General features: G+C 33.5%; 6 protein-coding genes across 6 annotated transcripts; 4 read left to right on the top strand and 2 right to left on the bottom strand.

Moving 5' to 3' along the window:
• Window positions 1–3,121: 3,121 nt before the first annotated feature.
• LOC133321636 (phosphoglycerate kinase) lies at window positions 3,122–4,458 on the top strand. The gene is made up of 2 exons (XM_061530719.1): window positions 3,122–3,183; window positions 3,252–4,458. Exons 1-2 carry the CDS (start codon window positions 3,122–3,124, stop codon window positions 4,435–4,437), a joined length of 1,248 nt encoding a protein of 415 aa, XP_061386703.1. The 3' UTR covers window positions 4,438–4,458.
• A 249-nt stretch (window positions 4,459–4,707) lies between these two features.
• On the bottom strand, window positions 4,708–6,619 carry LOC133321635 (pre-mRNA-splicing factor CWC25 homolog). Its single transcript, XM_061530718.1, has 3 exons — window positions 6,602–6,619; window positions 6,321–6,537; window positions 4,708–6,263 (listed from the first exon to the last, which is right to left on the bottom strand). The coding sequence occupies exons 1-3, from the start codon at window positions 6,617–6,619 to the stop codon at window positions 4,708–4,710; spliced, it is 1,791 nt and encodes a 596-aa protein (XP_061386702.1).
• A 34,605-nt stretch (window positions 6,620–41,224) lies between these two features.
• LOC133321624 (aspartate aminotransferase, mitochondrial-like) lies at window positions 41,225–56,122 on the top strand. The gene is made up of 4 exons (XM_061530707.1): window positions 41,225–41,327; window positions 54,784–54,940; window positions 55,000–55,350; window positions 55,415–56,122. Exons 1-4 carry the CDS (start codon window positions 41,242–41,244, stop codon window positions 56,108–56,110), a joined length of 1,290 nt encoding a protein of 429 aa, XP_061386691.1. The 5' UTR covers window positions 41,225–41,241; the 3' UTR covers window positions 56,111–56,122.
• A 2,479-nt stretch (window positions 56,123–58,601) lies between these two features.
• Window positions 58,602–61,238, bottom strand: LOC133321628 (uncharacterized protein KIAA2013 homolog). The gene is made up of 5 exons (XM_061530710.1): window positions 61,003–61,238; window positions 60,649–60,940; window positions 59,054–60,160; window positions 58,862–58,986; window positions 58,602–58,789 (listed from the first exon to the last, which is right to left on the bottom strand). The coding sequence occupies exons 1-5, from the start codon at window positions 61,163–61,165 to the stop codon at window positions 58,602–58,604; spliced, it is 1,875 nt and encodes a 624-aa protein (XP_061386694.1). The 5' UTR covers window positions 61,166–61,238.
• A 3,016-nt stretch (window positions 61,239–64,254) lies between these two features.
• LOC133321630 (peptidyl-prolyl cis-trans isomerase E-like) lies at window positions 64,255–65,417 on the top strand. Its single transcript, XM_061530713.1, has 4 exons — window positions 64,255–64,455; window positions 64,516–64,923; window positions 64,989–65,161; window positions 65,273–65,417. Exons 1-4 carry the CDS (start codon window positions 64,255–64,257, stop codon window positions 65,415–65,417), a joined length of 927 nt encoding a protein of 308 aa, XP_061386697.1.
• Window positions 65,418–68,204: 2,787 nt separating this feature from the next.
• LOC133321634 (BRCA2-interacting transcriptional repressor EMSY-like) lies at window positions 68,205–72,083 on the top strand (the record flags this gene model as incomplete). The annotated part of the gene is made up of 4 exons (XM_061530717.1): window positions 68,205–68,314; window positions 68,482–68,656; window positions 68,729–68,984; window positions 71,979–72,083. Coding segments are annotated over exons 1-4 (597 nt in total), but the record flags the coding sequence as incomplete, so codon positions are not given.
• Window positions 72,084–72,089: the final 6 nt, after the last annotated feature.

Here is a 72,089-nt window from a genome sequence, read left to right as displayed (position 1 = left end):
TAAAAGTTATAGTCTAAACGCGCCTTTAGGTATTAGCGCGAGCAAGATCAAGTGAGTTAAATCGAATCGTTTGAGTATTTCATGTGTTTGTATTTTTTGTGTTTTTGTATAAGACATCGCCAACATCATCAACCTCCAAGCATTTGCAAAAATTGTGGTTTCATCATTAGCAATTGTCTGCAAATGGTACCAGAATCGCCTTAAGGACATAAAAGCCCGAACAGTTTCAATACGGCAGCACCAAAAATTGTGGAAATCCCAAGCCCAGATGTCTACGATATTTAAGATCTGGAAAGATACCAATAAGGAACAAAATAAGTATTTTGAAACCAAGTAACAATTTTTGTAATCACCAAATAAAGAAATTATAATTAGTAAACAAAATATACCTTAGTCCTGATTTATATTAGGCGAGTTTACTTGCGGCAATTTTTATCGTTCTCTTTTGAACTTGCTTCATGCGTCTATACAGGGCAATTCGGTTTCCAAAATATTTTTTTATTTGTTGTTTTTTCATATTTAAATATATATAAAATGTCAACAAATACGAAATACACAAAACGAATTGCCAAACAATTGTCGGTACGAGAAATTTTTTTTCCATTTCTTTTCCCCTTGCCCCTCTCTCCTACAAACAAAGACTTGCCGCAAGTAAACTCGCCTAATCTAAATTGAGACTTATGGCCATCACACACTATACTGCCGCACTATTTCGTACTGAAGTTCTTAGTACGGGGATGATAGATACCAAGCAACGGCTCTGATTGGCTATAACATGGCGAAGCCCAGGCTTATGTTGGTCACTGACCTCCCCGCGGTGTCACCTGGAGTAGCTATTTTCATCACCCGTTGAAATAGTGAGCTGATATGTGCCGCGAACTATAGAAAATGGAAGAAGCCAACTTAACAGGGCAGGTCGGAGTCCTCGTATGTGTCCCCCCTTAAAACTCCTTGTACATTAGAACTTTTTACCGGGTTAACCTACTTTATGAAGATTTATTTGACAGGGCAAACGACATCCGGATAAAAGTAAACGTACTATAAAGCTTATAGTGGCAGGGTTGGGAATTTACGCCAAAGGCGGTGCCCCTACTGAAATGGTTGGAACTCCACCATATTTTGGGAAAGTTTGCTCTGTAGGAAAACTACAAAATATAATAACTAATGCCTATTGTTATTAAAATATATTTTGAAACTTAACCTAACCCTAAACTCGAACTTCTTACCGGGTTAACCTACTTTAAGGATTTATTTGGCATATATTCTAAGAAATTTACAATTTAAACCCTCTGAGTTAACAAAATCCAGTACAATGTAAACAAACTATTGTGAACACAAACAAAATGGTTTGGAAGATTATCAGATAAAACCTTGGTACAATAATACAAGGTAGGGCAGCTTGAGTTGGATAGCCAAAAAACAACTATGCAAGTGTGGCTTCTTCTGCCAAAACTAAAATAAATATACGCAACAATTGTTTGTGTTTATTTCACATTTATTCAACACAAAACTAAAAACGAGAAAAATGAATGAAAGGTTATGATTTATTCCCAAAATCCAGTAGAGAAACCATCAAATGTTTGTTTCATCCATAACAAAGTAAATACTTCCAGACGAACCTCTTAAAACATAGTTTTCATTTCAATTAAATTTGAATATATTTCAATTTATTTTGAATTTATTTGACATAGTATTCAAAACAATACACACACATACACAAAATATGTATTTTGATTTGATGGAACAAGCCACCTTCAGAAAAAATTGTAATCAGTTGGTAGCTGTGCCCTACCTTGTAATAATTATACCATGGATAAAACTATGTTTTTTTTTAATTTTTGGTTGTGCGCACATGTTTGACGTCTGTGGACTAGTGTGTGGATATTTTCTTATATGTATAATGTGGCGCGCGGACAATGTCAATCATACGTAAAACATGTTCTGGAATATTATCTTTGATGATTTTAACACATAACCTACAGTTTGGGAAACTAAAATATTTTTCGCGGAATAAAATAAAATTAATATATTTAAATTAAATAACAATTTTCGTTTTTTTTTTCGCTGTCCATCTTCACGCTTCAAAAACAAGAAATTAGTTTTGTCGTATGTGTTTCCCCCTTTGTGGGCAAGACATACGAAGATTCAGGCCTGGCATGTTAAGTTGGCTTTGTATGAAATGTCAATTTATAAAGGAATATAAGAGTCAAACTTGAATTTGGGCGCCGTTCTCCAAGCCAACTTAACATGCCAATCCTGAAGTCTTCTTTTGTGTTTCCCCCTTAACAGCTTCACACCGATCGAACGGACATGCTTGACGTGTGTGGTCCGCTTTAAGAATAATAGACAAAGCGGGGTACAGTAGACCACGGATATAAGAACATCCAAAAAAATCGAGAAATTTGCTCTTATAAGCGGGTTTTTCTTATATGAATGTATTTTATATAACAAACTGTTTTCATTTATGGGTGAAACATTTTCTTATATCCGTGTTTTTCTTATATAAGATGTTCTTATATCCGTGGTCTACTGTATATCATTTTACATACATTTTTTACTTTAGTGTCCACACATGTATATGCATTTTCCCTTCCACAAATTTGACTTTATTTCTTCGAGTTATTTTTTATCAGAAATTTATTTTCATTTGCCAAACAAATAAAACAGCTGATTTATTTGGTTTACATATGAAAATGCATACATAAATAGAGCGGCCCCTAAACTAAAATAAATTCATATGATTTGTCATATCGTTTTAACGGATGCATTTTTTCCTGTGGTCCACACGACATTCTTGCAGGTTTTGGAATAGACATGTTTTAATGTAATGAGAAATTTTTTGTAAATGTAGACATCAAACACGACTTTTTATCATCTCTATTCCGTGCTAACATTTCATCCGATAAATCATAGCATGTGAATTTACTAAAATATCGTTGTTTTGCAAATAGTAGCTGTTTTGATGTAAGTAGACATCACTGGTCGTGATTGAACTGACCTTCACTTGACATTCAGCCGTTGAATTTCGTACTTTTAAGGGTAGTCAGGTCCTGTTTTCTTCCCAACGAAGGCGTAATCAATTGATTCCAAACTCATCTCCTGCATACATAGATTATTCAAGATGGCTCTGAACAAGTTAAGCATTGAAAACTTGGATTTGGCTGGAAAAAGAGTTTTGATGAGGTAATATTTATAAGATTAGATTTGAAATCGGTCAATATTTTTATGTAAATGCATTATTACAATTACAGAGTCGACTTCAACGTCCCCATTAAGGACGGCAAAATTACCAGCAACCAACGTATCGTCGCTGCCTTGGATAGTGTGAAATATGCATTCTCGAAGAATGCTAAAGCCGTCATAATGATGTCTCATTTGGGACGTCCTGATGGCAACAAGAACCCCAAATACACTATGGCTCCCGTTGCCGAGGAGTTGAAGAAGTTGTTGGGCAAGGATGTTACATTCCTTAATGACTGCGTTGGACCCGAAGTCGAGGAAAAGTGCAAAAATCCTCCAGAGGGCAGCGTTATCTTATTGGAAAACGTACGCTTCTATGTTGAGGAGGAGGGCAAAGGTGTAGATGCTACCGGTGCCAAGGTTAAGGCTGATCCAGCTAAGGTTAAAGCTTTCCGTGAAAGCTTGGCCAAGTTGGGTGATGTTTATGTTAACGATGCTTTCGGTACTGCCCATCGCGCCCACAGTTCCATGATGGGCGAAGGATTTGAAAAGCGTGCTGCCGGTTTGTTGCTGAATAAGGAGTTGAAATACTTCTCACAAGCCTTGGATAACCCACCACGTCCTTTCTTAGCTATTCTCGGCGGTGCCAAGGTAGCCGACAAAATCCAATTGATTGAGAATCTCTTGGATAAGGTCAACGAAATGATTATCGGCGGTGGTATGGCATTTACTTTCTTGAAAGTATTAAACAACATGAAAATCGGCTCATCATTGTTCGATGAGGAAGGTTCTAAAATTGTACAAAACCTAGTTGATAAGGCCAAGAAGAACAATGTCCAACTTCATTTGCCCGTCGATTTTGTTTGCGGCGATAAATTTGCTGAAGATGCTGCCGTTAGCGAAGCCACAGTTGAAAGTGGCATTCCCGATGGACACATGGGTTTGGATGTTGGACCTAAAACCAGAGCCGCTTTCGCTGAACCAATTGCACGCGCCAAGATCATTGTATGGAACGGTCCTCCAGGTGTCTTCGAATTTGCCAATTTCGCCAACGGCACAAAAGCTGTTATGGACGCTGTTGTAGCAGCCACCAAGAATGGCTGCGTTTCGATTATTGGTGGTGGTGATACTGCCTCTTGCTGTGCCAAGTGGAACACCGAATCTCAAGTTTCGCACGTTTCGACCGGCGGTGGTGCATCGTTGGAATTGTTGGAGGGCAAGACATTGCCAGGTGTTGCTGCTTTGAGTAATGCATAGATCCATGTAGGTGGTACATCAAAAAGTAGAACGAAGCACATAGTTTAGCACATGTTGAAGTGGAAAGAACAATACATATATATTGTGGGTATCGAAATTGCAACTTGATTGTCGTTCCGACGTTGAATTCGTCGCCCATATATACACATATAAGCTAATTTATGAAAAATAAATTATTAGTTGTTGATTAAATGTTCCAATAAAGCATAAACTACATACACATACAACAACCAACAAGTTTTTTGTATTCATTTGTTTTTTTATTTAAAACTATTTTCTAATGAAATTATCATTCATAGACGACGACGTTCGTTGAATATTATTAAGGTTGGCTCTCAAGCGGGAACCGACCGATGTCTGATTAGCTATTGCCTTTTTAACTTCTTTGTTTAGGAAATCCTTGTCGAATTCTCTATTCTTGTTTTGTTCTTCCTCGCGGGCATAGTCTTCACGGTGCTTTCGAACGGCATGTGATCTCTCTTCTTCGCGCCACTCTGCATTCGCCATCATTTCTTTCAATCGTTGTTGTTTTTCTTCATCGGTTAGGCGGCCCGATGGCCGCTGCGTACTGGCGGCAGTGGATGAGGACTTGGGTGACAGTTTCCTATTGCTTTTAGGAGAACGGCGTGGAGATCTAGATCTCTGTGGAAACTTCTGTGAATCCACCCTGCGCCTGGGTGAACTAGACCGTGACCGGGCTTTATATGATGATCTATGCCGACTCGATTTTTCGTTAGAACGTGATCTCGATCTATTTGTGCGTCTATTGGAGGATGGAGATCTAGATACACGTCTGTTGCGTGGCGATCTCGATCTATCTTCCCTTTTAGTTCTATTATAACGATTGCTTCTCTCTAAAGAAGACGATCTATTTCTTCGCCTATCAAACCGTTTAGTATCAGGCGATGGAGATTTATCTGTCCGATTATTGTTTCGTTTCACATTTCGATTTCTAGATGTTGACCTAGATCTTCTACGCGTTCGATCAATTGATTTTGAACGCGATCTATCTCTATCGTTATAACGGTTTTTATGTGATGACTTTATAGGTGAACGCTTGCGTCTTTCACTTGAATCCCGCTTGCCATTCTGACGATTGTAATGTTCAGATTCATGTTTGTTGTGTCCTTTCCTACCATCTTGATATTTTTCCTTTCTAAAGTTATCCTCGTCATCACTTTCACTACTGTCTTTGCGTTTCTTCTTTTTTGACTTATGTTTTGATTTTGCCGCTTTGTCCAACTCTTGAGAAATTTTTTCATATTTGGAATCCAAAATTTTATCTATATTCAACCCCTTCTCCAAAAAATCCTTTTCGTCAAGTAATCCAACTTTGAGTTTTTTGGCCAACTTACTGTCTATGTCGGAGTCATTATCGCTATTGGAATCACTTTCCGATGAATTGGAACTACTGGATTTACTTCTCTTCTTATGTTTCTTTTTCGGTTTTTTGCTTTTCTTCGATTTCTTGGGTTTCTTAGCTTCCTTCTTTAATTTTTCATCCGTTTTCAGGATTTTGTGCAGCTCTTTCAACTTGACCGGATTTTCAAGTATTTTTCTTCGGGTTTCCATTTCGCGTTGTTTAATCAACATTAACGGATCTTCCATGAATTTTCGCTGTAGATCAACCTGTTCGGTACTTTGGATGTTTTTGTAAGCTCTAATCGAAAACGGCACACATTCATGCTCCACGTGATTCAATGGTTGTTTTACACCCACAAGATTGTTTTTCTCCTTTTGCTGTTCCTCAGCCTGAAGTGCTTCAAATGACTTGTCAATTTTGCGGCCCAGCAGGTATTCTTCTCTATTTATTAGTTCATGGGTACCTAAAAGCACAAGAATCGATTATTATTGGATTCTCAGAAATAAATGTTCAAGTTTACTTTTGTACATCCAGTCCAACTTTTTGTCGCCTTCATGACCACCAGACAAAACGCCACTCTCACGCCCAGCCCTCTTCAGGTCTTCCATGTCACGTTCCTGCTGTATTTCTTTTCTCAGATCTTCAAGTTTTTTCTCTTCCAACGCCTTTGCCTGTTCGGCCTTCCAAACCTGTTCCTGGTTCTTCAATGTATGGGGATGCCATGACTTCTTGGAATTCTATGAAAGAATATCGTTTACAATTAATTTAATTAAATAATAATTAATAAAAATGATTACTTACTAGATCACCTCCTCCCATTATAAACAGAAAACAACCTCGCCGCTAAAATGACAACACAAGCCGACAAGTTTTTTAAAAATAAAAACAATAAAACAAAAAATTGCCAATATCAGACTAAAACAAAATATTTAGAAAAACGAAAAACAACGGAATGGAGAAAGATTTTCCGCGCAAACAGTCTTTTTGGGCCTTCAGTACTTCCAGAACGGTGTCGAGGTGTTGAAGAGTCTACACTCTGAGAATAGATAAATTTTTGAAAAACGTTCCACCTGTTACGAATGGGATGTGATAAGACAAAATGCCCGGTAAAGAAGAAGTCAAAAAAGAAGACGTAAAGTTACGAATGAGGTGGGATGGAGACTAAAAAGGAGTTGGATTGTTTACGAATGAGGTGTAGGAAGACTAGTTCATTGAATTACACTTCGTTTCGTTATTCACTATAACATGATAACACATTGTTCTATGGACTATAAAATAAGAGAATTTACATTCTCGTTTACATCGTACTGGATTTAACTAAAAGGATTTAATTAAATAGTATAATAAGTAATAAACTAAGTGTGAAATTGGAAAATGTTGCCACTTGTCCAGTAGGGGAACATAATTACATTACATAAAATCACACATATAGATACTTTTAATATATTAAAATTAAATTGTTTGCACTTATCAGGTTCGTGCACCTTTTTTTAATTTACGCTGTTTTAAAACCGATGATTTGTATATATTCTGAATGATTTCCATATAATAGATATAATAGCCCCAATTTTACTTATGGCAAGTAGACATCTGCATGAATGTACCCATGGTACAATTATTCAAGGCAGGCCATAGAAACCTATAAATTACAATTTTTTTCATTTTCATACTGTGGCTTGTTATGCCAAAGTCATATACAAAATATGTGACTGTGTGTGTAATGTTTTGAAAAATATAACAAAATACACAGCTAGCATTTTCTATCCAAAATATATCCAAAAAGTTACTACAAGACGATGAAAACACTCGTAGGCGATATCGTATTTTTAACAAATAAGTTATAGTGCTCGTTACCTTTAAGAAGTATCTTCTTAGTCACAATTAGAAGTTAATAAAGCGACACTCTAAAATGACACTGTTTTGTTACCTTAAATATTATCGCCTTAGCTACTTTCAACTTTCACTAAGAAGATACGTTTAAGATGTGACGAATGCGTGCTTCATTTCTTCAATATCAATTCTGATACCCAAAGGAAATAAAATACTTGTATGAATGAGTAATTGCAATAATAATGAGTAACGTATATTATGCATAAAAAATTGAACATTTAACGCTAAAGAAGGTTAATACTAAGCAAAGCTAAAAACATTTAGTTAATTTATAATAATCGCCCATGTGACATGTTCCGAGAGTTTTTGAATTCCCATTCTTTTTTAAATTCCCATGTTGTGCAAAATGGTGTGCTCAATTTCGAGCGAAAGTGCGGCTCGAAAGCAAAGCTGTGTTCAATATGTTACGAAATGTGTTCATTAAAAAAACATATGTATCATTGGAATTTGCAATTTGTTTAACAACAAAATTAAGAAAAAATATGCCTGCTGGCTTATTAATTGCCTTGGTTTCTACCAGAAAAAGTCTAATGATACTAGAACGTGTTAAAATAAGCATTTATGGATATTTTATGGATTTTAATTTATTTTATTTATACTTGCTCAGAAAAACACGTACGATCTCATTTCGTTTTCAATCTACAAGGCTATACGTGCTCGAATTATATTCCCAATATTTTTTTGGGAATTCGGAATGGAGCACACCAAATTTGGGAAAATGTTTCACATTCGAGCAAACTCGAAATGCAGCACATGGGCGAATAGTTAATTTTTCAAAAATTTTATTGATTTACAGTCTTCGGTTGTTTTTTGTGTATTCTATTCCGAGCGTGTAAAATATGTTGTTGATAAACTTTAAGCTGACTTGCCTCTTATTATAGTATATGTGGTAAATCGCTAAAAACTGGGTTTTTTTATATAGTTCCACGCCATGTTATTTCAATTGATTTTTGATCACTTATAACAGCATTAATTGCTAATTTAACAAATGATGACATTTCTCTTCCCCCAACACGATTTATTAATAATTTCTGTAAAAAATTGTATTTAGAACGGTGGCAGACATTATGATAGAAGTTATATATTATTACCAATTGATCCCGAACTTCATCTTCTTTTAAAAGTTTTGCATAAAAATTTTTAAAATCGTCGAAAACATAAAATGGCAGCTATGGCAACAATTGCAATTCTTTTTCTAAGGAAGTGGGCATTATGGAATGTCTTATCTCATTCTTTAGAGTAATTACTTGCTCCGTAAGTGATTTAATTAACATCTGTGCTGCCATTTGATTTTTGTTAGTTTCCTTTAAATAGATTTCCATGGTTTTTTTAGACTTTTTATTTCAATTTGATGCTCATAAACACTCCGACTTTTAATATCTTTAAGATTTATGAAAATTATATGTAAGTATTGCATAAAAATTGCTTTAGTTTTTAATTTAATTTTTATACCCTTCACCACACTGTGGTACAGGCACAGAGTTATGAGTAAGATCGAAAATGATGTCTGCCAAGTTTCGTGAAAATCGGTTCAGATTTAGATATAGCTCCCATATGTATTTTCATCCGATTTAAGGTAATGTTATATAAATTAGTCTCTGGAAAGTTTCCCTGAAATCGGTTCAGATATAGATTTATAACAAAACGCGTCGTCTGTTAGGATACATAAGTTCAATATACCCAAAGTGGTGAAGGGTGAAGACCGACTTTAGTTCTTTCCTTACTGGTTAAACATAAAAAATGATTATTAATCAATTTGACCGTTTTATGTACTGATAATCGCCGGCAGCGCCTTTTAAAAAATATATAGTTAAATCAATTGATCAATTAATATTAATAATATCACTCAAATTACCTTGTTTAATGGTTGACATTTCATGATGTCATTTGCTGACCATTGGTATGATCTATGTATATTACATTTTCTGCATAAAATATATATATTTCAGAATTCATGTTTGCAGTTTGTATTATAAAATATACCTTTATTATTTGCGCCCATTATTGAATTTAAGCGAAAGCCGTCAGTAATACTTTTCCGCATCTTTCTATATTATTTGATACAGCAATCAAAAATGTTTCAGGCCGAAGACGCTACAAGACTTTGCAGCTGAGGTGGAACGTTTGGTGCTAATGGCGTATCCAGGAGAGAATCACCCATTGCTGGACCGTATGAAAATCGAAACCTTTGTGAATGGCATACGTGACCCTGAGATTAAATGTGCAACATATGCGTCACCAAAAGCGTCGTTTGCCGAAACTGTGTCGTTTGCCCTTGCCCAAGAGACGGCAAGAATGATTGTTAAGCCCCAGACCCACAAGATTAGCCAACTGGAGACCGAATGTTGCGAACACAAATCTCTCGTTAACTTGATCAAGGACGCCATGAGGCGGGTAATAGAAGAAACAAAGTTTGTAGGGATGACTAAGCACAGGGTTAGATGCTACAACTGCGATAAAGCAGGTCATATTGCGCGCGAATGCAGAGCTAAGCGCAAACGATCCAGGTCATCGTCACCAACCCCAACGAAAGATGGTAGAAGAATGGCTCAACAGTCCACCAATGAGTCACCGTTAAACAGAATCGAGCACAGAGAAGGCGGAAAATACGGTAATGCTGATGCCCTGTCTCGTCGGCCATGCAAGGTAGAATACAGCTACTGCTCAAAGGCTGAGTGCAAAGAGAATATCGTGGATGTCCGACGATTGCAGTTTGAGTCGGGAGAAGATTGGTCGACGGAACAACGAAGAGATCCCATTTTGGGCAAAATAATTTCGGCCATAGAAACGGGCAAGCGACCTAGTCGCAAAGAAATTACCTCCGAAAGGCCTCTCTTAAAATCCTATTGGGCCCAGTGGGACAGTCTACTTATAAAAGATGGCTGCCTATATCGCAAATGGGAAAGTGAGGGCGGTAAATCTCACCGGAACTTGATCGTCGTCCCAGACTCCAAAATAAGAGATGTCTTGTCGGAGTTTCACGATGGGCCAAGTGGAGGACATCTTGGCATAGCAAAGACCGCTGAAAAGGTAAAGCAGAGATTCTACTGGGTCGGCTGTCAAAAATCCATTGCCGACTGGATTGCCAATTGTGAAAGGTGCATAAAAGCTAAAGGTCCAACACGGAAGAGTCGAGGCTACATGCAGCAGTATAATTCAGGAGCCCCTTTTGAAAGAATCGCAATGGATGTAGCTGGACCGTTCCCCACAAGCGACTCTGGGAACCGGTATGTCTTAGTGGTCATGGATTACTTCAGTAAATGGCCGGAGGTTTATGCTATCCCAAATCAAGAAGCCAGGACAATTGTGGATGTGTTCAGCAAAAATTGGATTTGTCGCTATGGTGTTCCATCTGAGGTTCATTCCGATCAAGGTAGGAATTTTGAATCAGCGATCTTCAAGGAAATGTGTGACTCCTACGGAATTAAGAAAACCAGAACGACGCCCCTACATCCACAATCAGATGGTATGGTGGAAAGATTCAATCGCACCCTTGAAGAACATCTACGGAAAGTGGTGGACAGTGGCCAACGAGACTGGGATGAGCATATTCCAAAGTTTTTATTGGCTTATAGATCGGCCATTCATGATTCCACATCCCGGACCCCAGCCAAAGTTCTGTTCGGAAATGAATTAAAGCTACCTGGCGATTTGATATTCGGTGCTACCCCAAACGACGATGTGAACCAAGATGAAGACAGCCAAAACTCTTTTAGCAAAGTCCACGATGCAGTTCGCCATCGAATAAAAATGGTTAGCAACCGCATGAAGGCAAGGTACGATCGAGCGGCAAATACCGATGGGTTTCAAGAAGGGCAATTGGTACTATTGTTCAACCCACAACGAAAGAAAGGACTATGCCCCAAATTGCAAACGCACTGGGAAGGACCCTACAAGATTGTCACGAAAATAAATGACGTCGTTTATCGCATCCAGAGGAGCGACAGTCCCAGGTCGAAGATGAAAGTTGTACATTTGGAGCGGCTGACCCCCTACGGAACGGGAACTGTGCCTATTCGGGACGAACAGGCTTAAGCGGGGGGCAATGTTACGAATATAACTTTAGATTTAAGTTAATTTAGATGAATTCCGTTAATTTAAGAATTTGAATTGTAACGTAAATTTCTACTACGCAGTTTATTTGAATAACTTCACAACAACAACCACTGTATAGATTTTTCTACATCCTTCCATTTCCTCTTTCATTTTCTATTTTGTTATTGTCGTACAATTCTTGTTAAACGTTATTCCTCTTTCTTTGTTATTCCCTCGCCTGTATATGTGTTGTTGTTATTGTAAGTTTGTTTACTCAAGTTTGTTGTTGTTATTGTTCACTCAGTAAGTTTGTTGTTGTTATTGTTACTCAATGTGTTTGTTGCATTGGTAGATTGTTCGTGATTTAGGTGTTACCAGATCGTCTAGAAACTTCTGTAGCGACAGGCAGGGCTCATATAAATAGAGGGAATGGAAAGGCAGTGAGTCAGTTGTGAATCAGATCGCGAATTGAAACCGTCGTGTAAAGTAAAGTGCAAAGTAAAGTTGTGTGAATAAAATCATTGTAATAATCGTAATCAGAAAGAACCCGCGTTTTATTTGGTACGAATTGTATCGGGAAATAAAACAACGTCTACACGGGATTTAGTAAAATCCAAGAACGTAACAATATTTTTAAAATTTAATTTTTATAACTGACATTTCTTAGTGTTATTGCAGTGTTGCCACCTCGCACAAATAATTTATTGAAAACAAACATTTTTGTACGTGTTTTGAAATTTCCGATCACTAGAACTTTTGCAGCTGTTATATGCATGCATATATTACAAGGTAGGGCACAGCTACCAACTGATTACAATTTTTTCTCAAGGTGGCTTGTTCCATAAAATCAAAATACATATTTTGTGTATGTGTGTGTATTGTTTTGAATGCAATGTCAAATAAATTCAAAATAAATTGAAATATATTCAAGTTTAATTGAAATGAAAATACAGTTTTTAACAAGTTCGTCTGGAAGTAATTACTTTGTTATGGATGAAACAAACATTTTATGGTATTCCCTACTGGATTTTTGGGAAGAAATCTAACCTTTCATTCATTTTTCGTGTATATAGTTATTGTACCATTGTTATATGTTCTTATGCCAAGTTCTGACGGGCATTCGAACAACGTAGTTCGCTCTCAGAATTACGTACATGAATTAACCCGTTCATACAACACTATTCTTAATTCATGTCTTCAGAGTTTTTTATTTCACAGCCTTACCTAAAATTCAACTAGCTCGTTCGACGTTTTTCACCACAAAAGTACAACACATGTATTTATATGAATATTACCGAAATACGTCGAGCGTACAAAATTTCAAGTTGAAAATTTTCAACTTTGACAGAACGTATTTTTTGTTTTTTTCTTTTGTTGAAAATAAAAACAAAACACTCAGAAAATATGAAATTTCAAAAGTGAACATAAAATATTTGGATTAATTTAATAAATGTTCAACTTTGCGGTTCGTATTTGGGTAATACGGCCGTACACAACATTTTGCAAAAGTAGGGAAGTTGAATTTGTCTGTACGCCCCGTCGGATTTTAGGTAACGTTGCCAAACTTAATGTTTCTTGTTTTACACCAAAATTCTAACATATTTGCATGAATCACATATGAATCTAAATAGAAAAATTAATTCTCTTTCTTGTGACTATAGTATGAACACATATATATTTACTTTTAATTCATGTTTCCATTATTTTCTGAAAATATTGTTGTTTTCATATATTTTTATATTTTCTAAATTCAAATGTCACATATAAAAATTAGGAGAATTTTTTGTTTGAGTTTCCCCAAAATTTGTTTCTTGTTTTGTACGCTAATTAGAACCAAGGGAAAGAAATTCATATTGCATTATGTAGATAACAAAATTTACATCCTGCTGCATATATAAAAACTAGAAAATTTTTTACTTTTCATTTAAAAATTTTATACAAATTTTTAAAACTTTAAATTTTATAAATATTTTCAAGCTGAGTAGTGTTGGCGGGTTATTTGGGATACCATTTGTATTTTGTTTTTGCAAAATAGTCAGGCTTAATCCCAGTTTGTTGTTTTTATAAAAAAACAACTATTTATTAGTGGGGAATGTATGGCATTGTCCGCCGAGGGGTAAGGCAGGGAAGACTATAGTTTCGGATCTCGCCACTGATCCTCATCAGTTCCCTTAGTTTTTTGTTGGGATTTTATTTTTATTGTAGTTGTCTGTAAATGCCTTGTTGACCACGAAGTCAGGCGCCAACGAAACGAACTTCTCATTGGGGTCGTATCGCTGGTAACGTAAGAACTTCGAATTGTCACAAGAGACATTTGGGTTTGAAAGGTTTTTTGTAAAGAAGCTATTAATAGCTTCTGGGGATAAAATCCCAACAAAAAACTAAGGGAACTGATGAGGATCAGTGGCGAGATCCGAAACTATAGTCTTCCCTGCCTTACCCCTCGGCGGACAATGCCATACATTCCCCACTAATAAATAGTTGTTTTTTATAAAAACAACAAACTGGGATTAAGCCTGACTATTTTGCAAAAACAAAATACAAATGGTATCCCAAATAACCCGCCAACACTACTGAAGTTGTAGACGAGGCACGGTCATACTATTTGGTTTATTGCTTTAACTAGCAATACCAACAACAACGTTATGTGCATTCGTCACAAAGTGACGACACATAGCAGTGGGAAATGTATTGTAGTTGTCTGTAAATGCCTTGTTGACCACGAAGTCAGGCGCCAACGAAACGAACTTCTCATTGGGGTCGTATCGCTGGTAACGTAAGAACTTCGAATTGTCACAAGAGACATTTGGGTTTGAAAGGTTTTTTGTAAAGAAGCTATTAATAGCTTCTGGGGATAAAATCCCAACAAAAAACTAAGGGAACTGATGAGGATCAGTGGCGAGATCCGAAACTATAGTCTTCCCTGCCTTACCCCTCGGTGGACAATGCCATACATTCCCCACTAATAAATAGTTGTTTTTTATAAAAACAACAAACTGGGATTAAGCCTGACTATTTTGCAAAAACAAAATACAAATGGTATCCCAAATAACCCGCCAACACTACTGAAGTTGTAGACGAGGCACGGTCATACTGTTTGGTTTATTGCTTTAACTAGCAATACCAACAACAACGTTATGTGCATTCGTCACAAAGTGACGACACATAGCAGTGGGAAATGTATTGTAGTTGTCTGTAAATGCCTTGTTGACCACGAAGTCAGGCGCCAACGAAACGAACTTCTCATTGGGGTCGTATCGCTGGTAACGTAAGAACTTCGAATTGTCACAAGAGACATTTGGGTTTGAAAGGTTTTTTGTAAAGAAGCTATTAATAGCTTCTGGGGATAAAATCCCAACAAAAAACTAAGGGAACTGATGAGGATCAGTGGCGAGATCCGAAACTATAGTCTTCCCTGCCTTACCCCTCGGCGGGCAATGCCATACATTCCCCACTAATAAATAGTTGTTTTTTATAAAAACAACAAACTGGGATTAAGCCTGACTATTTTGCAAAAACAAAATTTTCAAGCTGTCAAAATTAATTTATTTTCGATAAATGCTCTCAATTGTTAGGGATGGGACAAATTTCTTTGTTATTCAGAGAGTGATTCGAAATGAACAACGTACAAAAGTCGGTGTTCGCTCAGACAATTTTGTATGGGGAACTAAGTAATTACTTCATAATTAGGGGTCGAACAACGAATGAGAGAGCGAACGACGCTCGTCTGTACATGGCATAAGTCAGCTTGAGGCGAATAACAAAAAAGCAACTATGCACGTATGGCTTGTTCTGCCAAAAATAAAATAAATATACGCAACAAGTGTTTGTGTTTATTTGACATTTTTTCAACACAAAACTAAAAACGCGAAAATAAATAAAAGGTTATGATTTCTTCCCTTTCTTTCATCCATAACAAAGTAATTACTTCTAGACGAACATGTTAAAACATAATTTTCATTTCAATTAAATTTGAATATATTTCAATTTATTTTGAATTTATTTGACATAGTATTCAAAACAATACACACACATACACAAAATATGTATTTTGATTTGATGGAACAAGCCACCTTGAGAAAAAATTGTAATCAGTTGGTAGCTGTGCCCTACCTTGTCCCAACGGAACTTTGGAGGCCTATATCTCCGGAAATACCAATTTCCGCAAGTAAAAAGTATACTGCTGTAATCAGGGACTACATGTGGTAAAAATTTGAAAGCGATTCAAAGCCAAAAGTTGAAGCATAGCGAAATTGTTTTTATATTGCAACTTCATTAGAACTAAAAGAATACTAATGTATATTTTTTGTGTTCGTAATAAACATGATAACCTCCTCTGTGAGGATTTATTTGACATATATGTAAATGAGTTGACAATTAAGATCTAGTGGATTTAATAAATCCGCACACATTATAATTAAATTAGTAACATTTTTACATAAATTCGTATACGTAGTATTCAATTTTCAAAACGGTTGGCGTAAAAATGCAAATATTTTGTTCATTCGCTATATTGAAAATTCGATAAACATATTATTTGTTATACGGAAAGTTGAATGTTTTTTAAATGATGCCTGCCAGCAGAAATGTTTTGATAATTAAAGAGAAAATGTTATTTTCAAAAAGACTAATACAAATAAATTTATTGAATTTGAATCTTACGCAGCGTATACACATCATATTTCGGACCTAAAGTCCCTAATACTGTTATCTGTTTTTCAGCATATCACTTAACCTATTTTGCAGGTTTCATCAGATGGTTTAAGTAAACCCAATGCCCTTCCAGCCTTTTGAAAGATGATTGCTGGCGGCATTGCAATGTGGGATTGAGGAGCTTGGGTGGGAGAAGATGCATCCATTGGTAGCATTACACCCAAGATCCCAACGATTTATATTTGTTTTTAATTGGTTCGCTAGAGCGTTGCCTTTTCCATTGTGGTGACCACACAATGGAAAAAGGCAACGCTCTAGCGAATCTCCACGCAAAATTTTTTTTTCTGCATGTGCACATGATGGTTTCCGGTCGCCTGCATTAATCATTGGACACTCCACCAGCTAAAATGTAAGCAACTGGTCACCTGTTTTGTGTCGAAGTCTTCGCAAAACGAACGACAGGTTAAACTAGTGCCAAGGAATTAATGGGCCCTGACTTTGGCCATAATAATTTCTAATTCCCTAACATTAATAACAAAAATGTGAGGTCACCGATTATCGTCAATAGTAATGGGAAATGTGTTTCGAGAATTAGTTTGAGAAAAAATAGAAAATATTTAAAAAAATAAAATATATTTTTGATTATAATTTTGTATGATTTTCATTATTAGGGCAATAATCGTATGAGGGTCTGAAGTAACGAAGTCGGCCAGAGGGACATGTTGTGGAATACACCTGAACAAAAGCTTGTCTACTTGTAAGTGAGTTTAATTTTACAATTTCTATGTAAATAACTAAAATGTTACAAAAACAACATTGTGTTTATAGAATTTGTATTGTCATACTAAAACCTTTTTTATAACAATAAAGCATAATAATAACAAACCTTGGCTTAAATTCTGCAAAAAAAAACAGTAAGGAAAGTAGTAAAGTCGGACGGGGCTATATGATATGACTATATGATACCCTTCACTGCTTTGGGTATATTTGTTACGTGCAGCTTGAAGGCGTTGACGAAATGTATCTCCGGCCAGTTCATTCGGTTTCTCCTCAGGGTATGAGTCCATCCCAGGTTAACCCACGGCAGTTACAATTACAAAAAAAAAAAAAAAAAAAAAAAAAAACAAAAAAAATTGAAAACACACAACAACGGAAACACACAGGAGTGGGTGGAGATGGACAACCAGTCGCCCATACCAGCCATGGTCACATACATCCTTCAGCGATGTTGAAGTGACTCCCATTAATTTGCCCACACCTAAACACTTACCCTTTTATTTTGCCTTCGCCCCTTAATTTATTTACCAACACATAACGAAAGTAATTTCATCCTATTACTAATAACATATTTATTGTTTCATAAAACTTAAACCTAAAATTAACTCTACTTTATTATTATATTATTTTTTTCTTTGCATCCTCTTGGCCGAAACGAACCCGGGTTTTCGGATGGGATTTTTAAGGATGCTGGTGTACAAAACCAAAATTTTATCTTTATAATAAACTATTACTAATTTAGAAATTATAGTCAATTTAAATTTATGCCCGATAAAAATGTGTATAAAAAATTGTAAAAAAACAAGAACAAAAATTTAATAATAAACGAAAAAATAAATTTAAAATAACACGGAAATCATACTGAAAAATCATATTGAAAAAAAAAACAAAAGTTTGCACCATTAGGTTACTGCTAGTCTGCCCTTTGTTTTGTAGACTCGCTGTCAGTGGAAACTATGCTCAACTAAAGACCTAAAGGATCTCCCTGAAGTCTTTAAACTCTGCCTGTCTCAAACACTTAACAGCCTAACCACTTTAAAAAAAGTTACTCAACAGCAACTGTGCTATTAATCACATAAAAGAAGGATGATTTCTGTTTACACAACACAATTAGATATCTAAATTATTGTAAAACTAATAACAGAAAACACATATCAGACAATATTCCAACTTCTTCTAGGAGGATACTTCTTTTTTTCAATTTGTGGTGTCGCACTCTGGCAAACAAAATACATTATTTCCTGTGGGCCTGAATACAACTTAATGGACTATTGATTTTGATGTAGTCCGTCTGGCTCCACTCGAGGAGTAAAATTCACAGGGGATTTTCTTTAAAAAATCCTCGTCGCTGGACAATAAATAAAATAGTTGGAGGTTACCTTGGGTTCGGAATAATCTTTCCTCTGCAGTGGAATAATGTCTTTCTCCGTGCCTAGGCAGAGGTTGCACACAATGGCCAGATTTTTTCTTCTCAATATAGTTTATGTTTGGGACCAGGTAAACCTGTATGGGACGTACAATTTCTTTAGTTTACAGGTTCACCTTTGTTTTACTAAACATACTGACCTCCGTTATAACACATAGACACTTAATTTTCATTTATAGTTAAAATCTTTTATCTCGCACAAAAAAATTCTTCTATATTCTTACTATAGTGGTGTCACTTGTCCAATGGCACATTTAGAAATGGCCTCTTGCAGACGCCTAAGCCTGGAATAGAATTTTAAATGGCCATTTGTATAAGGGATCACTCGTTGTCCTTTTCATCTTTGTTGCAATAAACTAGATATTTGTCCCTATCTGCTACGGTGTTGCTAATATTCGTATCGGTTTTCAGGACAACAACCTCGGAAATAACCGTTGAAAATTCAAACAATCAATATCCTTTGACCGTTTACGCGGCGTATACCCCTTACGTCATACGCCCAATCAATACTTAGGCAATACCCTCCAGCTATATTTTATATTTATTATAAAGCAATGTAAAGGATATATATATCTAAATCTGAACCGATTTCAACTAAACTTGACACAAGTTATGTTATAGTAACATCAGTACGTAGTGCAAAATTTTGTGCCGATTTGACCCACCTTGACGAAGCATTTATATCCAACTTCTAGGTTATACTAACTTCAGTACGTTGTGGAAAATTTGTGTCAATTATGTGTAAAATCGGACGAAAATATACTTGTAGAAGCTATATCAAAATCTGAGCCGATTTCAATGAGACTTGTCAGAGACAACTTATATTAACTACAGTTCATTGTACAAAATTGTGTGGCAATCAGACAAACTTCGTTTCGTTTTTGTCTGTTGAGACATTAAAAATAGAACGTTCCCCCACAATTGCAGGTAGCATAAATAATATATATTTAATAGTACTATATTTAATATTGAAATATATATTTAAATGCTAAATCTATTTTTATAAAATTTATTTACTACACATTTTTTTATAATTTTTTAGTTTATATGTAAAATTTGGTAAGTTGCAAGTATTGATAAAATACATGGATATAAAAGGATTAGATTTTGTATGTATAATTGATCAAATAATTTGGATATCACCAAATGAAATTCTGGAAAAGAAAAAAGGATATGAAAAGCATTAATGAATATAGATAATACAATCATTCCATGTATTGGAATACCGTTTAGAATTGGCTTTATAACACTAGAATCATCATGTCGCGAAAATATTGTTTCAAAAGGAGTGGACCGACAAGAAGGGGCAGACATGTATATCTAATATTTAATCATAATGTTATTCATTATATTAATATATATTTTATTTCTTTGATTTCTTTGATCTTGTTTTTCTTATAAATAAACAATATTTTCGTGGAATTTTTAATATTAAAAATATATACTATTGTGAGATCAAATACAAATAAATAAATGATATGTGTTTAATTTTGAATATATGAAGGCTAAATTATTTCTGCATAGTTTTTCAAATAATTTTTGAATTTTTGAAATTGGAAAATGTAAGTCTTGCCACAAGATTTTAATATACAATTTTGAAAAAAGTCAAAAGTCTTGTAAACACTTCAAGAAAAGTGTTTTTCCTGTTTCCCAAAATAATAAAGAAATTTATGTATAAATAGAATATAAAAAGGCGACTATATAATGGATACAATTGGAACGTGGTCGCGACTATTAGGAAAAATGCGCCATTTTTGGGTTATATGTCCTATCCTTGGGAACCCCTATCGTTTAGAAATGGAACCGACTCACTGACGTTGCTGGCTAGATGACCATTTTGACCCGGCGTTAGCTCAGCCAGCGGATCAGAAATATAACATAGCGATGAGCCATGGTTTAACACAGTGGAGATTTACTCAAAACTTGATTGGTTCTGTGAGAGAAAAACCCACCCCTCCATGGTATTCCTATCATCCCTCTAGCTAAACACTCACGGAATACCCCTATCTTACCCCACCTCCTTTACATCTAAATTTTCTTACCTTTTATCTCTTTACATCGCCATATCTAATAATTCCTGTGCTTTCATTTCAGGTTTCATAATATTGTTTACTCCAGGTTTCTTGCCCCTTCAGGTTATCTTCCGATGTATGTCCATGTCGTATGTTAGAGTGTACCGTGTTCGTTCGTGTATGTTTTAGTGTGTTATTTCAAAAAAATATCAAATTTCCTTATTGTGATTTTCCCCTATTTTCAGGGCTATCTATCTAAAACTCCCTGCACTAGGCCTGCTCCCAACCCCTGCTTTACCTTCAAATTCATGTAATAATTATTTTATTAAAACCAATTAATCACCAAAAAAATGTAACGTTTTAATAATAATGCCACTTTTATATTTTTTTTCTTTGTAGCGTATATTTGGGTATGTCCGTCCGTCTGGTATACGGAGAATACCTGATCACCACAGGATCTTGTGCTGCACCGCCGGAACTCCTTCGATGTGGCCGAATTGTTGGTGTATGTTTTTATCTTTATTGTAATATTATGATTTATTTTACTTTAAAACAATTGCCGAACTTGTGGCTTTTCAATAAAAATATATAAATTCCAATTTTACAAAAATGTTTGGGAATCGGTGGATGGGTATTGATTTGCTCTGTTCGGTGGCCAAAAGAAAAAAACGAAATTTTGATTTTTCTTTATTAGGGCAACGTAGGGAGACCAGTTTGAAGGACACCGAAAATGACGTTGCCACCTTTCTTATCGGCGAATTGCCAACCATGTTAACGCAAATAAGCATGACCAGGGCACACCACATATAAATGAAACAGGTAAAACAAATTTCGAAGAACAATAGCGAACAATGGAAGAATCTAATTCATTTGACCTTCAAATGTAATATAAGAATTTAAGTGCATATTTTAAATAATTATAATGAAAGGATATAATTAATTAAAAATTGCACAAACTGTTACCGCTTGTTGATCCACAAATGTAAATTCAGTGACTCATAAATTCTAATTGGAAAAAAATGTTTCTATCCAAATATATATTTGCAAACAAAGGGCATTTGATGAGTACAATATATACCGCTCTATTCTTACATTCTAATTACATACATTTTATTGCAGACATAACTCATTAATAGTTTTCTACCAAAATAATTCATTTCAATTAAAACAATATTAAATTTTGTTCGTCCATCATAAATATTTGAGACATTTTTTTTTGAAAGAGGTTATATTTTCTTTAAATTTCTTCCACCTTTTATGTAAATTTTTAAATTTGACATGTAAATTTGAATGTATAAAAATTTGTAAAATACACGTATATAACGGTAATTTTTTCTTTAAGTTTTTTTGCGTTCTTTTAAAAAGACGGTGGTACATTTAGAAATGTTTATTAAAAACTAAAACTATATTCTTGTTTAATATGTATTGACAATTTTAATTACTTATATATTGGATTTTTTACATTTCATATTAACCAGTCTTTCGACCTAAAGGCTGTAAACTAAATTTTACAATTGAATATAAATTTGGACTATTAAAACAATATTTTACAAATTTAACAACAATGGAGAATTATATAGAAATACATTACAAAAAACTATAAGTACATTAAAAAATGTTTCCTACACCAGTAGGAATGCGAATCCACACCAAAATTATTATAAATTGGTCTTATTAAATTGTAACACAGTTTCAAAAAAAAAAAAAAAAATAAATATAATAAAGATTTATATATATATATATACGTATAAAACGGCATATACATTAGAGCTTTTTACCGGGTTAACCTACTTTATGAGGATTTATTTGACATATATGCAAAGGAATAAATTGAATTTGAACTATACAATACAAGGTAGGGCTGCATGAGATGAATAACAAAAAAGCAACTATGCACGTGTGGCCTCTTCTGCCAAAAATAAAATATATATACGCAACGAGTGTTTGTGTTTATTTGACATTTTTTCAACACAAAACTAAAAACACGAAAAATGAATGAAAGGTCATGATTTCTTCCCAAAATCCAGTAGTGAATACCATAAAATGTTTGTTTCATCCATAACAAAGTAATTACTTCCAGACGAACGTGTTAAAAACTTTATTTTCATTTCAATTAAAATAGAATATATTTCAATTTTTTTGAATTTATTGACATTGTATTTAAAACAATACACACACATACACAATATATGTATTTTGATTTGATGGAACAAGCCACCTTGAGAAAAAATTGTAATCAGTTGCTAGCTGTGCCCTACCTTGTAATTTTTATACCATGACTACTCCAAACTTCTGAAACTTTTCAAATTTATAAACGGAAATTCGAAATCGATTTGATTAATACATTATTGTATGTTCTATAACAGAGCCAGTATAGTAAAATATATAACACCAACTGTTGTTGTACAACAATATCAAACTACAATCACATGAAAAGTTGTTGGTAGAAAGAGAAATATAAATGTTACTTGAAATGTAATATTAAATTATAAATAAACCAAAACAAGTCATATAATATTGAATGTGTCAAATATATCGGATGATATTCAAACGGTTATTTTTGAAGAGAAATTAAAATTCAAAAGCCAACAACATCCGATTACTTGGTGAATGTATTCTTATTTGATTTTTATATAAAATCTTTGTAGTATATTTTTAGGAGCCAAACTAGTTATGTATGTAAGACTATATTGCCTTCTTCTTAGCGGATATATGTTTGACAAATGCACTTAAAATAATGAAAAGCACTTTATACGCCAATAGCATCGTCTTTAATAATGGTTGTATATATATTAACATGAGACATCGCTTCACTGTAAAATTAGTCTTTCGCCTAAACATATGCTACAAAATATCACACAAGATTTGAAATAAGCTTTTTTAATTTTGATTGGTATTCAAATTCGAATGAGTACAAATTCAAATCGTCATTCGCAATTTTTGAAATAAAAGTCACAGTATTCCAGATTTTTTGAATTTATAACCCAAGCATTAATTTGAAAATCAATCGTAGTAGTTTATGACTTTTAAGGCTATATAAGGAAGTTTCAATGAAATTGATTCTCATTCGAAGTGAAAAAATTTGTGCGAGGTGCTTTAAATTGTGAATTAGTGAATTTGTTAAATTGTGTTTTTTTGGAAATAAAAATGTCTAGAAGTTGTGTGTTTAAATGTCCGCAATTTGAACATTTGTTCGTTTTTCCACTTAATGATGGGGAATATCGGAAAAAACAATTGGAGAAATGGTGTGAAGTTTTAAAATTAAACATGGAAAAAATTCAAAGTAGTATAAGACTATGCAGCAACCATTTTCTGCCTGAATATATAGGAAAGATGAAGTTACGAATAGGTGCCATTCCAGGAAATAAAAATGTCTAGAAGTTGTGTGTTTAAATGTCCGCAATTTGAACATTTGTTCGTTTTTCCACTTAATGATGGGGAATATCGGAAAAAACAATTGGAGAAATGGTGTGAAGTTTTAAAATTAAACATGGAAAAAATTCAAAGTAGTATAAGACTATGCAGCAACCATTTTCTGCCTGAATATATAGGAAAGATGAAGTTACGAATGGGTGCCATTCCAGGTAAGCTGTGATGAAAATGTGCTTCTGTTCTACTTGCTTCCATGGCACAATAATACAAGGTAGGGCAGCTCGAGTTGGATAGCCAAAAAGCAACTATGCACGTGTGGTTTCTTCTGCCAAAAATAAAATAAAAATACGCAACAAGTGTTTGTGTTTATTTGACATTTTTTCGACACAAAACTAAATAACAAAGTAAATACTTCCAGACGAACCTCTAAAAAACATAATTTTTATTTCAATTAAATTTGACTATATTTCAATTTATTTTGAATTTATTTGACATAGTATTCAAAACAATACACACACATACACAAAATATTTATTTTGATTTGATGGAACAAGCCACCTTGAGAAAAAATTGTAATCAGTTGGTAGCTGTGTCCTACCTTGTAATAATTATACCATGCTTGCTTCTGTCTTCAATCTATATACAGTATGTCATGAATGACTTTACACATGCATAATTATTAAACATATTCAGATGTAGAAGCTTGAAATAACACTTATTATATTATTTTTAATATTTATTGGTTATTTATAATAATTGTATGCTGCACTTCATACAGTTTGAGTCAACAAAATTAAGATTGATTAAAAAATAAAAGAACAGTACAACAAAAATAAATATGGATCTGTTTTACAAGTGTCAAATAACTCTTTACACATCTCGTGCTTTTTTCTTATGGTGAACACTGTATGAATTTTAACGGTACTCTACCGTTAGCTTTTGCGTGTTCTACTCTTTTGTTTTATATTGGGAATCATTTCATGACAAAATTTTTAAGTGTGCGCAAGAAACCTTGAAATAAAGTATTAAAAAATGCCAGGCAAAAGGTTATCCTTTGATGTAATTCAGTTGATATATTACAACCGTCAATTGGGAAAAAGTGTGATCGAATTGTCGGAAATGTTTTCAGTTACACGAAAGACAATTTACTATGTCAATTTACAATTGCAATTAAATCGAGCAGAAAACGAGGGATTGGGGTTAAAGCGAGGTGGTAGTCCGAAGCCCAAAATAAGCGTACTGAGCGCATAATTATTAGAAAAAATATGCAAAACCCTCAAATTTCCACTAGGACGCTTGCGAGGCAGCTCGAAGAAGAGTGTGGTGTTAAAGTTTGTCGTGAAACAGTTCGACAGACAATATTAAAAAACAAATACTCATCAAGAGTAGCACGCAAAAAACCCTATCTGCAGAAAATATAGAAAGAAGATTTTCCTTCGCCAATACGAACGTTTCACACCCGACTGAATATTGGCAAAACGTTATATTTTGCGATGAAACTAAAATTATGTTATATAATAACGATGGGCCAACCAGAGTATGGCGTAAGCCATGGTATAATAATAGAAGGTAACAGCAAGTGTTGTTGTACAAAAAACGATACAACAACCACATGGAAATTTGTTGTTGTAAGTTCTACTAGTGTCAACTCATTTGACAGAAAAATGTAAACAAACAAACAAATTATCATCAAATTATTTTTATTTTGAAAATGAAATATTTTCGAATCCTCAAAATAAAAATTGAAAAACATTAATGAAAATCTATCAAATTTATATTTCTTTTCTATAATTGAGCCATTGCCATATATATGCGTAACACATATGAAAATGCTGGGAGTAGCGGGCTATTCCTTGAAGAAAGATTTGCTTCCTCAAACTTTCCCAGCAGCCAGATTGAGTAAATTGAATACGGGAGCACATTTAATAAAGAACAATTTCAAATTGTATGCGTTCCCAATTTTCCTGTTGGGTGATTTTTAAAAACATAATTTGTCAAATTCATGTGGACACTAGTATTACGTTGGAATCAAATCAGCTGGGATTTGCTGTTACCTTTTATAATTGTACCATGGGCGTAAGCCTTTAACAGCACTAGAAAGGCAGAACATCATTCCAACAGTCAAATTTGGAAGAATGTCAATAATGATTTGAGGGTGCATATCAAGCAAAGCCGTGCGAGACTTAGCTTTTATTGAAACAACTATGGACGCACAACAATATTTAGATATTTTAAAGAAGCACTTGGTAACCAGTGCTGTGAACTTTGGGTTCTTTAGGATAACAAGCCACATTTTAAATTTTATCAGGATAATGATCCTAAGCATAAGTCACATATAGTGCGCATGTGGCTTCTTCATAACTGTGGCAAAGTTTTGGATACGCCAGCCCAAAGCCCAGACCTTAACCTTAAAGAAAATTTGTGGGTCTATTTAAAAAAAGGTGGCTAAACGGCAACCAAAAAATATAAAAGCATTAAAAACTGCAATATTGGGTGAGTGGCAGAACATTCCGAACAATTATGACTTGCAAAAGTTGGTGCACTCGATGAGAAAACATCTGCAATGTGTGGTAGATGCAAAGGGAGGCCATACAAAATATTAAAACTATGGAAATGTGTGTTCAATAATATTATTTTTATACCATATACCTTAACATTTACTTCTTATGAAAAGAGTTAATTGACAATGCAAAAAGTGAATATTTTTTGTTTTTGTTATATTTTTTAATGTTTGTTAAACTGAACTTTTTATTATACAATTATAACAATATTACAATTATAAAAAAAATCAAAAAAATAACTTTAATAAAAAATATTTTATGTTAATTTCTAATAAAGTTGAGACAATTGTGTATTTATTCTTGACATACTATATATAAAATCGTAAAAAGTAGTAGGAAGTTTTTCTAATCAATTCCAATAAAAATACCGAAATTTGGTTTGTACTGTGGATATAGCAAAAAGTGGATCAATATTTATAAGTTTTTTATTCAGAATTCAAAATACCAATGTACAGTCCAATCAAAATACAGAAATTTGGTTTGTACAACTATAGTGTGGATATAGCAAAAAGTTAATTAATATTTAGAAGTTTTTTAGGCAGAATTCAAAATACCAAAGTACAGTCCAATTAAAATATCGACATTTGGTTGGTGCAATTATATAGTATAGTTATATAAGAACTTTAATCTTCGGACTTGATCTAAAATACTAAGGAATGTAAATTTTAGAAATATATTTAAATAAAATATTAGGAAAAACTTTAAGTGGTGCGAAATTTGTATTACTTTACGTAATTTGTCTTTTATCCCTAGAAAAAGAAGAAAGGAGGACATTTTATATTTTTTGAACTAAGGCGAGAGTTTAAAATTTTAGGATTTACCTTATTTCAAAGCTAAAAGTTAATCTATATAGCATATATAAAAGTTGTTTTCCTCTTGAACATTGCAATATATTTTATTAAAATTTCCGGTGATAACTTAACATTTTCAACGTTGACGTTGAGTGAAACTTTAATTTTTACTATATTATAATGTCTACAAATAGCAACAATTTTTGTATGGAGAAGTTATTAAAATTCGCAGCGATCGTTTTTTATCCCTTGTGGTTTTGTAGAGGACAGATGTAGTAAATAGTAATGGGGTTTGTCTTGTGGTGACTTTTTTCCATACAGACTCAATGTATACCGCATTACCTGCACTTGTGTTTAATGAAGAAATGTCTAGTTGTTTCCTAAATTGGTGGATATGTGGTGCAATCGCGTATATTATTTGATTTTTAGTACTTACTTATTATTTTAATGCTTTGGAAAAAAAAGATTAAAAAACATCTGTAAAACAGCATTTTTTGTTTTTTCTTTCAACCGAAAAAACAAAAAATGCTGTTTTACAGCAAACATATTATTGCTATGTTATTATTTTGAGAACAGCGAACTACTGAGCATGTATCAGTTATTTTAAAATTTTCAGTTTACAAAAACAGTGAATATACCAAACTATACCACATTTGTATCACTTACTCTATATTTTATTTGACTTCATCTGTTACACAATATTTCCCAATGCAATAAAAAATTGTTTAATTAATATGTATTAAAGTTGAGAATATTGACAATTAGGTAAAATAGTGCCTTTTTGTCAATTGTCGGCACTTTTTCCAGTTGTGGGCATTAAACAAATGTTATATTGGTTATAGGATATTTTAGTTATTTCGAGTTATATATGTCGACATTAGGAGCACTTATCCTATCATAAATATTTACGTAAAACTTGTGGCATAGTTTAGCAAATTGAATTAAAATACTACATACTACTACAAAAAACATAAAGCTGTGCTAGTATATTGTAGGACAAAATTTTGACGAGCTGAAAACAGTCCTTACGAAACTAGCCGAAATGAATTAACATACATATAGATAAGTTTAATGTGTATTTATATAAAGGGTCCCACATACTATACAGCATGCCGATGAACCCCTTTGTGTATGTATGATATTGAATAGTGTGTGGCAAACTCTTCAATCATTATTTCAAAAATGGTCCATTCAAAAAATAAAAAGGTCCATTTTAAAAACACAATTTTTAATTTTATAAACATGAATATCTTATAAAAAATCTATACAATTTCATTCTTAAAGTTCATATGGAATATAGTTATCAAAACAAATTTTAGAATACCGATTGTAATTACAGCAAAACATGCGTTGAGGAAAATAAAGATCTATATAACATCTTTATATTTATAAAAAACAAATTCTTTTATTCTTGTACTAGAAAACTTTCCAAATTGTCGATTCTAATAAGAGCTTAACTAAATATTCAAAGAATTATATACTACAAATCATGTTAGATGACTGTTTTTATTAATTAGGAAAATATATATCGTCATTGTCATATTTCAAATATAGGCACTTCCGCAGTCACTTACACGACTTTCAGAGGCAAAATCAAATTTTAAATCTTAAATAAATCGAAAACAATTAAATTTTTTACAATTCTCCCATGGCACAATTATAAAAGGTAACAGCAAGTCCCAGCTGATTTGATTCCAAAGTAATACTAGTGTCAATATGAATTTGACAAATTATATTTTTAAAAATCACCCAACAGGAAATTTGGGAACGCATACAATTCGAAATTGTTCTTTATTAAATGTCTTCGCGTATTCATTTTATAGTACGTTTACATTTAACCGGATTTCGTTAATCCAGTGGGTTTCAATTGTCAATTCCTTTGAATATATGTCAAATAAATTCTCATAAAGAAGGTTAACCCCTGTACAAAGTTCTAATGTACATGTCGTTTTACACAATCTGCCTGTTGGGAAAGTTTGAGGAAGCAAATCTTTCTTCATTGAATAATTCGCAATTCCCTGCATTTTCATATGTGTTACACATATAAGAAGCAATAGCTCAATTATAGGAAAGATGTGGAAGCGATAGAAATATAAATTTGATAGATTTTCATTCATGTTTTTTCAAATTTTATTTTATGGATTCGAAAATATTTTATTTTCAAAATAAATATAATTTATTTGTTTGTTTACATTTTTCTGTCAAATGATGTTGACACTAGTATAACTTACAAAAACAAATTTCCATGTGGTTGTTGTATCGCTTGTTGTACAACAACACTTGCCTTCTATTATTATACCATGCAATTCTCCCTTAATACTTTTTTGTATAACTTTAGGAGTACTATCAGTGGTGAAAAAATTTAGAGCATCTAGTTTTTAACTTTTGAGATAAAAGCCACAAAAAAGACGGTCACTCACGCGACTTCAAATATACACGACTTTAGACATCACTACTAATAAAGGGAAAACTCTGCGAATTGTGTGAATATTTTAAACGTTTTACACTCTTTACATGAATGAGAGATACCAAGCATTATTATTGCACTTTCAAAATTTCAAAATATGGCATATCCTTTATTTGCGAAGGATTTTTCTCGGTCACTCACGCCCGTTTTCGGGAAATATGAGAAAAATATTAGAGGCTACGTCATTATTTTCTTTATATTAGTGATATGTATCCAACTAAAAATTAATTTAAAAATATCTACATAATCGAATGATATCAAAATCACACAAGTCTGTGTAGCGGTTTGTAAATTACCAGGGACAACAAAACAAGATATTGAGGGAAATTGTTTTTGGTTCGAAGAAACAATGTCATCATATTTATTTTTTACTTTTTTACAAGACATTTCAGAAAAAATGTTGGGGTTATTCTTCTATTTTAACCAAATTTCACCGAAAAATTGGCATATATAAAATAATCACTTCTTGTATATAAATATACACATTGCGGATTATAGCAAGACCTTTCTGATAAATATTGGGGTATAATATATATATATATATATATTATATAATTTATATAATATATAAATAGGAATACATCTTAAAATAAAACTATACTATAAAATACATATTAAATTGCGTCTACATCGCGTAATTCTCAAAATCATTTGATGTGCATGCAGTCTCCAGGAAGTGCCGAAGTTTACTTCCACCATATACAGACAGACTATTAGTTGCTGGCGATTTTAATATGCCATCTATTCGAAAATAACAAAACAACACAAACCAGAATATTGCAATTAAATTAAGATATAAATTCAACAAAATTTAAAACTTGCGCATACCATTCTTACACAACTATTTGATTCTGTAGAATACACACGGTTACGGCTACCGATCTGCAAATATAGATTTTTTTATTTTTTTATACATTATATATGAAATAAATATTACACACAGTGGAGCTTTTTTCAGTTTTTACAAAACTTGCGGGATTATTAATGCATTGTTATGATCCTCAACAAAAACGGGTTTAATTCAGGTTCTGAAAATAAAGTAAAGATCTTATTGATAATGCTGGATTATGGCTCTGGAAAAGTCCTATTTAAAAAATATACAATCTGATTATATATACTTAAGCTAAAATACACTGTCATAAATTTTTTTTAATATTCTAAAGTCTGCTTTTCCACAGGCAGATTTTTATTTGAAATTTTCGCTTGCTTTTCCATTAGCAAAGTTTTCTTTGCCAAATTTGCGAATCAAAATACAAAAGAAAGAAAATAAAAGTCAAAAGTGTTTGCATTTTAAAGATTTTTTTTTAATACTTTATTTATTTTTTATATATTTTATTATATAAATTGCAAAAATTAAAAATTAAATTTCACTTGCACAAATTAAAGCAACAGGTTTGTAAACAAAAGCCGGCTGTGTGTCAGTAAAGCGAATAGGTTCAAAAGGAAATGACAACAAAATTGTTTTCAACGAACAGAGCAAAGCAGAATTTGCGTGTACGGCAAATTTTTGTTTTTCTTCCTCGGTATTCAACTCAGTATTTGCCAAATAAAAATTTGCCTATGGAAAAGCAGACAAAGCAAATGTACGCCCATCAACTATATTTCTTAATTATTCCAAGTAAAAACTGTTTTATGTTCGGCCGGGTCTCTATAATAAATTATATTTAGCTTAACATTAACAAAGGAAAAACTTCAATGCCCATATTTTTATTATAGAGCCCCTAACTAAAGAAATGTTATCAAGGCTACCAACAACTCTAAAAAAAATCGAGGTTTCAATTAAAAATAAAGGTGATGGCAGTGCAGGTACAATTGAAGACATCTCTTCCAAACAATCTTGTTATTACACGTCCATTAGATGCTATGAAAGGAAGGTACAATTTCCAAAAATTAAGTTGGCTGATATTAAATCGGAGTGCACGTGCAGTTGTCACGAGATAGCAAACTTGATGAAATGTTGGCAAATTTTAAGAGAATTCACGAGGAGAATTTTTCTTTGCGTGGAGAATTAGTGTTTCCAAATGCATACAGAGAGGGAGAGAAGCCACAGCGATAGCACAATTCAACAACTTCAAAAGACGGAAATTATGCTAATGCACCAAATTGAGGAGTTAACCAATTCCCTAAATTCAGTGCATGAAAATGCCATATATTTGAAGGATGTGGAAGATAAAAAAGCGATTGAATTTTCCAAAATGATTTGTTCAAAAAGCACAAGCTACACTTCAATGCAAAAAACATTGCTCAAAGTGTACACATTACATCTCGGAAGTGCTACAACTTTTTGAGAAAATTGCATCAAAGGCGTTGGTATTCCTTATAAAAGGCTTCTGCAGCAATTGGAAATATATCTCCAACTTTTATGCTCTTAACAAATCAGCAAGTGGAGATCAATTAAAAACAATTGACATGCTGCAGAATATAGGTTTGGAAGTCCGGGCAATTGTGTGCGACCAAAAACCAAACCAAAAGCTGAATTCCCTCCTCAACACAACGGATGACTCGTATTTCAATTACAATAACAAGAAGATTGTGTTCTTATGGGATTATCCCCACCTTTCCAAGTCATTGAGAAACAATCTATTTTGTAATAGATTCAAGGTGGAGGGAAAAGTAATACGCAAGGACCCCATCGAAACCGTATACCAACACGACAAAGAAAAGTTCAATGTCAAGCTATGTCCCAAATTGACGGAAAGACATATTAATTTATCCAACTGGGACAAGATAAATGTGGTAAGGGCAATACACATCTTCAGAACACCCTAGCATGTGCCATTTAAACCCTCATTGCAAATAGAAACCTTCCTCCAGAAGCAAAATCCACCAGTGACTTCCTCCGTTCCGTCAACATCATTTTTGATGAACTTAATATTAAAAATGTTTCCTCTCCCAATCCCCACAATCAACCTATCCTAAGAGGATGCTGAAAAAAAAATAGAACATCTCAATAATGCCATAACATTATTAAATTCTATTGAACACAGCGCCGAAATCAAGTGCGTCCAGGGAATGAGTAAAACAATTACTGGCTTCTTAGTCCTGGCGGAAGAAGTATTCAAGGAGTGTGAAGATGTGGAATAAATTCTTCCGCGGAAACTGAGCCAGGATGCTCTTGAAAATTTGTTCTCTAAATTTAGAGCTCAAGGGAACAATACACACCCTTCAGTGCGAGAAATTCGATGCGATATCGCGAAATATACCTCGCAGAAAATATTGAGCAGCGCTCGTGGCAGCGCCGTTAAAAATTGTGAGAACGACGACATCTTATGTCAAAATTGAAAGTGACGAAGACGAGTGTGCCAACATGATTTCATTTCTAGATCAAATCGATTCAATAAAACCCTATGCAATAGAAATTCAGGCTGAGCGATATGTGCTTGGGTTTTTAATTTTGAAAACAATAATCATCAAAACTAAATGCAACAAATGTACAGCATACCTAACAAAAGCGACAATTGGAAAGGGCGTCGCAATATTTCCTGAAATTAAAAAATTACGACGGTTGTAAAGCTTTGCTGATATATCCAGCCGAAAATGCTTTCATTGTTTACCAGCTAGTATTATGCTGCTACAAAGATAGCCACATCTCCGCTGTCTACGTGGTAAACAGTGTGGCCGTTGACTAATTGGCGGATATTTCCATATTCCTCGGCCGGAAATATCCACGAGACTGTGGTTCAGCCTCTAGCAAATGTCATCAATTTTGGGTCCCGTCCACACATATAATTCACGATCCAACGTTTCAAACATGTCTGGAGGGTTTTTCTCTCGACGTCCCTGAACATCCAGTATATTAATCCATTAATCCATTAATCCATTAATCCAAATCCATTAAGGATTTCTCTAAAAAAAACTATACTTGTGCTATACTTTCTTTAAAAAAAAGCTATAAGCTATACTAGTGTCAACGTCATTTGACAGAAAAATGTAAACAAACATAGGTAAAACTAATCTTGAAATATACAATGGTATCCCACAAGGAAGCTGCTTAAGCCCAATACTGTTTAATTTATACACAATAGGACTTCATGGTATAACTGAAGAAAACACAACACTATTTCAATATGCCGATGATTTCATTCTGCTAGTTGCTAATTCCAACTTTGAACATGCTAACAAAATCTTACAAAACAAAACTACCGACATGGTCTCCTTATTTAAAAAACTCGACCTGGAAGTGAATATAGAAAAACAGCGGTCATGTATGTTGCAAAAGGCAGTAGAAAGAACCCTCACATATTACTAAATGGAAATCCTGTAACCACTGTCAAAACTATAAAATTTCTGGGAAGACATACTAAAAACAGTCTCTCACTCAAAGAGCATTACGATGAGGTGATGCTTTCGAGTAAGAACACTATTAACGCTTTAAAAATGGTCACTGGTCCAAAACATGGTCTTCATCCCACTAAAGCACTTAATATTTCAAAATCGATAGTTTTCTCGAAAACAGTATATGGCACACAGACCAACATACATTAATAAAAAAATAACAAGCTTTCAACACCAAACTATAAGGAGAAATATAGGGCTTGCTCCATCTACTTCCAATCACGTAGTATGCGCTCTTGCTGTGATTTTACCAACGAATCTGAGGGCTCAACTATTGGCTGCCAAAGAAATAATAAGATTAAAAACTTACAACATGTCTCTTTATGAGCATTTGACTGCAAATCCCTCCAAAAAAAAACAGCATTTTGATAATTTAAAAATTGGGTTTAATTCAACTTCGCGAAACAAAATCGAGATACTCTAAAATTGTTTCAACACTTCCAGAAATAACACATCTACTGAATACATAAAATCACACTATGCTAAAATTATTAATGATTTTAAATCCGAATGTGTATCAATTTGAGCAACAGATGCTTCTATAACAAGCAACATATCGTCTAGTCAAAACTTTTTATTCAAAATTGATGAAAAACTGTCTTCGCTTAGTGGAGAACTATGTGCAATTGAAAAGGCCATAGATATAATGATTGAGGATGGAATCTGTACAGCAGCTTTATTTACAGATAGTAAAAATGTCTGTCTCCTGTTACAGAATAACTCTTCCAATAATTACACAGCATACAACATCATAAGACAAATTTCAAACTCTAATATACACAAAATAACATTTGTTTGGAAACCATCACACGTTGGAATTTCAATAAACGAAGCGGCAGATTACTTCGCCAAACATGCAGCTAACGCAGGATGCAAAATTGACTATTGTCTCTCAGTGACGGATGCTATTAAGCAAGTCGAATCATCTATGTGGAAAGAGTTCACGGATATATATAAAGAAATCTCCGGATCCAAAGGCATTTGGTTCTATCAATTTTTTCCAGAACCACCAAAACAACCTTGGTTCAAATCCTCTAAGATGAAACCTGCAAAAATAAAAATTATTAACGGACTCCTGGCTGGCCACACTTACACAAAAAAATACTTCCATCGAATCGGCATTGTGAATACAAATCTGTGTGAAGTCTGCAATACTATTGAAGATGAGAAACATATTATTTTTCATTGTAAAAAATATGAAATCCAAAGGAAGCAGTTTGCAATCTTCCACACGTTCAGCAACCTACAAGAGCTCTTAATGTCCAGAAACCAGCAACACATTGATGAACTTTTAATTTTTATATCAAAATGTAAAATTGATCTCTAATATACTTGACAACGTATCGAAGTACAAAAAAAAAAAAAAACAAATTATAAAAAAAAAATATTTATTCTGAAAATGAAATATTTTCGAATCCTCAAAATAAAATTCGAAAAACATGAATGAAAATCGATAAAATTTACATTCCCAGCAAAAAAAAACTTACCAAATAATGGGTTTAATAAGCAATTTTTGGCAATAGTAACTACTTACCAATCTGCCTACACACCCATTATTTTTACCTTCCTAAGAAGGAAGTACTTACTTAAAGAGATTCCTTAAGCGCATATTTAACTATTTATTTCGAAGAAATGAAAAGTTCATTAATATCTAGTTCTGGGGAAGCACTTAAAAAGTACTTACTGATATTTCGTATTTAAGTACATATTTTTCAAATAAAACCAGTAAGGAAAGTAGTAAAGTCGGACGGGGCCGACTATATGATACCCTTCACCACTATGGGTATATTAAACAGGACTATTAAGATGAAATTGGATGAAATAAAATATGTGATATTTATCTAAATGTGAATGTGAAACAAGACAGACATCACTCTAGGCTCAATTCAGTACGTTATGCCAAATTTCGTGCAAATCGAAGGATATATAGGGACTTTGGTGCACCATTTACCTAAAATCGGGCGAAACTATATATGGGAGCTATATCTAAATCAGGACAGATTTTCACGAAACTTGGCAGACATCATTCTAGGCTCAATTCAGTACGTTATGCCAAATGTCGTGCAAATCGAAAGATATATAGGGACTTTGGTGCATCATTTACATGAAATCGGACGAAACTATATATGGAAGCTATATCTAAATCTGGACCGATTTTCTCGGAACTTGGAAGACATCACTCTACGCTTAATTCAGAACGATTTCGTGCAAATCGAAAGATATATAGGGACTTTGGGGCACCATTTAAATGAAATCGGACGAAACTATATATGGGAGGTATATCTAAATCTGAACCGATTTTATCAAAACTTTGCAGACATCACTCTAGGCTCAATTCAGTACGTTATGCCAAATTTCGTGCAAATCGAAAGATATATAGGGACTTTGGGGCACCATTTAAATGAAATCGGACGAAACTATATATGGGAGGTATATCTAAATCTGAACCGATTTTATCAAAACTTGGCAGACATCATTCTAGGCTCAATTCAGTACGTTATGCCAAATTTCGTGCAAATCGAAAGATATATAGGGACTTTGGCGCACCATTTACATGAAATCGGACGAAAGTATATATGGGAGCTATATAGAAATCTGGACCGATTTTCTTGAAACTTGGCAGACATCACTCTAGGCTCACTTCAGTACGTTATGCCAAATTTCGTGCAAATCGAAGGATATATAGGGACTTTGGTGCACCATTTACCTAAAATCGGGAGAAACTATATATGGAAGCTATATCTAAATCACGACCGATTTTCACGAAACTTGGCAGACATCATTCTAGGCTCAATTCAGTACGTTATGCCAAATTTCGTGCAAATCGAAAGATATATAGGGACTTTGGGGCACCATTTACATGAAATCGGACGAAACTATATATGGGAGCTATATCTAAATCTGAACCGATTTTCTCGAAACTTGGCAGACATCACTCTAGGCTTAATTCATTACGTTATGCCAAATTTCGTGCAAATCGAAAGATATATAGGGACTTTGGGGCACAATTTACATGAAATCGGACGAAACTATATATGGGAGCTATATCTAAATCTGAACCGATTTTCTCGAAACTTGGCAGACATCACTCTAGGCTTAATTCATTACGTTATGCCAAATTTCGTGCAAATCGAATGATATATAGGGACTTTGGTGCACCATTTACATGAAATCGGACGAAACTATATATGGGAGCTATATCTAAATCTGGACCGATTTTCACGAAACTTGGCAGACATCATTCTAGACCTAAATGATTAGGCTGTACCAAGTTTCGTGCAAATCGAAAGATATATAGGGACCGTTTACATTAAATCGGTTAAATATATATATGGGAGCTATATCTAAATCTGAACCGATTTTTCCCAATTTCAATAGGGTTCGTCCTTGGGCCAAATAAGTGACTTGTGCCAAATTTCATCCAATTCGGATCATAAATGCGACCTGTACTTTGTTTACAATTTAACATGGACAGACAGACGGACAGACGGACGGACGGACGGACGGACATGCATAAATCGACTCAGAAAGTGATTCTATGCATATTCTCAAAAGGAACCATGGGTCTATCTCGATTATTTTTGCCTGTTACAAACATATGCACAAAGACATAATACCCTGTACCACAGTGTGGTGAAGGGTATAAATATGTACTTATGACTAGACCTCGGATTTTGCATATTGCATATTTTTTAATAATGAAGATATCGAAATTCTGATTGGACACAAATTCGTTTCAAAAGATTTAGAATTATTTGAAGGGTTCATATTTTTTAATTTTTTGCATATTTGCATATTTTGCATATGCACGAGATATGCAAAAAATATGCAAAATATGCAAAATATATGCAAAATATGCAAAATATATGCAAAATATGCAAAAAATATGCAAAATATGCTAGGTCGATATGCAATAAAAATGCAAAATATATGCATAAAATATGCAAAATATATGCTAAAATATGCAAAAATATGCAAAATATGCAAAAAATATGCACGGTATGCTAGGTCGATATGCTATAAATATGCAAAAATATGCAGAATATGCAAAACTATGCAAAATATGGAAAAATATGCAAATATATGCAAAAATATGCAAAATATATGCAAAAATATGCAAAATATGCAAAAATATGCAAAATATGCAAACATATGCAAAATATGCAAACATATGCAAAATATGCAAACATATGCAAAATATGCAAAAATATGCAAACATATGCAAAATATGCAAAAATATGCAAAATATGCAAAAAATATGCACGGTATGCTAGGTCGATATGCGATAAATATGCAAAATATATGCAAAAAATATGCACGGTATGCTAGGTCGATATGCTATAAATATGCAAAAATATGCAAAATATGCAAAAATATGCAGATTATGCAAAACTATGCAAAATATGGAAAAATATGCAAATATATGCAAAATATATGCAAAAAATGCAAAATATGCAAAAAATATGCAAAATATGCAAAAATATGCAAAATATATGCAAAATATGCAAACATATGCAAAATATGCAAACATATGCAATCATATGCAAAATATGCAAAAATATGCAAAATATGCAAACAAATGCAAAATATGCAAAAATATGCAAAATATGCAAAAATATGCAAAATATATGCAAACATATGCAAAATATGCAAAATATGCAAAATATATGCAAAATATGCAAGCATATGCAAAATATATGCAAAATATGCAAACATATGCAAAATATGCAAAAATATGCAAAATATATGCAAAATATGCAAACATATGCAAAATATATGCAAAATATACAAAAAAATATGCACGGTATGCTAGGTCGATATGCGAGAAATATGCAAAAAATATGAAAAATATAGGCAAACAAATGCAAAATATGTGCATATATGAGCAACATATTTCAGATATGCAATCATTTTTATCAAAAAAAAAAAATTCAGGGTAGTTTTCGAATTTGTGTGCTTTCTTTATTTTTAACCTATAGAAATCTAATTGTGTATGTATGCGTTTCATGGTTCAACTGTTAGATTTTTGGGGCATTATGAAAAATTTGCTAAATATATGTATAAAACATGCAAACATATATAACCGTTATATGGCGATATACTAAAACGTGGACCGATATATCCCATTTCCAATACCAAACATCCTAGGAGTAATAATAATATATGTGCAAAATTTCAAAGTTCTATCTTTAATATTGCGACCTAGCATACCGTACATATATTTTGCATATGTTTGCATATATTTTGCATATTTTGCATATATTTTGCATATTTTTGCATATTTTGCATATATTTTGCCTATTTTTGCATATTTTGCATATGTTTGCATATTTTGTATATATTTTGCATATTTTTGCATATTTTTACATAGTTTGCATATTTTTGCATATTTTTGCATATTTTGCATATGTTTGCATATTTTGCATATATTTTGCATATATTTTGCATATATTTTGCATATTTTTGCATATTTTGCATATTTTGCATATATTTTGCATATTTTTGCATATTTTGCATATGTTTGCATATTTTGCATATATTTTGCATATGTTTGCATATTTTGCATATTTTTGCATATTTTGCATATTTTGGCATATTTTGCATATGTTTGCATATTTTGCATATTTTTGCATATTTTTGCATATTTTGCATATTTTGCATATGTTTGCATATTTTGCATATGTTTGCATATGTTTGCATATTTTGCATATTTTTGCATATTTTGCATATTTTTGCATATTTTGCATTTTTTGCATATATTTTGCATATTTTTGCATATATTTGCATATTTTTCCATATTTTGCATAGTTTTGCATATTCTGCATATTTTTGCATATTTATAGCATATCGACCTAGCATACCGTGCATATTTTTTGCATATATTTTGCATATTTATCGCATATCGACCTAGCATACCGTGCATATTTTTTGCATATTTTGCATATTTTAGCATATATTTTGCATATTTTATGCATATATTTTGCATATTTATTGCATATCGACCTAGCATATTTTGCATATTTTTTGCATATTTTGCATATATTTTGCATATTTTGCATATTTTTTGCATATTTTGCATATTTTTTGCATGTCTCGTGCATATGCAAAATATGCAAATATGCAAAAAATTAAAAAATATGAACCCTTCAAATAATTCTAAATCCGTTGAAACGAATTTGTGTCCAATCAGAATTTCGATATCTTCATTTTTAAAAAATATGCAAATATGCAAAATCCGAGGTCTATTTTTTATTGTTTATAAAGTAAATTGTCAAAAATATTTTCAATATTACATTTCGATTTCAAACATGGCCTTTAAATGTAGGCTTTTTTAATAATAAAGGAAACCTAGGCTTAAATCAGTTATGACCCCGTTCGCCGAATGGTCCACATATGTTATGAATCGAGGAGATTATGTTAGCCTATATTGGAATCGGCCTCTTGGTCTCACAATTCTCTTTCCATACGCCTATGGAAAAATTTTATACGGTCAACACAATTTCGATGATTTAGTCTTTGGCCGGGGAATTATGTCTTTCAATTTTCTTTAAGAAGGCAAGAAAATTGGAAGACACTACACCATAGAAAAATAGATTGTAATTCACAACAACAGCACAAGGAGCCATGGCTGCATGTGGGAAACTTAAAATTAATCGTGACCAGGTCTTAAACTTTATTTTTCACTGACCTAAAACCGCCAATAACCCAAGAATACACAAATTCATTCCCCAAAGAATAGTTCTTGACAAAAATAAATTAATAATTGTTTTTGTTTATTTTTGTCAAAAACTTATTGTCAGCATGACAATTTAATTTCTATAACAACAATGTTGTTTATGTAAAATATTTGTTTGGATTGGAACATATTTTTAAAATTTAATTTTTATAACTGACATTTCTTAGAGTTATTGCAGTGTTGCCACCTCACACAAATAATTGATTGAAAACAAATATTTTTGTACGTGTTTTGAAATTTCCCATCACTAGAACTTTTGCAGCTGTTAGATGTTCTTACTTGGAATCCACATTGAAATATTCGTAGACAGTCCAACGCGTGCCGCCGTCTCATTCACTTGTACGTGGGAAGTTTCAACGTTATTTTTGCGAATATAATAAAATAGCATGGCCAATATTTGTGTAAAAACTCTTTTGCCGGCTAATCGTATATTGGGGGCTACAACCTCAACCATCTGCAGCCAACGTTCAAAGTAAGTGTAATACTCCATAAATTGTGTAGGGTGTATGTGCTGGTTAACTTGGTCAAAACACGATGACACCAGATGCTCGATGAGTGGAATGAATATCATCCATAATGATGAAATTGAATTGTCGAAATTGTCGTTTCGTTTTTGTGTGTGGCATTGGATAAATTTGTCTTTTGTTTTTGCCAGGCAAAGGCAAAGTAATGTTCTAATGAGATGAATTTCCATTAGCTACATGGTTTCGCATACATACATACAAATCTAGAACAAGAATATTCAATTTGACATTGTTTTGTTGCGAGTGAGTGGAGGAAGGTGTATGTTTTCCTCCACGAACCGACACAATATTTATAACCCAATGGGCTGTGTTCTTCGGTCATTCATTGCAAGGTCATTCAAAGTGCAAAAAGATGGGGAACTTGGCCAGCGGATGCATAGACATCAGTATGGAATAAAAGTGCTAACATTGCACAAAATATTGAGTAGACGTAGGTTTTTCATTTTTTTATTTTCCCAGTTCAGTGAAACTGTTGTAGAACATTCTATTTTAAAAATCTGTGTGAATTTTTATCTTTTGAAGGGAGGGAGGGGTGGCAAGTAGACGACTCTATTATGTGTATAGAAAGGTTACTGTTAAGAGCAGAAAAGCTTCCCAATGTAAATAATTCTACTACTATTTCCTTGCAAAATTTATAGTATAAAACTATATACAAAGCTAAAATTATACACCACACAACAATCCATCCAGTATATCATGGGAGAGCTATTTAGCATACAACGTGCTTTTTTACAATTGTTGCATGGGAATGAGAAACATAAGCAGCGGCAACCAACGTCGCACAACTTCTCATACATCATTGCCCCCTGCCGTAATAACTAACATAGCCACCTGTCTGACACGGAAAGTTTCATTGAAAGAAAACTAAATTTATCGCAGAGAAGAGAAATTATATAGGGTAAGTGGTACTAGTGCCGTCACGTACCAGTAGTCGGTATATTTTGTATATATATTCAAATAACTGAAAAAAACAAAAAAATAAATTGCTCAAGTTGAGTACAAAGTAATTAAAAAATAGATTATAGCATCGAAAAAATGCTATCGAAATAATATTAAAACTGAAAATATGCTAAACCTTTAATGCCATGTTCTGACGGGCATTCGAACAACGTAGTTCGCTCTCAGAATTACGTACATGAATTAACCCGTTCATACAACACTATTCTTAATTCATGTCATTAGAGTTTTTTTTATTTCAAACTTTTGTTTCTTGTTTTACACAAAAATGTTAACATATTTGCGTGAATCACATATGGATCTAAATAGAAAAAATAATTCTCTTTCTCCTGACTATAGTATGAACCTATATCTATTTACTTTTAATTCATGTTTTCCATTTTTTCTGAAAATATTGTTGCTATGAATAATTTTTTATATTTTCTCAATTCAAATGTGACATATAAAAAATTGGAGAATTTTTGTTTGGGTTTCCCCACATTTGTTTCTCGTTTTGTACGCTAATTAGAAAAAAAGGGAAGGAAAGGCATATTGCATTATGTAGATTAAAAAATTTACTTCCTTTTGCATATATAAAAACTAGACAATTTGTTACTTTTCATTCATCATTTTCAATTTTACTGAAAAAGTTTGAAAATTTCATAAATATTTTCAAACTGTCAAAATTAATTTATTTTTGATAAATACTCTCAATTGTTAGGGATGGGACAAAATTGTTGGTTATTCAGAGAGTGATTCGAATTGAACAACGTACAAACGTCGGTGTTCGCTCAGAAAATTTTGTATGGGGAACTAAGTAATTACTTCATAATTAGGGGTCGAACAACGAATGAGAGAGCGAACGACGCTTGTCTGTACATGGCATAAGTCAGGACTACTGGTATACTTACCCTAGTAACAGTTTTCTTACAATCGAATGATTGCCAATTGGAAGCAAAAGGTTACAACTCATCCCAATAACTGCAATACTGTCAATAAAGTAATTGTTTTCCCATCTCCTTATCCAAAATAAGGCATATTCCCAATTTTAAAGTTAGAAACGGTAACATTTTCTTCATAGAATAATGCAGTGTTGTCCAACGCTTTACGTTTTCATGAAAACAAACCACATGTATTCCCTCTTAATTTAGATTTGCCGTTGTTTGGCATATGCGGGAGTGTATTCTACCTATAACAATGTGTAACATAAGCATCTCTGAAATAACTCCGAATTTCCAGCATGTTCAAATGTGTTACACATGTAACTGGCTATAGCTCAATTATGATAATGATGTGGAAGCGTTAGATTTATTTTGAGGATTCAAAAATATGACATTTTAAAAATTTGATAATTTGTTAAACTGTTGCCCTACTACAAGAATTTACAAAAGTTTACTATTTTCTTCGATATCATAAAGGAAAAATTCTTGCAGGTTCAGGAACATACCATGTATGTTTTTCGATTAAATGGCGTTGACGATAGTAGCTGTGTCTGATTACTTTTCCAGTAACATTTACTTCAGAGTGTAAGCCGTTCCAATTCTTCTTTGCAATAATAATGAGAAAAGTAAACAGACAACATCCAGTAAGATTTTGCAAAATATCACGTAATTTCATTAAAATTGCTTGAAATGTTATTTTTAGACTGATTAGTCTGGGTTTATACATGCAACTTTTTTAAGCAACTCTCCGATTCTTTTTTGCATTTCTTCCCTCTTGTCACTTTTTATACCTCTCACTTCTAAGAACACACCAGAGTTGCTTACAAAAGTTGCATGTATAAACCCAGACTTAAGGAATATATTTCATAAAATAAAAAATGTTTCTTGACTTTGTCAAAATTTAAAATTAACGTTTGATTGGAATTCATCGAATTATGCTATAAATCTTACTGGAAGAAATTTCAGGGATGCAAAAGTTGGTACAATTGTACTAATTTTAGCACTATTTGGAAGTCAAAAATACAATAGCACCCCAATGACATATTTAGCACTATTTCTAAATTGTATAAAATTATTCTCACTTAAAAGTATTATAAGTGCTTAAACATAAAATATGGAATGAATCGCCATCCCCGCTGTCGTTACGAATGGATGAATTTGCCGCTTCAAAATTCAGTATTCCCGATCAGATTGATAAATTCAGTGAATATATTAATATTAATTAATTATTATTTCTGTAACTGTTCTATGGGGGAGATGATTTTTCAATGTTTCAGGAATAATTCGGTACAGATATTCATGTTGTTTTTAAATACTCAACAACTCGATGGCTTTCACGTCAAGAAGTTGTTGAAATAATTTTGGCGCAGTGGGAATCACTTTAATATTATTTTACACTAAATGATTTCGAAGCTGATTCCCAAAAGTTAAGGCTCTATTCTATTATTTCAGAATTTTCAAACCCTTTTTACCCTTTTTACAGATTAAAAAGTTAAGGCTCTATTCTATTATTTCAGAATTTTCAAACCCTTTTTATATCCTCCACCATAGTGTGGAGGGTATATTAATTTTGTCATTCCATTTGTAACTCATCGAAATTTTCAATAAGTATTGATCAGGGTAAAATTCTAAGACAATCTAGCCATGTCCGTCTGTTGTAATCACACTTCTGAAGGAATTGAGATAGGTCGTCAAAATTTTGCATAGAGTCTGCAGGCAGGTCAAGTTTGAAGATGGGATATATCGGTCCACGTTTAGGCATAGCCCCCATAAAAGGGTACAACCCAATTTTCGATATTTTGGGGTTCTTGAGCGCGCTATTAAACCGAATTCGCTGAAATTTGGTACACTGGGTCCTTTTTGTTACCAAATGTCGCCACTAAAAATTGTAAATATTGAACCACTTTTTCGGGTAGCCCCCATATAAGGCATCCCCAATTTTCGTTATTTTCGGGGTTTTGAGCGCGTTTTCAACCAATTCGCTGAAATTTGGTACATTGGGTTCTTTTTGGGTATCAAATGTCCTCACTACAAATAATAAATATCGGTCCACTTTTTCTGGTAGCCCCCATATAACGGTACCCCCAATTTACGGTATTTTGGGGAGTTTAAGCGCGTTTTTAAACCGAATTCGCTCCCAAAAATTATTAATATTCGTCCCCTATTTAGGGTAGTCCCATATAACCCCCTTTTTATATTAAAATAGTTATCTGATTTTATATTGTATTGCATATTCCATGCGTTATTAGTATAAGTCCACGCTTTGGGGTTTTCATTACAAATTGCTGAAATTTGTATTGGGTGTACACAATTGTTTACATAAACCGGTTTCTAGAATTATCGGTATAGGTTCACTTTTTGGTATGTTCCCTATATTTTCATTTCAAGTATCTGCCAGTATACCTATGTAGGTGTTTTTAAGTTTTCATTTTATCCATGTGTATATAAAAATTAATTCTTAATGTGTGTTTTTATTAATTGTTAATAAAAATAAAAATTTTGTTAAAAACATATAAAAAGTACAATCGGACTGAAAAAAGTACACTTTTTATTGAAAGCCAGTACAATTTGAATAATTTCATTTCGCATCCCTGAGAAATTTACCCAATAATAAAATGGTAATGGTAAAAAGTTGTAGATTCTTGCAGTACGGGAACAGACCAACTATAAATTTAAATCATGTATGTTGGAATCCAATATTTTGAAATTCAAATTTCCTATATTGAACCAAAATATTAGTATCTAGGGAGAATGCAAAGCTGTGTATAATCGTTCAGTGTCTTAGGCATCTAACGAACTGTAGATGTCAATTACGATGAAGCTTTGAACATCTGCAAACATCCACGATAGTGGGGTCTACCATCCGATACGACGCACGTCTCACTGTCAACTTTCACTGCCTATTTTTCCTTGAAATAATGTACAATCAATTATATTTACCTTTAAAACATAATTTTTAATAAGCGTTTTAAAAAAAATATAAACGTTTTTACTACACACCGTCTAAAGGAAGGCTTGCCGACTACAGTATTGAGGTACTTCCATATTAGGTGGTTTTTACAGATTAAAAAATTCTGAAAAAAAAATAACAGAAAATGGAAGAAAACAACGTGGAAAAATCTACTATTTTAATGTATGAATGGGAATATAATTGAAAGAGAGTAGTTTTAGACCTATGTATATTTTAGATTGGATGTATATGGGACAATATAAATACTGAATGAACTAGAAATAATATGACTCACTGTCCAATATTGCTAGATGCTGGTATAAGATTATATTGCATATCTTTAGCGCTTAGGAGACGGCCTGTTGATGCAAGGATTTCCTACGAGGTTACTATTGTCTTGAATGCCTATACTATATTCTATATGCTCATAATAATTTGCATAGAAGTTTACTTTGCATGTAGTAAATATTTAAAAAATAATACAATGTGACTTCTCTAAGCATTACCATCACAACACATTTCAATAGTTGTGGATTTAAAATCTGGTGGTACATCTCGACCGAGAGTCGAGATATTTAGCTTAACAAGTAAGCTAAATTAAATTAATTAACAGTAGCCATAGTCCAGGTTAAATTCTGTTGGCGGTATTCCTTTTAACACACCACATTTGATTATTGCAATTGGTTTAAGAATTTCATTTGGACACATTTCACGAATATCTCTATTTGATAAATGCACTCTATCTCTCAGTTTGTTTGTGTTTGCATTAATTCTCGTACTTGTGTAAGCTTTTCAGTCTCTATTTTGTTAACAAATTATTGTTTCAATTGTTATGTAAATTATAATAGAGACCACGTTTTAATCGTGACGCGATTACTTCCTACTTCAATCGATTACAAAGTGTTAGTGGAATATATAAATACAGTATTTTTCGGTTAATTGGCCCTACGGTTAATTGGTTTCCACGCTTAATTGAACCACATGATGGGGCAACAAATATTTCATAGGAAAATACATGTAAATTTTCTCGGATATTTAAACCCTGTTAATTGATTTTCCCCCTTAATTGGATCAAAATTCATGTCATCAAATATGACATGAGATAAATATATAATAATGAGATAAATAAATATAAATAAATATACTTAGATATATATTTCTTCCATATCTTATGAAATTTTAAACTATTCATGCATAAAACGATAAGATTTATATACCAAAGGCTATTCACTGGTTCACACTAGATTTGCTTTTTTTAATGTTTTTCTAAAACCAGTAATATTAGAATGCACTTGTCAAGCGGTCTTATCAAAATTTCGTACAATACATATATATTTGTAGTTTCCGTACGCTATAGTAACAAATATTCATGCCATTATTACAAGTAAACAAATATATTTTATTGTCTTAGATGTTGATAGAGCGAAATATTTGTTGTTTTTTTATTTATTTATTTTTTTCAAAAACTGAATGATACAAATATTGTATACGTCACAGAATATTGTTGTTATAATTACTTTTTAATATATTATTTATATTATTGAACCATGTTGACAACAACGTATTTTTTATTTGCTATCAGTTTTAATGGTCGTGAACGTACGTCTACTGTTATCATTTGACCGGTATTTTGTCGCTATACCATAAGCAAATGCAATTTTTTTAAAAACATGTTAATAATTATTTGTTTATAGCAATAAATTATTTATAATATAATAAATTATATATATTTTTCATAGCAATTCTTTGAAGGATCTGCAAATTAAGAACTCATGGTCAATGATCTGAGATTTTAGACATTTTACCAAAATTTATACATTTTGTATAATCTTGCATCTCAAAACCAAAAACGTTTTGTGCCTATTGCTATCTTCAAACCCATTTCTTACAAAATCCGAAGTTAGCCAAAAGTTATTACGCACGATTATGTTCCAATACCACCAGTCAAAAACATAGACAAATTTCTTATCATCCATGCAATGATTTGAATAAAATACAAAATATTGTGAAATTCATATAACAAATATATGTATATGGATATTGTATAAATTATGATATTAATCATGGTATTGATGAATATATAATATATTTTTCTTAAAGGCTGTATCACAGGTTTGTAATGGAAACAAAAACCAGTTTTGGTTCTTATGATGACACTACTAACAGAAGTTACGATTATTGAAATGTAGCAGCTAAACGTTAATAGCTGAGAAGACTGTGGGTAATGAGGGCATATGTTTTTTTGTCTTATTTTGCAAGTGTTGTGAGAATATATGTAAAAAATATTAAGTCGGCAATACTGATAAAATTGTTTAACTAACAATAACATATAGATAAGAATAATAACTCTTTAAAATGACTGAGGTTTTTTATTATTACTTTTTATCGTACAAATATAGGTACTTCTATAGCTTTTATTTTCTCAATATATCTTTGATTTATTTTGTTTTTAATTTATTTTTCATATATAAGAATTTAGGACAAATGACCATGCGCGATCTCATTGAATATAAGATGACAGTTTAGCTTTGAAAATTATGTTTAGTTTGAACAGAATCTATACCATTTCGTGAAGCCATTTCATTAGTAAGCATCTCTCTTCTTAGATCCTTTAAATATTACCACACCATATAATTCATGCTGATATTACAATGGAGTAAATATGTTTATTGTTGTTTTAAGAGGTATTTAAATCATTGCTTTTATTTATTGCCTTTGGATTTTTGGTCAACTGAGAACTAAAGTGTTGACATATAGGGACGATGTTTTTGTTCGATAAAATCCTACCAAACGGTTCCGACTCTATGCAAGGAACTCTGGCACAAATGTTAGATTGTGGCCTCGAAATAGGGCAAATCCTCTGAATACAAAATCAACCAACAAAATCATACTTCAAAATTTCCTCCATGAAATGAGAATGGTGTGGCTTTGAGTACTTTCGCTTGACGTGAAAGAGGAACTTCGAGTAGAGCATGTAAAGAGAGAGGAAATGGACATGTAAATGTCATGTTCTTTTACTTGAACTTCGATTACATTAATGTAACCATTCCAAGTGAATATACCGGTATTATTGGAAGACATTTTGAGCCCGAAATTATATAAATCAATAAATTTACAGATGGCTTACATACTCTAAATTTGAAATTTTAGGATCCATCATTATAGATGTGGCAACCTTCAGCTACCAAATACAGATTACCCAAGACAGATAACCGGTATTGCGCAAGCACATGCATTTTTGCATTTGCATAAAAACGGGAATTTTCTCGATCTCTTTCCTGTCGGCAGCGATGCAGTTCACACCTACACAACTCATCTCGATAATTTCCTTATTTCATATTTGTCAAAGTTAATTTAAATATAAGTTGTTTTATATTAATTGAAACTCGCGTCATTTTGATTTTATTTAATTGGGTAAACAAACGTAAGTCCAAATCAATCCAAATTGGTGACCCCGAGACAACACAAAAAAGAAATGACAACAAACAATTTATCAACGGCATCCACCGTGGCTATGCAGACCGATGACGATGATCAAGGCCAAATGCCAAGAAGCAACGCCAGTAATGTATCCGCCATTTATGCCCGTTTGCCATTCCCAGAAATGTGTTACACGAATGTCGAAGCCTGGTTCGTTTCAATGGAATTTTGGTTCAGTGCTTCTGGCATAACCTCTGACAAACAAAAGGCCGCCACCGTGCTTGCCGCACTAAAACCTGAAATTATAGCGCAGTTGGTCGAGGTTATCACATCTATGCCAGCATCCGACCGATTCGAATACATCAAGCGGAAAATTATTGACCATCTTGCCGACAGCGAACAGAGACGACTCAACCGACTCCTGTCTGAAATGCCATTAGGCGACAAAAAACCTTCCGAGCTTTTTTTCGAAATGAAAAGAGTAGCCGGCAACTCGATAGGAGAAACAGCACTCAAAGGTCTTTGGATCAAAAGATTGCCAACTTTTGCGCAACCTGTGGTAGCAGCGTCAAATGGTGCAGCAACGGAATTTACCAAAATAGCTGACTCAATTGTAGATGCCGTGTCACCATCACAGGTATGTAAAGTGTCCAAAGACCACGCCAGTGACATAAGCGAGCTACGCACAGCTATAATGGATTTAAGTAGAAAGTTCCAGCAATTTACCATGCGGTCACGTTCACGATCTCGAACACATAACACTGCTCGTCACCGTTCCCAGCATCGACAAGCTTCACCCGACGGCGAAACCTCAAATTTAGACGAGTGCTGGTATCATAAAAAATACGGACGTAATGCAAGGAGATGCCGCAGCCCGTGCAAGCATAAGCAGCGGCAAGCGCACGCTGTCACAGCGCACCCTTCAGATTGACTTTTTAGGCCAGTGGTGGATTCCAGCGAAAAATCCCCCACTAAATGCCATATTTTTCGCCTACAAGTTACCGACAGATGGTCCCAAAAAATTTTTTTAGTTGACAGTGGTGCTGACGTATCTGTGCTTCCTCTTTCTTCTAAATCTTCTAACATGTCCCCAACGGCTGTCACATTGTATGCTGCCAACGGCTCCCCGATTAAAGTTATTGGTGAAACGCGCTTAAAGTTAGACCTTGGTTTAAAGCGAAAGTTCTATTGGTCATTTGTCATTGCCGATGTGACGACGCCAATAATAGGATCAGACTTCATCAAATATCACGATTTGTTGATCGATTTGCGCCGTAATCGTCTCATAGACAACATCACCGGTCACAACTCCCAGCTACAGCTACCATCGACCTCAAAAATCGCCTGTATTAAACTGTTTTGCACAAACAACCCGTTTGCAGATCTCTTGCACGAATTCAGCGATATCACGAAACTCTCGACTTACGGTACCAAAACAAAATCCACCATTTTTCATCGAATTGAAACGACTGGCCAGCCCACTTTTTGTCGTCCTCGCAGATTGTCCGTTGAAATACTTGAAGCAGCAAAAAAAGAGTTCAATCTTCTCACCGAAGCAGGAATTTGTCAACCGTCTAAAAGTAATTGGAGCAGCCCATTACATATGGTAAAAAAAAAAGATGGGTCATGGAGACCGTGTGGAGACTACCGCGCTCTGAATGCTCAAACTTTGCCCGACAGATATCCTCTACCGTATTTGACTGACTTCCAAAATAATTTAAAAGGCAACAAGTTTTTTTCAAAAATCGATTTGCAAAAAGCATATCATCAAATTCCTATTCATCCGGATGATGTTCCGAAAACAGCCATTAGTACTCCATTTGGATTGTACGAGTTCAACTGCATGACATTCGGCCTGCGAAACGCCGCACAGACCTTTCAACGACTAATCAATGAAGTGTTTAGAGGCATCGATTGTGTGTTCCCGTATGTCGACGACATATTTGTTTTCTCTGCCACCTTAGAGCAGCATCGTCACGATCTTCGCTTGGTATTTCAGTGTCTTCGGGAAAATCGACTCGCCATTAATCTAAAAAAATGTGAATTCGGAAAGTCAGAGATTACATTTCTTGGCCACCTTGTTACTCCAGATGGAATTCGGCCATCCCCCGAAAAAGTCGTTGTAATAAAAGAGTACCCAAAGCCGATGACAGCGCAAGAGCTTAAAAGGTTCATGGGAATGATCAACTTTTACAGAAAGTTTTTGCCGCATACCATCGCTTATCAAGGAGTTTTACAAGGCATGATATCGGGTAACAAAAAAAATGACACAACACCACTGGTATGGTCTCCCGCCACCGAAAAAGCGTTTGAGCACTGCAAAACCGAATTATGTAACGCAACGCTACTTGCTCATCCCGTACACGGCGCAGAATTAGCAGTCTACGTTGACGCATCAGACACAGCCGTTGGAGCAGCATTGCACCAAAAGGTTAATGGCAACATGCAACCATTAGCGTTTTATTCCAAAAAGCTAACGGAGACGCAGCAGAAATATTCAACATACGACCGAGAGTTAGCTGCCATCTACCAGGCTGTTTGTCACTTTCGCTACGCAATTGAAGGACGCCCTTGCTACGTAGTTACCGATCATCGCCCACTAATATTCGCCTACAAGCAGAAGATGGAAAAAGCATCTCCCCGTAGGTTGCGCCAGCTCGATTTTATTAGCCAGTTTACAACTGATTTTAGACATACGCCTGGACGGGATAATTCGACTGCTGATGCCCTGTCTCGCATAAATACCATACATAACAACCAAAATCAAGCAATCGTCAATTTGAAGGAGTTAGCAGCAGCGCAAAGAGAGGACAATGAACTGCATGATTTAATAAAAAATCAAGGTACGTCCCATAACTCATTGACATTAAAGTATTTGGATATTTTAGGATGTGATGAACAAATTGTGTGCGATACTTCAACTACTCGAGTTCGACCATACGTCCCAAAAAGTTTTCGGAAACAGATACTTAATTCATTACACAACTTAGCTCATCCTGGAATTCGTGCTACAACCTTATTAGTTACTTCGAGGTTTGTTTGGACTGGGATGAAAAAAGAAATTGCGAGCTTTGTCAAAACATGTATTCCATGCCAGCGATCAAAAACGCAGCGTCACACGAGATCAACACCAGACATGTACGAGCCACCTACTGAGCGTTTTTCACACATAAATGTTGACATCGTTGGCCCCTTTCCACTATGTGAAGGGCAGCGATATTGTCTCACCATAATCGACAGATTCACGCGTTGGCCTGAAGCCGTTCCATTACCCGACATGTCTGCCGAATCCGTAGCAAAAGGACTGCTAACCCATTGGATTTCACGATTTGGAGTTCCACATCGAATAACCACCGACAGAGGCCGACAATTCGAGTCCGCGGTTTTCGCTGAACTAATGCAAACGATTGGAACTACTCATTTACGAACTACACCATATCACCCTCAGGCAAACGGCTTAATAGAAAGATGGCACAGGACATTTAAATCTGCCATTCTATGTCATGATTCATCAAAGTGGATGTATCACCTTCCAACAATCTTACTTGGCCTCCGTGTTGTGTATAAAGCTGACATCAAAGCATCACCGGCAGAGCTAGTGTACGGTACTACCTTAAGTGTCCCAGGAGAATTCTTCCTCAAAAACAACTCTTCAAGAAAATCTAGCGACTTTGTAGTGGAATTTCAAAATTCGATGAAAAGCATTCAACCCACTCAGACATCACACCACTCTACAAATACAACATTTGTTTCAAAAGATCTCCGGTCAACTACGCACGTTTTTGTTCGCAATGACTCAATTCATCCTTCTCTGACTCATCCTTACGATGGCCCGTATATTGTTTTAAAACGTTTTCCCAAATATTTCACATTACTTGTACGTGGTCGAAAAACCAATATTAGCATCGATCGTTTAAAGCCATGTTTTCTTCCTGCAACAGAATCTGCAAGCTCACATGAGCAAACAACAATTCATCCATCACCAAATGATCTCGTGCCTAGCATTCCAAATATACCAGAAGACATCACCAGCCATGCTGGCAGTGTAGATTCGCCGTTTCAAGATTGTCCTGCCGATACCACACATGCATCTGAGCCATCAACCACACCGACCGTTCAACCTGCGACCAAAGCTACATCAAGTGGAAGGCGAATAAAGCTCCCTGTAAGATTCCGGTAGCCTTTTCCACCGAGGGGAGTGATGTGGCAACCTTCAGCTACCAAATACAGATTACCCAAGACAGATAACCGGTATTGCGCAAGCACATGCATTTTTGCATTTGCATAAAAACGGGAATTTTCTCGATCTCTTTCCTGTCGGCAGCGATGCAGTTCGCACCTACACAACTCATCTCGATAATTTCCTTATTTCATATTTGTCAAAGTTAATTTAAATATAAGTTGTTTTATATTAATTGAAACTCGCGTCATTTTGATTTTATTTAATTGGGTAAACAAACGTAAGTCCAAATCAATCCAAATAGATTTCGATTCATTGACAACTCTTCAGACAATCAAGTCCGTTGTTGCATCAGAACAATATACGATATTATAATGTTAGTCTTTCTTGGGGTCCTGTTTATTGCAATATCAAAGGGAATGTCGACCCGCGTGGGGGGACACTGTTCACCATATCCGTTGATCTCTCATCCTTTGATCTAACCTTACAATTAATACACTTAATAGCTATTAAGGTTTGTATATTGTTGTCCATAATTTTTAAGCTTGAAAATATAAAATTCCGATGACCTACAAAGCAGTATAAACATTTCGTATATTTATTTACTTATCTTAAAAAAATCATCTAAATAACTGATTTGTTATAGCAAACCTCCTTTGGACAAATGTTCAAATTTCAATTCTAATCAAAAATAATAAAACAATATTAGTTTGAGTCAGATTAACTGACAATATCATTTAAATTCAAAGGGTACTATCTGAAAATAAATTTATTTTGTTGAACTGACCATTGATAATGACATACAGTCAAACTTCTCTATATCGAATAATGATTATTTATAAATAACAAGAGCAAAAAAATTTCTGTATGAAGAAGTAAGCTGTCCTATTATAGGGAATAATGATTAATATATAGGAAATTATAATGTATAATTAAATTATAAAATTAATATACTGAATATTTTCAAATAATTGCAGATCATGGTTCGACGGTGTGAAAATGGGTCCACCCGATGCCATTTTGGGCATTACAGAGGCATTCAAAAGAGACACAAATCCTAAACGTATCAATTTGGGTGTGGGGGCCTACAGAGATGATAATGGCAATCCCTGGGTGTTGCCTAGTGTTATTAAGGTAAGCCGTAACAAACAACATCAATGGACCCAAAATCATTAATTGATAATAATTTTCAGGCTGAACAACGTGTCATTGAGAAAAAATTGAACAAGGAATACGCCACAATTTTAGGTATCCCTGAATTCTACAACAAAGCCATCGAATTGGCCTTGGGCAACGATTCACAAGTTTTACACGAGAAACGTAATTCAACCGCACAGGGCATAAGTGGTACTGGAAGTTTACGTATTGGTTCGGCTTTTTTGAGTAAATTCTGGGATGGCAATCGCGAGGTGTATGTACCTAATCCAACATGGGGCAATCATGTACCAATCTTTGAACATGCCGGTTTGCCCATTAAGAAATATCGTTACTATGATCCCAATACATGTGGTTTGGACTTCAAGGGATGTTTGGATGACATTAGTGTAAGTAGTTTAAGATTTTTTAAGATTACTTTTCTGTATTTATTTAGAATATTCCATTTTGTAGAAAATTCCAGCCAGATCAATTATTCTGTTGCACGCCTGTGCCCACAATCCAACTGGTGTTGACCCCACCAAAGAACAATGGTTGGAACTTTCGAAATTGATTAAGGAGAAGAATTTGTATCCATTCTTCGACATGGCTTACCAAGGATTTGCATCTGGTGATATTGATCGTGATGCCCAAGCTATACGCATTTTCGAATCGGAGGGACACCAATACTGTTTGTCTCAAAGTTTTGCCAAGAATATGGGTCTGTATGGTGAACGTGCTGGCGCGTTCACTGTTGCCTGCGCCAATAAAGAGGAGGCTGATCGTGTTACATCACAAATTAAAATTTTGATTCGTGCCCTTTACTCAAATCCACCAATCCATGGTGCCCGTTTGGTTGCGGAAATTTTAAATGATGCTCAATTACGCAGCGAATGGCTGAAGGATGTCAAAGTTATGGCTGATCGTATTATCGATGTTCGCTCCAAGCTAAAGGACAACTTGATTAAGAACGGCTCAAAGCACTCTTGGGATCACGTTACCAATCAAATTGGTATGTTCTGTTACACTGGCATGAAACCCGAACAGGTTGATCGTTTGGCCAAAGAATATAGCATTTACTTGACTAGAGATGGTCGCATTTCAATGGCTGGTGTTACCACGAAAAATGTCGAATATTTAGCCAAGGCCATGCACGAAGTCACTAAATAAGGTGTTATTCCAGCAATTACAATGAAATTCAATATACTTTATTGTAAGAAAAAATTAAATAAGAAACAAATATTTAATTTTAAGACTAAAATGCACTTATTTTTCTATAAGAGAATTTGCACCGAACGAAACCTGTAAACAAAAAACAAAAAATTATTGTTATCTATTAAAACGCTGAATAAATATATATTTTTTTGTAGTTTAAAATCATTTTTATTTCATTTATTGCGTCCGATATTAAATAAAAAAACAATTGTTTCTTTTAATCCACAATTATTTACTCAAATCCACCAATCCATGGTGCCCGTTTGGTTGCGGAAATTTTAAATGATGCTCAATTACGCAGCGAATGGTTGAAGGATGTCAAAGTTATGGCTGATCGTATTATCGATGTTCGCTCCAAGCTAAAGGACAACTTGATTAAGAACGGCTCAAAGCACTCTTAGGCTCACGTTACCAATCAAATTGGTATGTTCTGTTACACTGGCATGAAACCCGAATAGGTTGATCGTTTGGCCAAAGAATATAGCATTTACTTGACTAGAGATGGTCGCATTTCAATGGCTGGTGTTACCACGAAAAATGTCGAATATTTAGCCAAGGCCATGCACGAAGTCTCTAAATAAGGTGTTATTCCAGCAATTACAATGAAATGCAATATACTTTATTGTAAGAAAAAATTAAAGAAGAAACAAATATTTAATTTTAAGACCAAAATGCACTTATTTTTCTATAAGAGAATTTGCACCGAACGAAACCTGTAAACAAAAAACAAAAAATTATTGTTATCTATTAAAACGCTGAATAAATATATATTTTTTGTAGTTTAAAATCATTTTTATTTCATTTATTGCGTCCGATATTAAATAAAAAAACAATTGTTTCTTTTAAACTAAATGAAATATACAATTGTTTACAAATTATTTTTTTAGTTTAGAAATATCAACGATACAAATTGAATGTCTCGGAGGACCTATGGAGGAGTACAGTAATAAAATAATTGAAGTTTTGGTTGGTTTAAGTTGTAGATACGAGTAGAAGGTTTCAGAATGTTCACGATAGGTGGTTGTAAGATCTTCAGCCTGGATATTCCATAGGGACATATATCGATTGTGAAAAATTTTCACTTTCACATTCTAGGCTTATTCTGAATGCTTGTGTTCCTTTTTATTTAATTTTGACATGTTATCTCCCCAAATTCTTAAAGTGGCCAATTATTTTATGATATGCTCCTTCTCCTTTACTTCGTCTCTCAAATCATTCACACGATAAATTTGAAAGAGAAAATATTTTTTGTAGCTTTTTATTGTTCTTTCATAATTTTTATTTGGATTTTCCACTGTTAAGTGGCTCATCAGGCAAATTTGGGTTTTCCATAATTATTATTTTTTCTGGAGAGACAGATCCTCACACAAAATGTTTTTAATTCGCCTCCAAATTGCATCAAACTCGGCTTAAATATTCCTTATTGCCTTTATGCATTCCATGACAATATTTGGTTGAGCATGCATCGTTATCAAGAGGATTTCCAATGGCATTTTCTTAGTTGTTTTGTAGTTAAAAATATGCATACAAACACTTTTAATATTCGAAGTCATAGAAAAGGTATTGTGTAGATATTTGTCATAAAAAGATGTAAAATTTGCGCACAAAATATCATCACATTCTCCCATTCGCTGTAATCCAGAACAAATAATTTTTTCACTTTCAAACTTCATTCAGAATAAGGGGGAAGTGAAAATGCGAACAAATCGCAGTAGGTGTAATTTTGTTTTTAGATTTTCGATTATGCGTTCAATATAATAATGTTTGGTTTTTTGTTTTTACTAATTAGGAAAGCATAAATATCTAAAATATACTGTTAGTCCACATTACCAGATGTTACTCTATATACCATTACCAGATGTTACTCTATATACTTTGTAAGGATATTAAACCAAAAGAAAAAAATGTAATTACCATAAATTTTAATAATCAGCGATCTGTATAAAGTGAGGGCCACCTTAAGTGCATATCGTAGCATAGAATAATGAGATTCTCCAGGACCATTAATAAATTTGAAATTTGTCGCTATCGTAATACAATTGTTGAAAATAATACAGATACATCATAGTTAAGGCCAACATCAATTTATTTTCTTCTATAGGAATAATACGGCATAATCAAAGTTAAATAAATTGTTTTTAGGTATTTACATTGGGTTTTTTTCTTCTTCATCTTCAGCATAAGGAAATCGTTTATCGTTTTCATTCAGAAATAAAAATGTTATCAAGCTTTTACTTCGTAAAGCTTTAAGAGTAAGCTTTTTTATTATATGTTCATATTTCTCTCAATTTTTTCTATAATCCTAAATATTGCAAACATATGAATCTTAGCTATATTCTAAAAAAAATCTGTGTTAACTGAAAAAATACACGAAATAAAAAAGCTAAATATTTTAGTCGGTAATATAATTAGTTTTTTGTTGTTTTTACACATTTAGAACCTAAAATCACGGTTTGTTATAACGATATCTTAATTTATCAGAAGGTTCACAATATTCCTTAATTATTAATTTACATAAGAATATATGAAATACTATTATTATTGCACATACAGATACCCAAAATAGTGTGGGTAAACCACCTAGTTGATGACCATGTTTATGCAGGGATATTATGTGTTGTTCATGTGCGGGAGCTAAATTTATTAAACGGAAATAGAAGAAACAATTAAATTAAATGTGAAAGAGAGTAACATTTGCACTATTACCTTCCACAACCTCTTTAACATGTATAGCTTGATGAAGTTCGACTATATGCTGTTTGTCTTCGGTTATATACAGGATGGCAGTCAATGGTTCTGTTAGCTTAACAGGAAATTGTCGTCGGTTTTGACTGAAATATTTAAGAAACCAAATGATGAACTGTGAAACTTATAAAAAATAAAATATAATTAACTTACGTTAATAAAACCGGCTCATCCATACAGCCACCATCACAAGCATAATATGAACGATCTGATCTATCTAATGCCACATTTATGACAGCCTTATTGTCTTCGGTAACATTAATTGTCACATTAACATGTGTACGATTGCCATAATTCAAGCGACGAAAATGAAAATCTCTGTGCAAATATTTAGGGTGCATATTGCACTCTAAATGTTGATTACTGAATCGGAAACTTCCGAAGCTTAGTACCATAGCTTGAATTACACCAGAAGAACCAGCCCGAATTAGGTTGTGACAACCCTGTTTTTCGAGCGTTAACATCCACGAAGAGACAACTTTGTTCAGTTTTTCCAATGAATCCATTGGTAGCCACAGATTATCAGCTTGTAAGGTATGATAGGAATCATAGCAACCCTCAGCATATGTTAAAGCCTTGGCAATATCCTGTTTGGATGGTGCAGATACTGAAATGTATTCCTCAAATTCATAACTACGAGTTTGTGATAAGACAGCGTACATTGTGGCATTGATACGATCACCATTTAAACTATTTTCCGCTTTCGAAGTACTGATCGTAAAACCTGTAGCCCACAAGTCAGACCAAACGTTAATGTGGGCCTGTCGGAAATTGTGCAGAGCCGTAGCGGCAGATTCGGTTTTTGATTGTAAACTCTGTAGTACTTTATTCATGGCTAAGGTAGCTTTTTGACCCGTCTCTGCAATAGTTGTCCTCATTTGTTCTTCGTTGTCTCTCTTTAATGGCTTTGAGTAATGTACAGCTATTGGTATTTCTATTTTAATACTACCGCGTTTCTTTAATTGTATACTTCTGGAGACTTTTGGTATTACAATGGCAACCACGATAATCAAGGATGTATCCTCTGGATCTGGATTTAGAGTACCCGTGATAATTTGAAATTCCTTTGTTGATTCCGTGGAACCTAGTGGTATGGTACGAGTGTAGGGTGACTGAAAATGTACTCGTGGTAATATAAGTTCAACCTCCTCCATAGTATTGCGTGTATTTGTAATTTTAATTTCTTGCATAAGAATACTTGGATGCGTTCGGTGAGCATAATAAGAATATGATACAAACATATTGGAGAAACATTGAAATCTGAAAGTAAGAAAAATATATAGAATTAAAAGATGGGAATGGGAATATTGGTATATTCCTTTTATGAGGCTTTCAAAAACCAAATGGCATTTATAAAAAAAATTATTATTCCGTCCTACGCGTACTTAGCGGTTAAAGTGTTGTAGCAGTAAAATGCTTTCTGGAAATAAATGCTCTAACGAAGCAGGAATGACAAATAAAAATAATGAGATTTTTTCCATTATGTAGCTTCGTTTATAACTCAATACCAATCTTTACACCGCAATGAAATTAGTAAATAATCAATTAACCGTCTACATGATTAATAGGAAATTCACATCTTACTGAAAGATGATGCCTACCCTTCGGTGTCAATAACATAAATAAATATTTATTTAAGAGAAACTCTCTTCAATATTTGTACTCGCAATAAGAATGTTCCAAATGCATTAGTATCAAGAATGTCTCTTGTTATTTGTAAATCGGGACGCGGAACTATTTCAACTTACCTCCAAACAATACCCGAAAGATATTCCACAACGGTTGCTTCTCTACCCGATTCGGCTGTCTGCAAAACCGAAACAATCGGATGAAACTGAGTTGGCAGTTGCATAGCTCGTCCATATTTAATATTTAAAGGGGCATCATGTGCCACCTCCAAGCCTATATAACCATTGCCGACATATGGTATAATGTTGCGTTCTTCCTCGAATGGTGGCACATGCCTTATATTGGCATCAAACTCGAAATTTTGTAAGAAAAATGGAGTCAAACGATCGTCCATGCACTGCATTAAGGGATCTAAAAGAAGGCATGTGTTAGCCGATGCAGTTTCTGTTAGGAGCATGATTTCAACAACATACCTTTGTTTTCCGGTGCCCTTCCAAGGAATAGATAACGAAAAATGGGCGGCAATAAGTAAAAAACAATACAAACACATAGTAGAACCACAAAAAGCCGGCGATATGACGAAAAATTTACAAAATCTATTTTGTATTTAGCGGTGCGAAACATATTGCTCGACATTATTTATAATCAATTATTTGTATCTTTGGCTCTACCACTGTTTATTTCAGCAACTTCACTCATAAAATCATTGTTTATCGCGTTTTTTATGATTAAAACAAATCTCTAACATATGACTGTGACAACAGGATTGTTTTTAGTTCTAACAGCGATAGATGACATATTTGACAGAATTTTAGTACTCTTAGTATTCGTTACTATGTTATACAAATTATTTTATGTGTTGAATTGAATTGGACATATTTCCTTGTTATAAAAACGACGATTTGATGCAAAATCAGTCATTTTAAAATCTTATTGAGAACAGAGAATATATTTTATTCATCGGGCTAATAGAGAGAGATTTAGTGTGAAAATAGAAAAATTTTCCATAAATAACGGGTTTTATGAAAAACATAGAGTTCGAAGTGGCCACATAATTGAAACATTGTGTAATTGTTTGTGCCCTTTTCCTAATTTCTTCTATTGGAATAAATGTTCCTGTCCGATCTAGTAGATACTATCAACTGTTATATGTAGACTTCCACCGCACGAATTACTCTATGGGAGATCTTCTTAGTAAAATGTGTATTGACTTTAACTCTGTATACTCTAATGTAGATTTTTGCTTGAGCGTGGAACAAATAAAATCTAATAATTGGTATGTTCCAGTACTTTTTAAATGGTAAAGCTAGTAAAAGGGAAACATTTCAAAATCGTTCTCAGAGTACAAAATAATTTGAAAAGTTCGGGAACGCAAATCTAGTAAATATGCCAAAATTGGATGACAATATTTCAAAATATACATAACAGCCAAGCAGAAGTTGGCATTCCTGTTTACCATTTTTACTCGGACAATTTTTTCGAGTAAAAAGTTTACAAAGAGAACGCCATTTTGATTTTTGTTCTCTTAAATTTAGTTCAATGTTTTACCAGTTTTGGGGGTTCAGGAACGGTTTTCGAGTAAAAACTTGCAAAACCTGTAAAATTAGTAGATTCTTTTAGGTTCTGGAACGGAACTATTATTGTATTTTTAAATGAGTAGTAAAACTTAATAACAAACTGGCTATTGAAGTAGATTCTGTAGCTGGTTTTTCTATTCCACTCTCAAATCCCATCATGATACGGATCATGGTGTGTACGCGATCCCTACGTAAGGGGAGGTCGCCCCCTCGGTCGGCAGGGGTGGGAAAGAGTGGCGTGGAAACGTCGAAAAAAAAATTGCCTCTGGACTTTGCTTTATTGCATTTTTTAACATTTTTGTAACAAGAGCTCCTTAACTCTTTGAACCCCGATTTTTCCGCAATCTTAGAAAAAATTTCTGTTCACAGATTTAATGCAACTATCCTAAATAGGATATGCTCAAAATTTGACATCGCTACATCTTTGCATTCGGGAGATACAGTTCATTCTTTCGGAAAAATTAAAGTCCAATATCAAGAAAAACAAATGCAAAATCGACAGAAAAATCATTTTAAATTATTCTCTATATTAATTTTTACAAGAATCAAAAATAATTTTGATGGCAAAATTCATATAATTTGAATAGGAAGCGATTTAAATAATTTCGACTGTATACACAAATTAGTACTGTACACAAATTTACCTTCTTCCCTATATTGAAAAGCTCATAAATTTACCAACATTTTGATTTTTCTTTTGGTGTGTGTCGTCCATAGTCAGGTCTTGACATATGATAGCCAAATAATATATATCTACTAGCTGTATATTAAATATAAGCTCTAAAACATTTTGTTGCCTGTGGGCAAAATTGGACCACAAAGGGTTAAGGGTTGTACCAGAAATTGCTAGAATTAGTGGGAATTAACCCGAAGGAACGATCCGATTTCGAATGCCCTTTTTGTAGAAGGAAGGAATATTTTTGCAGTAAGTGAGGAATTCAATTAACGATTTATAATAGCATTTATTATATCAAATTGATCGTTTGTTTAGTACAGAATATATTAAAAAAATCAGTCACAACAGAATGAACAGAACAGAGGTAAACGCCTATGTTGACCAGTAAAAGTTTTTAGGGCATTGCAGCATTTTTGATCAACATTTTACGTCACCATATCCTTGCATTCCGAAGATGCATTCTTGTTGAAAAAATCTAATATCAAGAACAGCAATGCATTGAAAAGAATTTTTTTAAATTATTCTTTGGTATCATTTTTACAAAGAGCAATTCGATTTTAATCATTTGTATTGTATACACAAGTTATAACTGCACACATTTATGCGCTTGAGTAATAATCTATATATATATATAAGTGGGTGATTTCTACTTGAATTCGTTATGCAGTGTTGCCAACCATTTGAAATATTATATGGAAAATTTTGACAGATAATCGAGACAAAAACAAAGGTTGTTGTTGTGATACATCACCTTATTATTACATCAAGGGCTAAGCAGAATGCTCGCGTTGAGCCATCCGTCGCGTTATTTGTTATCGAAAATACAACAACCACAAGGAAACGATATGCGTTTGTGTTATCGTTTCCTTGTGGTTGTTGTATTTTCGATAACATATAACGCGACGGATGGCTCAACGCGAGCATTCTGCTTAGCCCTTCATGGCTGCGTATTAAGGACTATGCAGAATACTCGCGTTGAGCCATCCGTCGCATTATATGTTATCGAATATCCAACAACCACAAGTTAACGATAACACAAACGCATATCGTTTCCTTGTGGAAACGACGGATGGCTCAACGCGAGCATTGTGCTTAGCCCTTTAGATATTAGCTCTAAAACATTTTGTTGTCTATTGTAAACATTTTGCCGTAAGGAGTTAAAATCATTTACTATGAAATTGTAAATCGTGTATCTTCTTTATTGCTGATGAATATTATATAAACACTTGTTCATCTTTGCTCTTTTTAAAATAGAAAATTCAGCTTATAAAGACAGTGTGTTGTGTGGCCAGAGCACCTAACAATTTCAATTAAATAGAAACAGCTGTTTAATGTTTACCTTCGATGAAGCAAAGCCGGCATTTGTAAACGTTTGGTGTGCTTAGATCGTGTGTGCTGCGCTCATCTTGAATTTAGTTTATTTAATTTAATATATAGTAAAACCATAATATAGTGCTATTGTATTGATCGAGATGTCCAATGACAAGCGTACGGTTTATGTCGGTTCGTTGGCGGATGAAGTCAATGAAAAACTGTTAAACGATGCCTTCATACCATTTGGAGACATTGCTGATATACAGATGCCCGTCGACTATGAGACACAAAAACACAGAGGGTTTGCATTTATCGAATATGAATCGCCGGAAGATGCAGCTGCCGCAATAGACAATATGGTATGTTTAATATAAGGTTTTCAATAATGAATCAATATAAAACGCCTTCCTTTTACTTAGAATGATGCGGAGCTGTGTGGACGAACAATACGTGTGAACTTAGCTAAACCTGTTCGCATTAAAGAAGGCAGTTTCAAACCCGTTTGGGCGGACGATGATTGGCTTCAGAAACATGCCGGAGCGACTTTGGCAGAAAAGAATGAAGTTGAGGGCGGAGGTAGTGAACCACAATCGACAGAGGAAGCACAAACACCGTCAACAGGTCCCGCTGTAATCGAGAAAAGTGAAAAACGGAATCCACAAGTTTATTTCGATATACGAATAGGGGGCAATGATGTGGGCCGTATTGTAATGTTACTAAGAGCGGACGTAGTTCCTAAAACAGCTGAAAATTTCCGTGCACTTTGTACACAAGAACATGGATTTGGTTATAAAGGAAGTTCTTTCCATCGTGTTATACCAGAATTTGTAAGAATATCAAAAAATACGTTGTTTCAAATAAGCACATATGTAGATAATTGAATATATTTCAGATGTGTCAAGGTGGAGATTTCACCAACAATAATGGTACTGGTGGTAAATCAATATATGGCAAGAAGTTTGCTGATGAGAATTTCACTTTGAAGCATAATGGATTCGGAACGTTATCTATGGCTAATTCTGGACCAAATACAAATGGATCGCAATTCTTTATATGCACAACAAAGTAAGTTTGAACAAACTCACAACATTAAAATTTGCCATGCTTAGAAACCTATTCTAAGCTAAATTTGTGTTTCAATTAATTTCTAACATATTTATTTTTATCTATTTCCAGAACCGATTGGTTAGACAATAAACATGTTGTATTTGGTCATGTAATTAGTGGAGCGGATGTTGTCCGGAAAATTGAACGTGTCGGTTCAAAAACTGGCGCAACAACGAGCAAAGTTGTTATATATGCATGTGGAGAATTGAAATGACTGCTATTAACAAATAAAAACCGAAACATGTTCAGGGACAAATTGTACATTATTTTTATCACTCTATATTCTATTTTTTATTTAAAAATATGATTAAAGTAAAATAAAATGTAAGGTAATCTAACTTTAAAGATTTAGTATTCAAAAAAATGCTATCTGTAATTGTTCCGTTAAATCACCATTTAGCGAATCAAACCGAATAATGTCATAAACAAATGAACGTTTACTGTAAAGTCTTGATTATGACCACATATTTTTGTACATTAGGTGTGTCTGTTTAATCGATATTTTGTAACAATTGCTACCAAATGTTACGGGATGTTGTCTGTTTACTCCAAAATCCAGTAAAAGAGGACGAAAAGAGAAAGCTGGTTTGACAGTTCTATCCTGAGAGCTTACTGAATGTTACTGGGTAAGATTTATCCAGCACAATATTCGATGGATTTCAATAGGCTGTTAAATTAAAATTTTTGACCAAAGTCAAAAAACATTTTTTTATTTTATGAACAGACCATTACTGAATGTTGTCTGTTTACTTTTTTCAAAAGAGAATAAGAACGGCTTACTCTCTGAAATAGAACTTATTGCGTAAATGTTACTTGAAAAGTAACCAGACACAGATATTCACTCACTATATTAAATCCACTCGATCTCAAACTTCTCGTTAACCCTGTTAATTTTATGCTTAATAAATGAAAAACGTACAAGAATTGAAGAGACTTTAAAATCCAAGGAAGCTCGCCATTGGCAGTATTTAGAGTTGTTTGTAATCATTGTCCAATAATAACGTCGTCCGATAAGGTCATATGATTTTACCCGAGCTGTCAAAATTTTTTCAATTTTGACTTAATCGCATGGAAAAGTAAACAAAAAATTTGACAGTTTGGAGGATTTTAAACAAAAATTGCCGATAATATTCACCTCTTACACGACCTGTTTATTGGACAATGTGTGTAATTATCATTTAATATTCGTTTGTAGTACATTTACATTGTCCCGATTTTTGTTAACATAGTGGTTTCAATTGTCAATTCCATTGCATATATGTCAAATAAATCCTCATAAAGTAGGTTAAATGATTAAAGGCTTAAAGCGAATTTACATATAACATTTAATCATGATTAAAGGCTGAATCAGGGTTTATTTTCTTAATCAGGCTAAATTTACCATGATTTACCACACAAATTTTAATCATCGTGCAGCAGGATTTATTTTAAATCATGATACTACTGAGATGCAACGCGGGTTTTGTACGAAAAAATACAACTCTCTCACAATGTTCCAAAATTTGCAACTGTTTTTACATGCCGTTTGTTTTTAAATTTAACGGCTGACAAATACAAAAATGACAGATCAAAGGAAAATAAAAATTAATTATAGAATTTTTGTGTTTTTAGGTGTTTTTTTACTTTCCAAACGATCACAGTATTGCAAAAACAATTCCATTGTGGTAATTCTTCTATTCTTTTTCAAATTGCAAACAAATATTTTTGGCGCAAATTAATAATTTTGTATGTATACTAACAAACATCACCTGATCGGCATTTAGATCATGATTAAGGGTATGTGTAAACAATTAGGGTGTATTTCTGGATTTCGTTAATCGAGTCGATTTAAAATCGTATATGTAAATGTACTTTTATTTTCTTAAAGCGGATTTACATATACCATTTGCTCATGATTAAAGGACGAACCAGGGTTTATTTTCTTAATCAGGCTGGATTTACCATGATTTCGTATAAATTCATCATACAAATTTAAATCATTATGCGGCAGGGTTATTTTAAATCATGATCGAAATCACGATACTAATGACATGCAACGCGGTTTTTATACGAAAAAAATACAACTTTTTCACAGTGTACCAAAATTTGCAACTGTTTTCACATGTTGTTTTTTTCTATATTTAACGGTTACTAAATGCAAAAATGAAAATCAAAGGAAAGCAAAAATTATTTATAGAATTTTTGTGTTTCAGGTGATTTTTTACATTCCAAGAGATTACATCATTGCAGAAACATTTTCATTGCTGTAGTTTTTCTTTTCATTTCAAACAAATATTTTTGGCGCCACTTCATAATTTTTTACGTGTGCTAACAAATAGCAGCTGATCGACATTTATATCATGATTAAAGTTATGTGTAAACAATTTGGTCGTATTTCAGGATTTAAAATCGTATATGTAAATTTACTTTTATAGTACGTTTATATTGTACAGGATTTAGCACATTAAATTTTTACATCATTAATAGTACGTTTACATTTAACCGGATTTCGTTAATCCAGTGGGTTTCAATTGTCAACTCCTTTGCATATATGTTAAATAAATCCTCATAAAGTAGGTTAACCCGGTAAAAAGTTCTAATGTGTATGCTGTTTTTTCGATAGTATAAAGGAAACATTTTTATCGTAGTAAAATATTTTCCATCCTTTCAGCGTCTGGAATAAAAATATTTTTTATTTAAGTAAAATAAACCGATTATGTTTTTATAATATGTTTGATATAATGATTGATTTTTTTATAATTCGTAGACGATAAAAATTATATAATTATAAAAATATATATATTAATTATTCGGGACGCATTTTGGTTAGTTGGACATTTTTAATGAAATTGTATGTTGGTAGCACTGTCAACCATACGTTTCCAAACACTTCCTTAAAGTCTTGACAAATAAACATTAATGGCTGCCAATCTCGAACGAAGCAGTGGGATTTTTTCCAATTTTTCATTTTCGCTCCAATTTGCAAACTTTAACAAATAAAGATTTTAATAAACGGAACAGTGTATAAAGTGCAAGTTTCTTGGGGGAAACAAATACCGAATATAGGCATTATGTGGCCGCAAGCACTGCAAATGACCAGAGACGAATGTCGAGGCATTTTACGGAGACTTGGTAGGTTGTCGTTCGTGTGCTGTACACTGCATGAGAAAAAGTGGTACTGTAACAGAAATAAGTGAACGATAACTTGGGACGAAATGTGGTTATGGAATGAAAGATCATTGCCCTATCTCCTGTCCATTCAAAGGCGACTAATGTTGCGCATTTTTCATCTGTTTTAGAGCTGGAATCGTATTCTCAAGTAATAAGTGTGTTTCGCGCTCAAGGAGGTCTGAGTGAAGCCAAGGCTAAACTGTTAGAGGAATTGCGTGGTATATTTCACATATCAACTGAACGACACCGTGCAGAGGCCCGACGTGTTGCCAATGATGAACAATTGGCCACAATTGCGGAAGCGTAAGTCTAGCAAATAAACGATGTTGTTGTGCTCTGTCCTCTACAAACGTTTTTTTGGTTCTATTTTGACAGTATATCTGGACCAAATACATGGCAAGAATGGTCGCGTGAAGGTAGACGTCCTTATCCGTTGTTGCCACGTGTGGCTCCCCATACAGCCTTAGCTCTAATTGCCAATAATGTGGCGGAGGAAACAGCTAATGAAAATCAAAAGCTTCCCTACCCTGCTGAAACTGGTGAGGCCATTAAGGAAGAACAGCAACAAATTGAAAAGCAAAGACCAAGCGAAATTGTGGAGCGTAATAATCATGTAGTAACCAGTGATCCGGTGAGTACTTGGACATATATGTGTGCACTGCACCTGTCACATTGGTTACCCATTTGTCAATGTTATATAAGTGGATTTACTAATTGATTTGGATCGATCTTGAGATATTTATTCTCAAATTGTTTTCAATTGGATGCTGATACAAGTATTGAAGGCAGTGAAATATTTGTTAGGAAATGTTGGTGTACATTAGCGAAAGCAAATGTATTTTGCTTATGCGATAATCATTCACAATAGTCTAGTGTTTACCAATTTTGTTGACAGGGTTGTATTTGTGCACTTGGAAAAGTAGTTAACGGGTAAGTATAAGAGTTGCCAGATGATTAATCTAATGGACTTTGGGTAATCGACAGAGGGAACTAATGATGACAGGGACCGTAACGGTTATAAGTAAATCAGTTATAATATACAAGTTATTTTGTGCCCTAAATAAAATTAATTAAATTATCACGTATTTAAGCACAGTAAAAGAAAAAAATCTTCGACTTTGGTTTGCTAAAGTGATAAAATCGAATTAAACAAAACAGAAATTAATATGCTTTTAATCATGGTATAATTATTACAAGGTAGGGCACAGCTACCAACTGATTACAATTTTTTCTCAAGGTGGCTTGTCCCATCAAATCAAAATACATATTTTGTGTATGTATGTTTCAAAATATGATTTGACAGCAAACTTTATACTCACCTGTGCTTACTGACCGACCTTATATAGGCCTTGTGTATGTGTATTGTTTTGAATACTATGTCAAATAAATTCAAAATAAATTTGAATATATTCTTTTAATTGAAATGAAGATTGTTATGGAAGAAACAAACGCTTTATGGTATTCCCTACTGGATTTTGGGAAGAAATCATAACCTTCATTACTTTTTCGAATTGCATTCGTTTAGAAGAAGCCACACGTGCATAGTTGCTTTTTTGCTATTCACTTCAAGCTGCACTACCTTGTATTATTGTACCATGCTTTTAATCAAAATTATAGTTCCGTTCCAGAACCTAAAACAATCTACTCATTTTACATATTTTGCAACTTTTTACTCGAAAACCGTTTCTCAACCCACAAAACTGGTAAAACATTGAATCAAATTTAAGAGAGCACAAAACAAAATGGCGTTCTCTTTGTAAACTTTTTACTCGAGAAATTTGGCTTTAAAAATGGTAAATTGGAATGCCTACTTCAGATTGGCTGTTATGTTGATTTTGAAGTATTGCCATCTAATTTTGGCATATTTATTAGATTTGCGTTTCCCGAACTTTTCAAATTATTTTGTACTCTGAGAGCAATTTTGAAATGTTTCCCTTTTGCTCAGTTTACTATTAAAAAAGTACTGGAACAGACCATATATAAATACTTCATTTTTGGAATGTTTACATTGGAATAATTATTTGATTTATTTAACTCGTGAACTTTCGGAAATATCGATATACGTGTATAAAGTGTAATAGACGTAGCAAACGTTATTTATTTACATAATTTAACAAAGTGCAGTTATTTTCTAATTTATTTTACTTATCACCAAGGTATATGTGAAATAATCCAGATATCTACATTTTTTTTTAAATATATAGAATTAAAAAAATAAAACGGCATTACATTATTAACTTTGACAAAAACCATCGAAAAATTTTTTAATTTGTTGAAATTTTGAATTTGAATTGAATTGTTGAATTTTTTTTGAAATTATTTATTTAAATAAAATCAGTTAATTGTTTACATTTATTTGTGCGCGTGAAAAAAGTGCAAAATAAATCCAATTTGTTTCAAAGATATTTTTGCCACAACAAACTATGTTGTTTTGTTTTGAATTCCAATAAAAAACCATATGCAAGGTAGATGTGTTAGGTAGTCGCATCGACCAAATTGTGCCTTGACCATATGCATACAGAAAAATGTCGAACATGATTTTTTATTCAACCAAAAAAAATTGTTAAAATATGAATATATTCAAATCTTGGAAAAAATTGAATTGTTTACGAAAATTGTGTGTTGTGCGCCCTTAAAAATTTGGAAAATAAGTAATGTGTACTTTTGAACGAGTAGCCTTTTGGATGATCTGATATTTGGGCCATGGCTTGTGTAATTCCCGAAATTACACAAGTGCAAAATAAATCCAATTTGTTTCAAAGATATTTTTGCCACAACAAACTATGTTGTTTTGTTTTGAATTCCAATAAAAAACCATATGCAAGGTAGATGTATTAGGTAGTCGCATCGACCAAATTGTACCTTGACCATATGCATACAGAAAAATGTCGAAAATGATTTTTTATTCAACCAAAAAAAATTGTTAAAATATGAATATATTCAAATCTTGGAAAAAAAATTGAATTGTTTACGAAAATTGTGTGTTGTGCGCGCTTAAAAATTTGGAAAATAAGTAATGTGTACTTTTGAACGAGTAGCCTTTTGGATGATCTGATATTTGGGCCATGGCTTGTGTAATTCCCGAAATTCGCCTTCTGGTTTCCTGGGTGTTCATTCATGAAATCCTCAACTGAGGCGATGTCATTAAAGGATGGATATGTTGCTCTTACGTTGATGTATTGAATGCTAGAAAATTATTTTCAGCTTGAGAATTATATAATTTTTGAGCTATATAATTTCTTGACTTGTTTTTTCCGCTCCACACGACTTCAATCAACGACTCATGGCAAATATAATACCTTTTTATTTATCAACAAGTATGTATTTTTTAGGCGCATAAAATACTCACATTAAACTGCTTGTGTTCCCAGAACCAGGATTATTTCTATCAGGACTGGGTGCGTTCAAGTGAAATTAAAGATAATTAACTACAGTGTTAATAGCTTTAAGATATATTACACCACAATAATAAATATAGATTCCATGTAACAAATTATTTGAGGAGTTTTATGTAGATTCCATGTAATACCATAAAAAAATTAAATGCCTTAATCCAAAGATTTTTTATTATTTTTACGCATAAAATTATAAACTTTATATTGCCTCTCTTTTTTTTAAATTTCAGTTCAAAATACCAGAAATACCCTCTGGTACTGGCAAAAAGAATTTAAAACGCAATATACACGATCAAAATCAAAATGTAAGTGGTGTTGGTTCGGGTAAAAAACGTGCTATC

This window comes from Musca vetustissima, unplaced genomic scaffold (genome assembly GCF_032173495.1).
Source record: "Musca vetustissima isolate MV318-11 ecotype Yass unplaced genomic scaffold, APGP_CSIRO_Mvet_v1 utg54033, whole genome shotgun sequence".
Lineage (NCBI taxonomy): Eukaryota > Metazoa > Arthropoda > Insecta > Diptera > Muscidae > Musca > Musca vetustissima.
This window is presented reverse-complemented; position numbering and strand designations above follow the sequence as displayed.

Bases quoted from the DNA above. Each gene is read 5' to 3' on its own strand.
- LOC133321636 (XM_061530719.1), top strand. From the start codon at position 3,122: ATGGCTCTGAACAAGTTAAGCATTGAAAACTTGGATTTGGCTGGAAAA. The intron at 3,184-3,251 runs GTAATATTTATA...TTACAATTACAG, and splicing joins GGAAAAAGAGTTTTGATGAG to AGTCGACTTCAACGTCCCCA.
- LOC133321635 (XM_061530718.1), bottom strand. The intron at 6,264-6,320 runs GTAAACTTGAAC...TTGTGCTTTTAG, and splicing joins GTTGGACTGGATGTACAAAA to GTACCCATGAACTAATAAAT.
- LOC133321624 (XM_061530707.1), top strand. From the start codon at position 41,242: ATGGCCAATATTTGTGTAAAAACTCTTTTGCCGGCTAATCGTATATTG. The intron at 54,941-54,999 runs GTAAGCCGTAAC...AATAATTTTCAG, and splicing joins TGTTGCCTAGTGTTATTAAG to GCTGAACAACGTGTCATTGA. The intron at 55,351-55,414 runs GTAAGTAGTTTA...TCCATTTTGTAG, and splicing joins GATGTTTGGATGACATTAGT to AAAATTCCAGCCAGATCAAT.
- LOC133321628 (XM_061530710.1), bottom strand. From the start codon at position 61,165: ATGTCGAGCAATATGTTTCGCACCGCTAAATACAAAATAGATTTTGTA. The intron at 60,161-60,648 runs GTAAGTTGAAAT...TCTTACTTTCAG, and splicing joins CTTTCGGGTATTGTTTGGAG to ATTTCAATGTTTCTCCAATA. The intron at 58,790-58,861 runs GTAATAGTGCAA...TAATAAATTTAG, and splicing joins TGTTAAAGAGGTTGTGGAAG to CTCCCGCACATGAACAACAC.
- LOC133321630 (XM_061530713.1), top strand. From the start codon at position 64,255: ATGTCCAATGACAAGCGTACGGTTTATGTCGGTTCGTTGGCGGATGAA. The intron at 64,456-64,515 runs GTATGTTTAATA...CCTTTTACTTAG, and splicing joins CTGCCGCAATAGACAATATG to AATGATGCGGAGCTGTGTGG. The intron at 64,924-64,988 runs GTAAGAATATCA...AATATATTTCAG, and splicing joins ATCGTGTTATACCAGAATTT to ATGTGTCAAGGTGGAGATTT.